Here is a 53,664-nt window from a genome sequence, read left to right as displayed (position 1 = left end):
ACTAGAGTTAAAAGTAACTATGTAGAACTAAAATACAACTATGTCCCTATAATAAAATATTCCTGTACAAAAAGCAAGAACAAAATAGTAATGGTGTGTGCGTAAAAGGCTCTTACTCACATCTGTGACCTGAAAAAGCAACTGCTTCTTAAATGTGGGAGACTGCTCTTAGAATATGTCAGGGATTTCTCCCTCATCACACCGTCATTCTTAAAACCACTTGGCTCCAGCTCATTACACCATGACAAAGTGCCATGAATATGTACACATCGATTTTTGTCCAAAATCAATTCCCAGAATGAAAATATACACAAATATGTAGATTGCCATACGTTAATAGATATTATTCTATATTGGCATCCTATTACATTACACAAATTGGGAAGAAGCATGGCAGAGGAGCATTTTATTGACTTCCTTGTATTAGACATTGCTTTTATTGTCCCTTTGAACTGATAGATTCATGAGGTGTGGAATTATTATGAACTCTAAGCATTTCCTTTCTAAATCAGCTATTCTGTCTCTGTTCATCTATATCCATCCACTATTATAAAGATAATAAAAGAGAGTAGAGAAACAGAGGACAATGGTATAGTTGGAGGCTTGGAAAAATATAAGAAGAAAATTTAATTTTTCTGCAACAAAATGTAAATAAAATCTGAACTACAAGTCATGTTATTTAACTCTTAACTGGCCTGGAAATTTTGAATAAACTAGTAAAAATTGATGGGTGATGTGAGCTATTTTCAGCTTTCATTTGGCTCTTTCTGAATTGGGCAAATTCTCCCAGTCCCTTGGGGGAGCATTTTGTCTTTCTCTGCTTTCCTTTTATTTGTCTCTCATATAATATATCCAGATTGAAGTTTCCACTCTCCTCCCTCTTCTTCCTCTTCCTCCATTTCCTTCTCTCCTTCCCTCCCTCTCCTTTCCCAACTCTCTCCACCACACACCTTGCTTTGTCCCCAGCCACCCTCCCTTCACCTCTCCTCAGAAAGAACAGGCCTATCAGGGAAAGCCACCAATCAGGCATAAGAAGCTATATTAATCCCAGACATATATTCTCACATCAAGGCTAACCCAGTAAGAAGAATATAGTCACAAAGGCAGGCAAAGGAGTCAGAAAACCCCACTCTTATTTTTAAGAATCCCACAAGAGCACAAAGCTACACAACCATAAAATGCAAGCAATGGATTTAGGTGACTTATTTCTACAACAGGATCATATGATGCATGCTGGGATTGTACATACTCACCCATACTGGATTCTTTCTACACCCATAACATGCTTGTAAACATGTGTTAAATGGCTAAATTTAGTTTTCTCCCACATGGTGATTCTCCTTTCCTCATCTTCTGAGTCCTAAGTTTTCTACCTAAAATCCCCCCTTCTTACTGCTGGTCATCGACAACATTAATGCTAAGTTAAATACTATTACTAAGTCATTTGTACCAGACAAGGTACTTTAATCTTAGAAAACTTTAATCTTAGGAAACTTTAATACTTTCGAAAACACATTTAACTTTGTAACCAATATATTCTGGTTTGATTAATGCTTGTCTTCATCTATCTTTAACCACTTTAAAAGAAAATTTAATTAAAAAGGCATGTTTGTATGTGTACATCATTAACAGGTTGAAATTCACAGTTGCAGCATTACTAGAAATTTAGATTGTAATCCTTTATACATCTAGGGATTGGTTTATAGTCACCAACAATATAAGAAAAACAAAGGGAAACAGAAAAACATATTGCAAAAAACAAAAATGCAAAAAAATATTGCAGCTTTTACTCCAATTTGAAATAGTAATACTGTATTCACTTTATTTATCTAGCAATACAAAATATTTTAAAAGGCATCAGGTGTTCTTTGTGTCTTTTTAAAAATTATTTTATGTTTACAAGGACTAAGTGTAGTAGGTGTATTAGGATTTCCCCTAGAAAGAGAATTCGTGGAAGATTTCTATGCAAACATACGGGTCAGCTCTGAAACTTACTGATGACCTTCAATTGCTAAAGTATGCATGAATTGCTCAAAATACCTCTGCGAAATGATCATGTTGAAAGAATATTTTGCTATTTTTTTCCATTCTGTGTATATCTACAGGAAGATGTTTGTTATAAGGCATTGCATGATGTTATAGCAGTGAGGTGCCTAATCTAAGATTTGTAGGCAGAGTCAGCAAGCTAAGGACCCAGGAGAGCTGATGGCTTGGCTTGGAGGGCATACAAACTAAAGAAGTCCCACCCACCCTAGGGAGATAATTGGCTTTTCTCTGCATACTGACCTAAAATCCTATCTCATTTAATAATGCCTTTAAATAAATGCATAATATAAACAAAAAGTGCTTTCAATAAAAATTACTGTCTATTGAACTGACAATTCAGCAAAGACATTTTAAACAACATATTAAAATAAGAAATATAAAAGTCTATACCTTACCTAGTCCTCCAAGAGTCACTGTCCTTTCCCCATGTATATCTGATTTACAGACTCACTTCTGTTTTTTTTCGAATAAACTTATTTTAACACTTTCCAAAGCAAGTTTTAATGGAGCAAATTTCTTCAGCTCTGATTGAGAAAATCCCCATTTCTCTACTAATTGTAAAGGCTAATTCTTCAGAGTGGGGAGTCATAGACTGATGTTTTATTTTGTTGCTGTCCACATTTAAATTCTCAGTATAGTACTGTCCATCTTTCATGATTTCTGTGGAACAGTCAGAATGCTCTTTTCCAAAGGTCAGCCAACAAACACATCTTCCAGGTCCTTTCAAAAACTTATCTTACCCCTGACTTTCTCAATTTGGAGGGTTCAGGGTTGCTACATTAATCTTGTTTATAATTTTTTAGCTTCTTGTAGACTTAAGTGTAGTATTTAACTTTAAGTTAGAAAAAAGTCTCTTATTAATTCAACTATATATTATCCTCTCGTCACCTCCTCCCATTTTGTATTTGTTGCACATCTAATAAGTGTGTTTAGAAATAAGTTTCCGGCTATTCTATCCTGTGCTTCCATCTTTTTCTGCCTTTTTTTTTTAAAGTTTAGGGAGCTTCTATTAAGATATCATGGGGGGGTGTGTGAGGATCATCTCCTCAATTGAGTCAAGTCTCCTAATAACCCCATCAGTGGCATTCTTCATTCTGTTGTGCTGTTTTTATTCTATTTATTTCTGGTTCTTAGCACTTCCATCTGTTTGCTTACACTGCCCATCTGCGCTTGCATGCTGTCTACTTTGCCCATCAGAGCCTTTAGCATATTAAGCACAGGTGGTTCAAACCCCCATCTGATCATTTCAACAACACTAGTTTTTTCTAAGTAAGGTTCAGGTGCTTTCTCTGTATCCACAAACTGTGCTTTAGGACTTTTACTAGTATTGCTACTTCTTTCTTTGAGATTGATGGAGTTGCTGAACATTGGACTCAGTTTGAAGTAATAAGACTATAGAAAAAATAATCATTCTATAATCCTACTATCAGTTTTCAGTCTTCTAGTAAGAATTTGTTCTGCCCGATATGAGGCTCATACCTGCAGTGCACTCTTTGTCAGTAGGCAAGAGAGAATAGCTACAGTGAGATAGGTTTAAATATCTCTACTTCTAGAGATCAAATATCCAGTCAGACTCTGCTAAACTAACTTCTTTTGAACCCACAGCTTTTTCAGAAGGGAATGCTCAAGGACTGGAGAGATTGGTCAGTGGACAATTACACTTCTTACTATAAAGAACCAATGTTATATATTTACCAGCCATGTGGTAGCACACACTACCTTGTAACTCCAGTCCTAGTGGATCTGATACACTCTTCTGCACATGTACTAGGTATATATGGGTTACACATGTACACATGTAGGCAGCACACATACACACACACACACACATACACACACACACACACACACATGTATGCACGTACACATGCAGACACACAAGAATGTTCCAGTAAAAAATATCAGACATGAGCTCTATCTTGGGAAACAGACATTAAATCAAATCAGAACTTATTTAGTTATTCCCACAATATCCATGTTGCTATTGCACCAGTGTATGAATCTTGCTAGGCTGCTCATTACTGTAGCTCACTGGTTCAACAAAAGGAATGAGGATTATTTCTTTTTTTTCTCTCTGGTAGTTGAAATAGAACTGTCTGGTCTTGAATGCTATTCCATAGTGCTTCCAGGCTAGTGACAGCTTCATCTCTATGTTCAGGTATGTCCTGTCATTAAGCAACAGGGTTTTATCATCATGGTCATGGTGAGAGCTCAGCAAGTTAAATGGCAGTATACTTTAATGTTTCTACTTGGGGGAAAGTGGTCTGGGATCCAGCTGACTAACAACTCAAAACCTGGTATGCCGTACTTGGCACTGCACTTCTTAATTGACTGCCTCTGTTCTCTGAGAGATATACAAGTCATTTAAAGCTGTTTGGATACACATTGCTTATATAATATTCAATGCTATTATATTTTTAAATCTTTGATTGAACTTCTATAGCAGTCAGTTTCCATATGACCTTTTCACAGGTCTTTAGTATTAGTTATCCCTCTCCATACTACTTTTACTATACTTCTCTCTACTCATCTATTTAACCAGTCTTGTTCCATTAGCACCCACTTACCCTTTATATCACCTATGCTCCTTACCCTGGAGTCCCAACACCCAATCATAGATCCTTGCTAGCTTTCTCACTTCTATGGGTACTCTAACTTAAACACCCATGTGGCAGTTTCCTTTCTGAGTCTGAGTTACCTCATTCAGAATGAATATTTCCAGCTTTATTTTTGAGCCATAGGGGAAAACAATGTTAATATTCTGTTGATAAGTATAATATTAAATTGCCTACTGACTCCTCTTCTTTATATTCATTGATTAGTGTCTCTTATTTTCACCAAAAGAATCTCCTTGCTCAAGTAAATGGTGATTAATGTAGAGACCCAACCACTGGTCAAGTGCAGAGACTAAGAGACTCTAGAGTGCTCAGCTCTAAATGTAATCTCTGTATTGAATACCCATATAACAGGGAAGAGGAACCACCAAGTCTGTAAGAACCAGAGTAAATAAACCCCAACAGAGAAATAGTGTTTGCTGAACATGACAGATCTGTTGTACATATGTTTATACATATCAATGGGGATGACTGCATGCACAAGTTAGAAGAGCAAGCCAACCAAAATTCCAGCATGGAAATAGGAAAGGATTATGGTGTGTCTCACCCCAATTGGAAACTATTGGAAACTGATGGCTGCAAAGGCATTTGAGTAAGTTTTGGCCACGAATGTAGCCCCTACACTCCATATATCCCTACCTCTAGCTTTCTCTCTCTCTCTCTCTCTCTCTCTCTCTCTCTCTTTCTCTCTCTTTCTTTTTCTGTGTCACACACAGATAAACACAGACAGGCACACATGGACATGGGCACACACAGAGAGATATAAATAGTCATAGAGAGATAGAGAGGCAGAGAGAGATAGAGACAGACAGAGAAAGCATTAAGTTATGAGGTAAAATTATGGTAGGATCAATATAAGAGGAATTAAGAGAAGAATCAATGAAGGATGGATTTGACCAAACACATTATATATGTGACAGAATTCTCAATAGAAAAAAAAAGGGTAATTTTTTGATGTCTATTTTAAAATCATCACTTCTTCTTCAGCCAGATATTTCTCAAATATTTATTGTAAAACATGTCATAGTTCCAGAAGATAAAACTTATGTTGGGTTCTGCAGAGGATATTTTCTGACTGGGTTTTCCTAAAGATGTAAATTCTCTTAATAGTACCTATAGGTCTGATTTCTCTATACTAGCACTTCATTTCATGCAAATTCCTTTTGAAGACCTGTGCTATAGAAAGTTTTGATTTTCAGTTGCTACCTGTTAGTGTCTCCAGTTGAAGAGAAGTTGTGGTTCACTGTGTGACCTCACTTTTCTTAAACCTTGAAAAATTGTTGAATTTTCAAATGTTTGCCTCTTTAACTAGTAAGGATGAAAGGATTTTTTTAGCTTCTTTTACATCAGACTGAAACCAGAAGTTGAAGGTGGTTTATGTGTGTCAAAATCCAACACAGACTTGGAGATTGAATATATGAATTTTTAGAGACAAATATTATCAGAGGCTGTGTCAAACCCATAAGAGAAACACTTAATTCATCCTTACCACTGAACAAAGAGGAAAGTGAATTTATTTTATAAATGAAGATATTGAAATTCTGAGACTTAAAATATCTGTAGAGTATCTACTATGTATCAAATGCCATAATCATAGTTTAAATTTAATTCAAAATAACATTGTTAATAAATAATCTCTTGACTAAACCAGAGTAAGAATGAAAACAAGAATGAAAGGTGGAGAAGAGAAGGAAAAAGGGAAAAAAAGAGAGGAGCTGTACATTTCTCTAAGTAATATTTACAAACAGCTATTGGTTTTATTCTCTGAAAGGATGTACATGATTATTAGATTTTTAAGGCCAGATAGAGAGATATGTGTAAGGCATACCTTCTGATACAATAGAAATGTTATTACCACTAAATATCTGGAAGATCTTGGAACCGTTTCTTTCTCTCTGAATACAAGAAAACAAAAGGGCATTTCATATCTTCAGTCAGTCATGGCATTGTCTCAGTGATGTATAATCTTACCACCAGAATTGTGATGAGAGAAGGTGACTGTCCTCCATGCCTGCCTGATTTAACGTCAGAGAGCTGCTGTTTTATCACCACTCCAAGAAGATGCCATCATTTAAGTATATAAGAATTACTCAGGTAAATGTCAATCCAGTTAAAGCCAGGAGGTCTGTGCACTCTATAAATCATCAGAGAAGAGCTCACTGCCATTTCTTCACCTTATGCAACTTGTTGTAGACCAAGGAGAAAAAATAAAAGCTATATACCCAGGTAAATGAAAGAGACAGATGATTGATGATGCACAGGCAGTTCCTGCCAATATACTTTATTGTGAGTCATTTTCTAATGCTTTTTTATTCCCCATATGTGTTTGTTGAAAGTTGCATATAGCAATTTCTCTGGATATCATCAAATCAGTGAAGATATTAAGAAATCATCTCAGGCCAGCAGGGTTCTAAATGTTGAAAACAAAGTCTATTTAAAGAAAGACATTACTTTTGAAGCCAGTCCTCTGCTATCAAAACCCTAATAAAAGTGGGAATGCACCTCACTTCTATTTAAATCAGAAGAGTATATATTGTCATTTCAATGAGGAGCCATTCAATTAGATAAGAAAGATTGCACAGTAGAACGTGGCAATAGAAATCACTGTGTAATTTCTATCATTCCAAAGAAGAAGTAAACTGTTTCATTAGAATAACCATCACTTATTTAAAATGGTTGCATAAGAAAGCAAGCTAATAGTTATATTTATTTAATGACAAATGTATTAGGTTTTGTTCCCTTATATTCATTTTTGTATATCTTTTTGCAACAACGTAACAAAAGAAATAATGAATAATAGTAGAACATGAAAGTACTACACATAACCTTACAATGTATATTTTATAAATGTTAAGCATGAAGTGTGGTATATTTCAACATTTGTCACTTAGTAGCTGTGAATATTTTCAGGAAATTTGACTGTGAATATTTGTCTTAAATAGCTGCATAATAATTTGATAGAACATACTAATATATATGATTTCTGAGAGTTTTCTAAAAATAACATATATATATATATATATGTATATATATATATACACATAGTAATCCAATTTTACTTAATAGAGTGACATAACAGGCTACATTAAGCTGAATGACTAAAAACAACAAAAAAAATTACTTACTTACTTAGAAGTATTCAATGTCCAAACTGAAAATTGTAGCCTACTCCTTGGTTTTCCTTATCTCGGCTATTCTGATAGTACTAGTGGCTTCCCAAAAGGACTCATATACACCTAAGGATTTTAAAACATCTTACAATACAAAGGTTCATGGATTTATTGCATATGATGTTTAGTAGGACTTGGTTCATCTTATAATATCGTTATTCAGTAGTTCTTAGCAAAGATCCTATGATTTGTTCTTGTCTTTCAAAGAGTTATATTTATTTTATCTTTCATGTTATGATGCATTTTTCTTCTTTCTCTTCTCTTACATAAAAGAATTAGGTTCATGGAAAATCCTAAGTACACATATTTCTAACTAAAGTAGGTATTATTAAAATGAATGGTAAAATTGTAAAACTAATTTGGCATTACACAGGGATCACTACTACCTTGAAGAGACCAACAACTCTTGACAATGAAAGCAACAAAGCAAAATGTAAAGAATGATAGCACATTAAAATTTGTGTTACAAAGATAATCAAGTATTTATAATGTGGATAAAATTCATAATATCAGTTATTTTCTGTTGTATGTTGAATACTTTCATTTATTGATCAACAACTGCAGCCTCAAAGTGCTAAATATAAAACTTCAGAAGTAAAACAATCATAGGTTGTAAATTGTACACCATGGTAACTAACATGATAAATCTCCGAGTGTCCTGCTCAATAATTACTTAGAAGTAAGCCACTCCTTTCTCCCCCATTCCTGCACTGTATATACTGCTGGCCTTATAGTCAAGGAGCTGTCTCAATAGGCCACATATCAACATGTGGTTGGAGATGGGAAGAACTGACCTTAATCTTTCTTGATTGAGGTTATGAAGCCTAAGAGTGATCATGGTGAAAACTGATCCAGGAAAAGGACATATTGTAACTCCCTTTCAGTGTTAAAGTGCGAGTTATTTTCTTATGAAAGAAAAATATATATTTGATGGTTGTTCAGAAATATAAGTGAATATTCTCTCTACAAAATGGCAAAATAGAAAAATATCCTGCCATACATCAACCTTAAAGCTTATTAGAAAAATCACACTCAAATAAGTTATATTATGAGTGATTTATTACTTTTTATTGTTGTTAATTTCTTCCTGTTCTTAATCCATATATTCAGTACCATCATGACCATATATACACAGGAAAAAAGGTAGTATATATGTATATAAATATATATATATACATGTATATATGTAATATATGAATATATAAACATACACACACATTTGCTCAGTATTATCTGTTATCTGTCCTTTCATGCATATACTTGGGGTGGGGTATTGGAAACTATCCCTATGGATAAATGTAAAATCCTGTAATCGACTTTCACATAGCAAAAATAAAAATTTCAAATCATTTTGGAAAAAATGTATAAAAGTTAGAGATGTACAAAAATATTAGGCATACTATAATCTTGTAATTCTTAAATGGCTTAATGTTATCACATCTATTCATGTTAACTTGCATCAAAAAGACAGGTACGTAAGGACATATTGGAGGCAATGTTCACTCCATACTTATAATGAAAAAAAAAACTGTAGGTTAGTTGTATGTAAAAATGAACACATAGTACAAACTGTATTCCCAAAACATCATTTGAGAGCATCTGTATACAGACTTAAAGTGGAACCAAACTCAAGTACTGTGTGCCACATTAGCATGGGTGTAACAAAGTACTGTCAATCAAATTGTCTTATCAGTTTTAGAATGAAGAAACTCGTATAAACAATACAACCATGCTATTCAAATAGAAACTATAAATGGAGATCTAAAGATAATACATTTAGATAATTTAATAGTAATTGTGTAGAGGAAACCAAAGATCGATGAAAACTGAAGGCATAATCAATTTATGTGCTCTAGCATACATTCATTAGACATCAATACAAATTTCACAAGAACACATACAATACTTGCCAGTGGATGCCAAGAAAAATAAGAATCAATCAAGTACCAAAGAAACAATAAATTTAATGACCATAAATCAGAATGAAGATCCATGACCAATGCAAATAGTTATACTACAATACAGAAAAAAAGGAGATTCCAAGACAATTTGTACATAGTTGTCACATGTACCATGTGTTATTTCACTATGAATATATAATCCAAAATAACTATAATTGAATTATTGACCTGACAGAGACATATTTTTCATAAGTGAATATGTAAGTTCACACATGTGTGGGGTTCACTGGCTTAGGGGCAGTGGACCATGAGAGGAAGCCTGGTAGAGCTTAAAACCCCAGAGACCCAGAAGGGACGGTAGGAACTTTGCCTGTTTCCAACTCCAGGCCCCTGTCAGTTAACCACAGCCCTCCAATAGAGAGAATTGTGGCCATCAGGCACATAGGGGTAGTGCCCACATGTAGCTCTCATATAGATGAGGCATCCTAGGACAAGCCAATAGGAAGCACGTACTGTCAGACCCAACCCACCTCCAAACTGTATATAAGATCCTATCTAGAAGGGACAAAGGTGTTTGGAAATAGCTCCATCATCTGAGAGCATCTGCCACACAAGAGCAAAGCTTTTTCGCCACCAGCTCATCTTAGCCAGTGAAGCTCATGACCTTTCCCCTCTGCTTAGAGCCTCTCATCTGACTTGGCCAGAGGTCTCAGTGGATAGCCACTGGAACAGACTGACACTGGCCCTACTTAGGTTCTCCTAGTTTCCAGGAATTGGTTCTGAGCTGTATGAGGTTTGGCATATATTCTTTTCATTTTACCTTCTTTTACCTCTTCAACTAAGAACAGTTCATTTAAAATTTATTCAAAATTAAGTTTTTTACATGATAGGTATTTCCAGTCAAGCTAGATACACCAAAAATAAAAAAATAAAATATCTGGAGTAGAGAAGCTACAATTTAGCCTATCAGGATAATTGTTTATATAACCTATTCTTTTAGCAAACATCTAAAAATTAATATAAAGAAAGGTATTGCAATTCCACACAGTCTCTCACAAACAATTAAAATTCATAAGATAGGAACTTGGAAGTGAAACACTAGTATGTATGTTTTAACTTTTCTCATTTCAAATCTTATATGTTGCTAGTAGAGTACTATCATTAAATAGAGTGTGGATTGCCACACAAACTTTTCAAAGCTCTTAACAGTTTAGAAAGAAATGTTGCACCCTATCTTCTAATATTTGTTTCTCTACAAATCCAGACTTTGTCCCATGTTTCTACTTTAAATATATCTCAAATTAAGATTTAGAAGGAAGGAAATGAGTCTCACATCTACTCTATTGATGTTTTCTCTAATTTAACTGTGCTTCTTCTCTGATAATTAAATCCCTGCTGTTGTATTAAACTTGAGAGCTGCTACCTCTTCCTAGAGAAAATTATGTAGTTGAAAGTCACAGCTGCTTATCTCGTACATATATATGATTTTAGTTGTAACACTTCTGAGAAATAAAATATATTCCCTTGTGTTTCATACATGAAAATATTCAATTCCACTTATACATAGCATTTTAACACATAATTAGGTAAAAGGTATACTTTTATAAGTCCTAGGTAAGTTTCTCTTCCATCCTTACCTCTTGACTTGTTTCTTTGTATATCATAAATTTACTGAAAATTTAGAATGATAAGACTATGACTTTATAAATCATCTCAAAAGTAATTGCAAATACTTGTTGATTATGATAATTTATTTGTTATAAATTTATCTCTTGTTAATTTTTGAGGATGATATAGCAGAATATTTAAAGGAAAATTGAAGATAGTATATAAATTAATACATGAAACAAAAAAATTTAGGGAATTAGATATTAGATAGATAAGGTAGGTAGGTGATAGATAGAGATGATAGATGATAGATAGATAGATAGATAGATAGATAGATAGATAGATAGATAGATAGATAAAATATAAATCATTTATGACAGGTAGGAGTAGCAACATAATAGGTATCAATGCAAAGGAAACCCAGCACCATGTGTAAACTCTGGAAAGTTTTCATAAATAAATGTCGAAAAAGATTAGGCACTTGCATTGAGGAGTTGGGACCATTTGAAACTCTATGAGTTGGTATGATTTTACTCACATTTTTGAGATTATAATAATATTATACCATTTCTACTTCAAATTTCCCCTTGAAACCATGCCATATATCCTTCCCCACTCTATTTTAAATCTATTGCATCTTTTTTTACTAATTGCTAATGCATGTGTATATGCATACATATGTACATACATTTCTAAATGTAACATCTTCAGTGTATATTATATCAATTGTATGACTGCATTCAATACTGATTATTGGACCCTGGACAAACAATTGGTGTGTTCTAGCCTGGAAAAGACCATCACACCTGTTCTAAGCTTTCCTTAGTTGCCAATAATTCTCTGTATATCTTTGGTGTCTGGTGGGCTCCTTTGGCATATCTATTGGTGTGCTTGTTCATCTAACATTTGGGAATTTATAATGATAAGAGTTTATTTGTGTAATTTCTGATACCAGTAGTAGATAAAAATCTCAAATTCGCTGATCCAATGGCTTTTAAAATCTCTCTGCTCATTCCTCTGCACTATTCCCTGAGCCTTCATTAAGAAATGCTTGGGAGATGTATTCACCAGTACTGGGCTTCACAGCTATAGTTCTTACTTGGATTGAGCTATTTTTGTAATGGTCTTCACCTGTTGCAAAGAAAAGTTTCTCTGATTTGGGATGAAGATTATCATCAGTGTGTATAAGGATAAATGTTTATAGATTGTTATCAGAGATTATTTTAGGAACATAAACTAGTACTTTTAGATCGCCCATTAACTATGATTTCATAAACCCTGAGTAGTTAGCAAGATTTCTAGTATTTGTCATAGTTTTGCTCTGGAAGAGTCTGTCTTTAAGTCCAATTACAGATCTCTTGGTTATAGCTGAAGCATGTGTGCCACTACTGTACCTTTAGAGTTATCCTGCCATACTTGTGGCATTTTGAACCATTGATGTCACTCATATACATCAGAGATGGGTAAGGTTGTTCACTGCCTCCCTCCTTTGTTGCATTTGTGTTGACAGGAAAGCTAACTATCAAGGAGGGAATTTCAAGTAGTTCCAGCTCAGGTGTCTCTGGGTCCTGTTTCTTTAGTGCACAGTGTCATACGTAATAGATACTTGACTTCTCCCTCTAGGCACAATCAAGGGCAATAACAGTAGACAGATATTTTAAGGGGCTCTTGAGCATTCCTGGACAACAACATAGAAGAGTGTTTTATCTTGCCTGGTATTTGTGTTTCTCTTAGGAGGGTTTTGGCTCTTGGATGGAGCACTGTCAAATCACATGAAAAAAGTTCATTAAAATTGTATACTTATCTTTATACAAGGAATTACATATCCCCACTTTACACATGACATACAACATTTAAAGAACTTTTCTAGCAGTATAGATCTCCCAATAAACGTGCTTTCCTGTGCCAAAAAGTCTATTGAACAAAGGTAAATATCAGAAGAAGAAAGATGGTTAAACTTGAAAGAGAAGAAAACAATCCTGATTTTAGAATTGAACTTGTTTACAATCACAAAGAGATTGAAGATACAAAGGAGAAATGTTGAAAAATGAGATAGATGTGCAGTATTTATTTAAATGTTCTAACTCTGTCCTGCCCATGGCATTGGAGGTGGATAAAAGAGAAGTCATTTATAGAGCATGACAGGCATTAGATAATCTGTGAATTATACTTCTTCCTCTAACTCAACATATCACATGAAAAAGCTTGTAATGACATTAAAGCTACCCTGTTCTCATAATTTGATCCAGGTTTTATTCAACACACTTCACTGTGAAGAAAAGAAAAGATTTCTGTTTTTACTTTAAATCAAACCAATATTGACCCCCAGTCCCTAAGTATTCTGTGATTTCCAAGGTGTACCATGGACACAATTCATTCCCGTTCCATCAACTTTTGTTGCTCCTATTCAATGAACACCTCTTTCTTTTTTCTTTTGTTTTTTTCCTTGGATATTTTATTTATTTATTTGTCAAATGTTGTTCTCATTCCTGAGTTCCGCTCCAGAAACCCTCTATCCCATCCCTACTTTCACTGCTTCTATGAGGGTGCTCACCCAACCACTCCTGTCTCCTTGTCCTGGCATTCGTGTACTCTGGGGTATGGAGTCTTCACAGGATCAAGGAAGGCCTCTCTTTCAGTTCTATCATTTTTTTAACCTCTACTAAAAGTACAGTTCTCCTTACTCATACCTTATATGTATATTTGATGTACTTTATATTTTTGCCACAGGACATAGTTTATTGATAGGATAATAGAGAGTTACATCTGTTCTTAGTACTTTATAGTGCTGAAAATAATTGCCTAGTAAAAGTGGTTGGATTCTTATACAAATTTGATGTAAATAGCTTTCTGTCCCTTTCAGTAGCAATAGGTGGTCAGGACATCAGATGCACTCCACATAATGGACTGGCAGGGTTCAATCTCCAGTAGGCACCATCTTTATCTTACAGGAGACCAAAATTCCTAGGTATGCAACAAGTATTTATTTCCTGGTGATGAAGTCCCCTTTGTGATTATGTTCATATCTTTGTTTCTAGATAGTCACAATTGCATGAGAATTTCATGACTATGAATATTTTTTTTTCTTGGTTTTACTTTTGCTTGTTTTTCTTATAGCATTTACTGTAGAATTGTTAAATTCCTGTTTGGCTTTTGAGTACTTCTTGTTCATGTGTTTTATCAGTGTTGCACCCAGAAATGTCTAGCTCAAGGACCTACATGTTATTCCTGCAACATGCAAGGTCTAGGGAAATGGTTTCTCTGTCTTTTGGTCTCTGGGTAGGTAGAAACCTAATTGTAATGGTTGTAATAGGTTAACAAATAGCTAATCAGAAATATCATCTTCCTCCTAAAAACCCCCATCATTTTTCATTATTTTACTCTATGCTAAATCTATCACCTTTGTTTCCACTAACTTAAAAACTTGAAATTTATCTTTCACCTGTATGTGAACAGCCTTGCCCTATGTCTCACACATCTTCAAAAAAAAAAAAAGTGTTGCCTCCTTTAGTCTGTCCAGAACAGCTTTTCTTTGACTCTTTCAAAGTATGGGAAAAGTGGACTAAAGTTCTCAATATTTTATGAAGGAATAGAACTCAGTATATCTTTTGCTGTAAACAGAGACTATTCCCACACACATACATATGCAAACAAGTTGAACCTGGTGGGAAAGTCAAACCCAAATGGCTTTGTTCATTTAGGTGTCTGCTTGCATCTGTCTGTATTTGAATTCCTGACCCCTAGTTTATACTTTTACAAAAGCCAGAAGGAGGTTATTTTCAAGTACCTTCTGCTTTAGGCCCTGAAAGGCCCCCGAGGCACAAAAACACAAAAGGCTTCTTAGAACAGAAGGAAAAATGCAGAGCACAAAACACATTGAACTCTCATTCTTTCTGATCGCTCCTCAGTGGAGTAAAGGAAACACAAATGAATTTTCCAATAAATGATCCTGCCACACAGTGCTTGTGAAGATCCATGCTTTCTGCTCATCTTTGCCACGCACATGACTGCTTGTTAATAATTCACTACCCACTTCTCTTCTGTTTTGTACTTTTTAATAAAGTTAGGGCACTGTGCTCTTTATTTTGAGCTGTGAGATTTCAATTATATAAAGGACACTTTATTCCATGAAAGTCAATGTGAAACGTGTTTAAATGTCCTCAGATCCTACAGTGAAATTAGCGAGATAAATAACAATGAACTCTAAGAACAGTTGACACTTGAGCTTGTCTATAAATGTCTCCTACCTTGGTTTATCTAACTGGGATCCTATATCCTCTTTTCTACTAGTATGCTCTGTAGAATCATTATAATTAACACTAGAAAAGAAGAAGGCACCTTGTGAGAAGTGAGAGAAGTTCCCTAATTTATCTTCCCCATTATTTAACCAAGTTTCACTTACTGTTCCTAAGACAGACAACTCTTACGACCACTTCTAATTCAAAATTGTTCAAATTCTCTATGGTATAACATCACAATATCTATAAAAATGATTGTATTACTATACATATTTACCTGATATTTGTTTGGCTAAAGCCTAAATTCCTTTACTGCATGCGTCATCGATATACACAGAAGAATGCTTAGAAGGTTCAGAGAAAGGAAGGTAATCTCTTATTTCTTACTGAGTTTCTTTTCTTTTTGTTTTTTTTTTTTTTAATCTAAGCTGCCCATCCTCAGCTGGTAAGTCTTCACAATTCAGATTCATACCAACATAACAAGTTCTGAACTAGAGAATTGAAACCATCCATTGCCTTTTATTTAAAATCATTCTTAAATGATTAATCATGCTTCAATACTGCCACTCATTCATGAGACATGTATTCAAATAAATAGCAAATTTTATATATGAAAAAAGCCATACATTGAGATTGTCACATTATAAAATATAGAAATAGGAAAATCAAAAGATAAATTCAATTAAGTAGTGCCCACACTAAAAGCATTTACTTTTGTTTATATTTGTTCTTGTTTTTGGAAAAAAAATTCACAAAGAGTGGGTGATTTCAAAGATGTTCAGTTTTGCAGAGACTTCTCAGTCCTTAAAAGTTACAATCTCTCTACCATATCAATCTAAATCCTGAGATATCAGAAGGGAGGATTCTAATGTCATTTAATTCATTTTTATGTAATTATCAAAGGAGGAATTCCAAAAATGAATTTAACACCTGTTTTGTTTTCTAGTTCTTTTGTCAATTCTTATATTCAACAAATATGATTTTATAAAAATAGCAATTAGTTTTTTAATGAAAGAGTTTTGTGGTATTTTCATTTCTAAAACCACACTTTGATCTAAAAACACTTTAGATAAGTATGTGATGTTCTGTTCCATTTTTTCATTATATCAGTGAGGGATTTTGAAACAGAATTTTCTTTAAAGGATTTCCAAAATCAACTGGATTTTAGCAACTAATAACTGGAAAAAGTAGGGGAGATAAAGAAGGAAGGGAAGCAACTAAGGTTTGACTCCAAAAATTCAGATGCATCATAATACAATGAAATATAAATGAAAGTATTTTACTTGGAAATAAATACACATAAGAATATTTGTTTATATTCCACATACCTTCAAAGCCTACTGCTTTAAACCAAATTTGTAAGAGGCACTAAGTTATACTTAGGTAGGAATAAAAGGGTTTGATGTCATATCTGGATGTGAGGTAACCATAGATGATAGACCTAAGTACCTTCTATTTTAAAACATTTTAACTTGCTTTACTTATTTCCATAGGTTTGGGAATAAACTAGGTTATCTTGTCTGGACTGTTTTGAGAGTTGACTTGGAAAGAACCATTTGTCACACATACTTTGACATTCCAGTAGTGGACTTTAATTAACATTTTAAGCCAAGATTGATTATAAAGCAATATGTTTGTGCCTTTGTGGTAGCTACAATAAGCCAGTACCAATCAACTCTGAAGCCTAGGTCAACCAAATGGGAAAGAAGGGATGGGTCTGCCTGGCTCTGTGGAATATTGGAAAACTGCATAACAACAAATATTAAGAAAATGAGTACTTGCCTTCTTGTATGTTTGTGAAAAAAAGATTTCTCATCCTAATTTATTTTACTATAGCTTTATAAAAGGAATCAGCTTTTTGTAATGTTCTCTTTTTCCTTTTGAAATATGTTAAACTGCTTCAGAGCAAAGCACTGAAAAAGAAAGTCAGCTTACTGACTACTTAAACTCAGACTACCTATTGAGAAGATGTGGTTCATGACATCTTGAACTATATATATTCCTATAAAAAGGAAATGATGCAAAGAGTTCATATCTTGTGTCAAATTGTTTCATTCAACACTGTGTTTAGATCTCAGTATCTTTTCTTTTCTCATCCTACTGCTTACAACTTTGGATTTACTCACTTCCAGTATCCAGGCTTCATCCCTGCTTAGCAACTCCACTGCTGAAGTATCAGGTCCTGGAAAGGTCAAGATGACCACACTTACAGATAACTCACAGCTGTTGTCCCAGCAGGTAACTCTTTCTCAACAACTCCATTTCTTACCACCCCCAGGAAGATAAAATCACATATTTTTAATATCAAAACTAAATAAAAAATAAGTTCTTTTTTCTTAGTATTCACATTATAATTATTTATAGAAGACAATTGGCATGTGATATTTGAGAAATTCTGCATAATCCTTCATTAAATATAAATATTTAGTGAAATGGTTGTTTCTCAACACACATAGTTTTAAGCCCCTTTATAATGTCTGACACATTAGATAATTACTCACAAGATTGACAGTTCTCCATATGTTTGTGTCACTTGATGGCTCACATAGTCTCAAGGCAGTTACTACGAGTGCCTTTCATAACCACATTTGGCATGGAATTCAGTGAGACCCTTTAATAATTATGATGATGATCATAACAATAATTGCTTGATCAGTTTCCCAGTCATAAAACAGATGGTACATTGAAAAGAGACCCTTGAATATGGTTTAGTAAAATGATGACTTAAAAAGTTGTGAGTTTAAGAAGATCCAAAAAAGACAGAATCCTGGAAATGATGACATCAGGAAAGCTTCTAACTCACTAGGAAGGTTAAAATAAAGACAAGGAAAGAGGGAATTGATTGGAGTCTAATAACTATGAAAGCTAGGCATGGAGCAGTGTAGACAGTACTTAACAGGACACCAAGGTCTGCATGGATTTTTAGCATAGTCCCTACCAAGCCATTGGGAACAGCTATAGGATAAGACATAACTAGTCCCATTTCTTATGCTGTCTTCTTTCACCAAATGATGTCTTTAGAGGACATTCAGTGATGGTGTCTATAAAGGATGGAACTAAGAGCAAAACTGGATCTTTAAAGAATAGCCATAATACATACTTAGCATATATGTCAAACTGGATGTAAATATTACAATAGATTCCATTATTGTGTCAGGTTACAAACTGAACTCACATTTTAGAACACATAGGTGTTAACTGTTATGTGGCTAAGAATTGCATCTATCAAATTCCAATGCCGATGCTGATTATCTTGACTGTATCCTACATAACAAATCTCATATCTTACATAGTTTCAAATATTTTCCTACAAATAAATGCAAATACATTCTCAATACTCACCCAAGGTAAGTTTTTTGATTAAGGATTATAATACTATTATTTAAAACATGCAGGGCTTTAAAACTATCTCATTTCTCAGTTTTACAGTAATAGTATATTAGTAATTCACCATTAGATAAGAACTAACAATGCTGAAGTCAGTAAATAATTAACAGTATAGAGAATTGCAGACTTGTTTTAAAGTGATCCTAAAAATTACCTCCATTAGAAGTTAGGCATTTCCTGTACCTTTAAGAGAGGGAAAGTCAGAGGTGTCATGCTTTCTTTGTATGTAGTATGATGAAGAAAACAAAAAACTATCTTGGGACATTTTTTAAATTTGTTACTGCTAGCCTTATGAAGAAAGAAGGACAATGGATCAATTTGTGCAATATATATCTATCGAATCCCAAAACTCGGGTTTGGGTTCAGAATGGCATGCCTGATGAGTCAATTATGTTCTCAAGGAAGGGGCTATAGGGGGAAATACATTTAGACAGGAATGAAGCATATCTGGAACATGGGTGGCATAGAAACCAGTCCATTGGCAACTGGAGTGGTTTCAAGGTCTTTCAGATCAACTGGAGATTTCAGTTAAAGTTCTGTAAAATGGTAGTCAGGAATAAAAATAATTCTGTTTGACCCAGAACCTCTTCCAAACAAATCTATTTTCCTGTTGAGAATGGAAAAAGTAGTCACCTTTCTTAAACCTGCCACTCCCATCTAGAAAGTGACTAGGATCAAACCTTTCTGGGTTGGGGGAATTCTTTGTCATCATGTAGCACAGAAGTCAATAATGCTATGACAGTGGTATACTTGGGAATGAGACAGTTTATGAAATTCATATCACAGGTCACTGCATGGGGCAGGCTAGTGGGGAGGAGGTTAATGTATCTCTGGATCTCACACAATACAGCATCAGTACAGGGCACATGATTCCTATCCTGTATGCAGAGGCTCCTGTGTCTAACAATCACATGGTCAATCTCTTCTTGGACTTTGGTAGTAACTTCTGGATCCTTGAGCAAGAGCGGCAGAGATCACCTCAGTGTTGTGCTTGTCTCTGTCCCAGCAACAAACAGATCAGATGCTGTGAAGATCAATTTCTCACAAGTAAACTCTGTCTTTGGGTTGTGCTTTTCCTGCTCCATTTTAATTAGGAAACAATCTACAAATTCCCGAGGATTGTGAATATTTAGTGACTCTTGATGATCTAGATCTATTACTTTTGCCAAAAAATAATGTTTATCAGAAGCAAAGTTTCAAGTAATTTTCCATATCTTTCTGATAGGTAATCAATGATTGCAGGAAAATTACTGCAAATCTGAATCCAAGGGGAACTCAGAATCTCTACATTTTCATTTAAGATACCCATGAATTTTCCAAGAAGTTGCTGATCTTCATAATTAAATATGTTCTGGGAAAAAATGAAGTGGATGGCATTGTAAAGAGAACATATAGCAGGATTCTTTCCAAAACATGCCAAAATTTTCTGTATTTTCTATACCATTGTAAATATTTACACTTTATATCATGCTTAGAAAAATCTTGGCAATGCTCAATGTATATCCTTCCTTATATTCACAGATAAGGATAGTCCTCACCCCTCATTAAGGAAACTTCTCTATGCCACAGATGGGAACCATTACAGAAAATGACAAAATGGAGTTGAAGAGGTCAATCCCAATGAATATGACTCGTGTATCTAAAGTGGAGGGCACACTGTGAAAGAGGGAACAGAAAGATTGTAAGAGCCAGAAGATCAGGGAGTTTGTTGTGAAATTGTGTCTTCTACTAATGTCAGAACCTACTCTCATGACTGTCTAAACATGAGCAGCATAAGTACTACATCAATATACATGCTAAATTAGACATGTGATAGCCTATGAGACATAAACTGTACACAATGAACTACAGGCAGGTATGGAATGTTGAGAGTGGCAGAAAGTCTTCCTCAAGGAAGACCACATCTAATACCAAATGGTCAGTCCTGAAAACATGTTCACAGACTAGCAGGATGCATATATATATATATATATATATATATATATATATATATATATATATATATATATATATATATATATATATACATACATATATATGTGGATAGAGACAGAGAGAGAGAGAGAGAAAGAGCCTGCAATAATAATTTCTGAAACAAATGGACATATATTTGAAAGTAAGCAAAGAGGCATATGTGGTAGCTTTGGGAAAGGTGAACAAAAGGGAGAACTGATGTTATTATATTAAGATCTCAAAAATAAGAAAAAAATGAAAATGCATATTTGCATCATTTCAAGATCTGAGCATGTTTTCTTATGTCCTTCCCCACAGTTTAAAGGAAAAGGGTGTTTGTTTACAGAGCTTACCCTATTGTCTTTTTCATTTTCATCTCAATACTGATTTTCAGGTGTTCCCTACTCCATCAGCATCAGTATTCATATGTATGGTGAATACTGGTCCAGTTTAGTCCATGAACATGAAAATCATGCTTTCATATTTGAGTCTATGTCAGAAATGGGCTTCTTAATACTAAAACTTTTGCATAAAGCAGGGACAATGGAGGAAACTCAAAGCAGTAGTAAGAAAAGCCATGAACCACGCTGGATTATATGACCAGGTTATTCACTTGTTTGTTCTACGGTAAGAATATGGAACTGAAGTCAATAAAACTAGTCTCTAAATATTTCTCTCACCGCTACTTCATATGTGAATTGATCAGTCATATGTCTCCCAGGGACATGATTGGTGAATATTCAAACAAAATCATTGATCCTCAGAGAATTTTATGAAGATAATATGAGACAAGAGATATAAAAGGTTTATAAATAACAAAAGCAATAAGCAATCTTAAGCATTACTGGTAGTAAATATCATTATGCTCTCTGGGGGAACTATTTATTTTGCTTGGAGCACAATACTCCTTGGTTCTTATGTTTTCTTTTTACAATATATGATGAACTCAAAAGGGGATTACTAATCATTGTAAAGGAGAATGATGAACATATATTAAGAGAAATTAGCTAAAGCAATAGAGATAGAGAGGGAGGAGTTCATAGATTGGGGAGGTACAAGACAGTTATTTCTAGGTTTCAACACAAATTTATGGCCTAATTTATGTTATTGAAAATGTATTATTAAGTTGAATGAGCTGAGTGCATACGCTGCTGTTGCTGGAGGCAGTCATACGTCACATTCTGACAGTTTACAAGTATTTAATGCAACTATTTATTTTTTTATACAGGGGAATGAATAATTTCTTTAGTAATTGCCAAATCATACATTTCCTGAAATTCATGGCATCTTCTTGGGAAAATCCATTTACCAAAATGTCATGTGAGCTTATGCATATTTGAAAGGAAATTTAGAAGAAATATGCATGAGTGCTCCCAGCTTTTTCCCTGATCACTGGCAGTGACAGCCTGTATTTTTCTGTTATTTTTTTTAACAAGTTTGGAAAATTTTAAATATATTTTGCATTTCAATAAATTTTACTCAGTTGTAAAGACTCCAAATACATATAGTATTAAAGCTCATGGACAATAACAAGATCAATATTTCTGCTTTTTTTCCTCAACTCTTTCTGGTAGGGAAAGATGTATTAAGGTCTTTTTATTTGACTTCATAATCATATAATATAATTGATCAAGCTAAGGCATTTGAGTATATAACATTTAATCTGTGGCTATTGGGGATTCATCGGTTAGTATTTCACCAGGAATATCAACACAGATCTTTTAAAAAAATTAAGGAATCTAAAACTAAGCATGGAAATTAATTTAACTCTTGTTCTTAATGATTTATTTATTTTTATTTATATGAGTACACTGTAACTGTCTTCAGACACACCAGAAGAGGGCATCAGATCCTATTAAGGATGTTTGTGAGCCACTATGTGGTTGCTGAGAATTGAACTCAGGACCTCTGGAAGAGCAGTCGATTCGCTTAACCTCTAAGCCATCTCTCCAGCCCCCAATTTAATACTTAGTATTAGTGTTTCTGGTGATTTTAAATGGCAGTAGTTAAATTTTATGAGCCAGGTATTTTGCACTATTCTTATCTGAACTTGGTGAGGATATGAGGTGGTATATGGTATTTTTCTGAGGGGGAATAGTCTATTTTTACCTTAGTAAATTTTATTCTGTGTTCGCCACTTATGTAATGTGGCAATATTTTTGTTAAAGTGATCAACTGACCTCAAAACATTAGTTTGTAATGTTATAAAAAACAATTTTATCTTTTTGATTTCTAAAGAAAGATTTAACAGTTAATTATTTTATGTTTTGTGAGTCCTTTGCAATACTGGGCTGAGCTTCATTGAATTTCAGTCTTTCATTCATTTATATACTTTTGTTTTGTTTTTCAAAACAGGGTTTCTCCACGTACCCCTGGCTGTCCTGGACTCACTCTGTAGACCAGGCTGGCCTCAAACTCAGACATCTGCCTGTCTCTGCCTCCCAAGTGCTGGGATTAAAGGTGTACACCACCACCGCCTGGCTCATTCATTTTTATACCCATTAATAGCCCAAGAAATTTGAGACAGTGTTTCAAAAAAAGAGATTCAAGGACATTTAAAAAAACATAGCATGTCCTCTTCCACTTTCTACCATTGCCATAAAAACTTATAGCCCATTGTTAATTTTTCACTACTTTTATAGACTTGTAGAAATTATGATATATTTATATATGTATTCTATAGAAAGAATAATTAAAACAAATGCAGAATTAGCTTCTTAGCAAGAATACCAATGTATCACAAAAACATAATTAAATTTCTTGTAGAACCATGGTGTTTTCTCTACCTTTATCCATAAGACTACACCAAATGAAGATCTCAAAAATGTTGGCTAGCATCCTTGCAGATTTAACATGGTGCTTATTTTCAAGATTGATAATCATTCCTCTTTGTATAATCAGCACAAATTGTTTCAAGCAAGAATACTGCACAGTGGCAGTGAAGCAATAGCACCTGTTACCATGATCCTTCTCATATTGCCTTCCTCATAATTTATGTGCTCAGTCATGTTGACAAATATAACTAAGCATTTAATATATCTAGATAGAGAAGAAAATAGGTTTTGCCACTTGGGACATTAACATCAAGTGAAGAAATATAGCCCCACAAAATTAAGATATATTGGAGGCTTAAGCGATATTAGTATAACCCATGTTATGGAGAGTCAGAGTGTAAAAATATTAATCCCTATTGATCTGACAGTGATCAATATGGTAAGGTAGGAGACAGAAATATGAAAGGAGAATTATTTTAGAAAGTAAAGGATTGTATAAAAACTTAAAAACATAAATGTGGATCAACATATGAAAATGAAACATTTATCAACTTTGTTCAATTAGTTCATTTATTAGCATCTTGCATTGTGATACAGAGTACAATGCTATTTGATTCTCACTATCTGTGAGCAGCGGTGGAAGAAATTGTTTCCTCCCCATTCCTCTATGACATGCCAAGGAGTTATGCACAGCCAGAGGGTCAATCAAGAACAATGTAATTTAACAAGTCTTTAAGAGTAACTTTCAGAGTGGCCACTACTCTATTAGGATGGGTTCGCAAATGGTGCCAGGAAAAAAAAAACTGAAATAGTGACATGAGAGAAACATGGCTATATCCCGGCCATGTTTCACTATAACCTAGCTTAGAGCATAAACAGTCAGCAACAAAAACAATACAGTGAAACCTGGTCAGTATTATTTTCAGATTGTGTGAGAGTGTGTGTACACGCATTTGTATTACTTTTGAATGTTTTCTCTTTGCTTTGTTTAGTGTATTTCAAGAGTTCTGAGTTATAAATAAACTACATACAATCAAGAACCATGTAAAAGTGCTTTGGCGGGTCTTCATATATGACATGAATTCAAATATTCTATGGCCAGAAACATCCCATTAGGCTAAAGTAAGCAAGCATATTCTAAGATGTGTTCAGGTTGTCTAAGTATTCTATTGATATGTTTGTTAGCATAGGTTTCCATCACCAAGCAATTCAAAGCTGTCATTTCAGGAGACAGCTAGAGAAGACTGAGAGGCTCTGCCAGTTCCTAATACAGAAGTAGAGGCTCACAGCCATCCATTGGACTGAGTACAAGGTCCCCAATTAAGGAGTTAGAGAAAGGATCCAAGGAGCTGAGGGGTTTGCAGCCCCTTAGGACAAACAACAATATGAACTAACTAGTACCCTCAGAGCTCCCAGGGACTAAACCACCAACCAAAGAGTACACATGGTGGGACTAATGGCTCCAGCAGCATATGTATAGCAGAGGATGGCCAAGTCAATCATCAATGGGAGGAGAGGCCCTTGGATCTGTGAAAGTTCTATGCCTCAGTGTAGGGGAATACCAGGGCCAGTAAGCAGGAGAGGGTGGGTTGGTGAGCAGGGGGAGGGAGGAGGGAACAGGATTCTTTTTTTTTTATTTTTTTATAATTTCTTCTTTTTCTTAGAGGGGAAACAGGGAAAGGAGATATCATTTGACATGTAAATAAAGAAAATATTTAATTAAAAAATAAATTTTAGTACATATATCTGTTGCATTAGTAGAAAGAATATTAAAATATTTGTATTTTAGTAGTATTTTCTCTCTTGCTAACTTATAAAAGTAATATCAAATATGGAAAAGATATATATGCAATAACTTTCATACAGAATCATTCAGAATATAGAATATATAAAATTCTTTAAAAGAAAAAAAAAAGCTGTCCTCTTTGAAACAGAAGCTGAACCAGTGTGCAATCTCAGTGTTAACACTCAAGAAGTTATCAAGAAAGATGCATGTTTCTTTAAGGTTTGCATTTCAAGCCTAGCTATGCAAAGAGTTCGTCCAAGGTACCTACTTTAAAAAAACAGCTTCCTTCATTCCATCCTGAATTCCCATAGAGCAAGTATTAAATAAGTGATCTAGGGTGGAGAGCAGTGGTTCTAACAGAGGTGATAGCAAAACGTCACCATAAAAATAATTTCATTTTGAATATAGACTGCTGTTATGTAATCAAATATCTCTTTGCCCCAAAAAGAACCCACACGCTTAATTTTTTTCTGTATGCCTTTGTTAGTAAAGAGGGTTAGTTAACATTAGTGGATCTTACCTATAATGCTTTTAACTAGTACACCATTCCAAAGACAGTCTATTTTTTTTTTTTTTTGATACATGCCTGTAATGCTCCATGAAGTTCATGAGTATTGGCTCATGAATGACTATGAATTGATCTAGACTATTCTTTAAGCACTCTGAAACAAATAGTTGATGTGGAAAGCTGGGAGCAAAGTCTTGTGCACACTCAGTATCTGAAACCTACTTTTTAGGTTAGCTTCAAGAATTTGGCAAGGTTAGCTACTGACCTACCTACTTTTGAGTTCTCTCTCTCTCTCTCTCTCTCTCTCTCTCTCGACACAAACACAAATATTAAAACAAAGGAATAAAGCACAGTAAGAAAAAAGTTATTTTAAAGATCATCTTGTATAAATAAAGCATTCTAGATAAGTTTTTATTAATATATATTTGAAAATAGTAGTGTCAATTATTTCTCTAAAGTGATATATACACATATATATTCTGAATTATGTTCCATTACCATTTTTAGTGATCACATAAGTAAATGATATAAGAGAAAGGACAAATGATTTATAAATTTAGAATCTGATATGAAAAAATTAGTTAAAATTGTCCATGTTGTGAGTTTCATACTCCGAGTCCTCTAAAAATATACTTCTAAGACAAAAATCAATGTTGTGGCATACTTCAATGGTAGGGTGCTTATTCAACATGTGAGTTAGTTCATTTGATCTCTAGCCTCATCAATTGGAGGCAACAAAAAAAATTAAGCTCATGTAAATAACAAAGATTTAATTAAATTAACATTTAATAGATTTAAAAAGAAAATAAACCCTGAATTAGAGAATACCTTGTTTGGTAATTACACCAACATATAATTTTATGTGCTGTATCTCAACTATGTTTTCTGGTCCTTTTTGTTTACTTATTTTTGAAAATTTTACATAATTATGTTTTAAAAATATAATACATTTATTAATTTTTGAGAGTTTGTACATGCAAAAGAAGAATTTTGTAATTTTTCATAATTTATATCAACTTTAATATTGTATACTTATTGAATTCTTTGTATATACTGGATATTAGCCCTCTATTGGATATATGATTTGTAAAGATCTTTTCCCAATCTGTCGGTTGCAGGTTTGTCTTACTGACAGTTTCCTTTGCCTTACAGGAGCTTTTCAATTTTATGAGCCACCATTTGTTGATTGTTGATCTTAGAGCATAGGCCATTGGTATTCTATTCAGAAAAAAAATTCCCCCTGTGCCCATGTGTTTGAGGCTCTTCCCTACTTTCTCTTCTATTAGATTCAATGTATCTGGTTTTTGTGGAGGTCCTTACTTGAACCACTTAGACTTGAGCTTTGTACAAGGAGATAAGAATGGATCAATTTGTATTCTTCTACTTGCTGAAGAACAGATGGAACAACAGGACTTGTTGAAAATGCTGTCTTTTTTTTCCACTCGGTGATTTTAGCTTCTTAGTCAAAGATCAAGTGACCATAGGTGTGTGGGTTAATTTCTGGGTCTTCAGTTCTATTCGATTAATCTACCTGCCTGTCTCTGTACCAATACCATGCAGGTTTTAATCACTATTGCTCTATAGTAGAGCTTGAGGTCAGGGATGATGATGATTCTCCTAGAAATTCTGTTATTATTGAAAATAGACTTCACAATCCTGGGTTTTTAGTTACTCCAAATGAGTTTGCAAAATGCTCTTTCTAACTCTATGAAGGCTTTTGATAGATTGCATTGAAACTCTAGATTGCTTTCAGCAAGATGGCCATTTTTACTAAATTAATCCTGCCAATCCATGAGAATGGGACATTTTTCCATCTTCTGAGATCTTCTTCAATTTCTTTCTTCCAAAACTTCAAGTTCTTGATGTACAGATCTTTTACTTGCTTTCATAGGGTCATATCAAGATATTTTATGTTATTTGTGACTATTGTGAAGGGTATTTCCCTAATTACTTTCTTAGCCCGTTTATCTTTGAGAAGAGGAAAGCCACTTATTTGTTTGAGTTAATTTTATATCAACCACTTAGTTGAAGTTTTTTTTATCAGCTGTAGGAGTTCTGTGGTGGAATTTTAGGGATCATTTAAGTATACTATCATATTATCTACCAATAGTGATATATTGACTTCTTTCCAATTTATATCCTTTCAACCTCCTTTTATTGTCTAATTGCTCTGGCTAAGACTTTGTGAGTACCATATTGAACAGGTAGGGAGAGAGTAGACAACCTTGCCTAGTCCTTGGTATTAGTGGGATTGTTTCAAGTTTCTCTCCATTTAGTTTGATCTTGGCTACTGGTTTGCTGTATATAATTTTGTTTTGTTTTTTTTTTTTTTACTATGTTTAGCTATAGGTCTTTTATTCTTTATCATCCCCAGACTTTTACCATTAAGGGATGTTGAATGTTGTCAAAAGTTTTTCAGCATCTAATGAGATGATCATGTGATCATGTGGATTTTTTTCCCTTTGATTTTGTTTATATAGTGGATTACATTGATGAATTTCCATATATTGAACTATCTTCATCCCTGGGATGAAACTACTTGATAATAATAGATGATTATTTTGATGTGTTTTTGGATTCAGTTTGTGAGAATTTTATTGAGTGCTTTATTTATTTATTTATTTATTGCTTCCATATTCATAAGGGAAATTGATCTGAAGTTCTCTTTGTTTGTTGGGTCTTTTTGTGGTTTAGTTATAAGCATAACTGTGGCTTCATAGGATGAATTAGGTAGTATTCCATTTGTTTCTACTTTGTGTAATAGTTTGAAGAGTATTGGTAATAGGTCTTCTTTTAAGGTCTGATAGAATTTTGCACTAAAACTTTACCTGGGTTTTTTCATCTCCAAAATATTAATCCAGAATTTTTCCTGTCAAAGGAAAATACAAGGGATAAAGAATGGAACAGAAAGGAAAAGCCGTCCAGAAATTGTAGGACCTGTGGATTCATCCCATATGTAGACACCAAACCCAGACACTATTGCTGATGCCAAGAAGTGCTTGATGACTGGAGCCTGATATAGATGTCCCCTGAGAGGATCTACCGGAGCCTTACTTTACAGACATGGATGTTTGTAGTCATCGATTAGACTGAGCACAGGGACCCGAGTAGAAGAGTTAGGGCTAAGGCTGAAGGAGCTGAAGGAGTTTGCAACCCCATAGGAAGAACAAAAATATCAATCCACCAGAACACCCAGATCTCCAAAGAGGACCCATGTATCCATCTGCATATGTAGCAGAATATCACCTTATTTGACATCAGTGGGAGGGAGGTCCTTGGTCCTGTGAAGGCTCAATGCCCCAGTGTAGGGGAATGCTAGGGTGGTGAGGTGGGAGTAGGTGTGCACATGGGGGAACACACTCATAGAAGCAGGGGGAGGCGATGTGATAGAGGATTTGTGGAGGGGAAACTGAAAAAGTGGATAAATTTGAAATGTAAATAAATAAAATATCTAAAACAAACAAGGAAAAAAGAAATACATAATATTATATACTTATTTAAATATACAAAATCTGAAAAACACTTATTATATTCAACAGGATTTTTCTGAATGTGTACATATTGTGGAATTCCACATCAATATGAGCATACAATATGATCTGTTCTTTTGACAAGAAAACAAAAAGTTACTCCCTTACTTATTTTAGAATGCAAAGCATTATTAACTATTGTCCTCAAGCCATCATAGCCTTTTAAAGATGTTTTCCTTCATCTCATTGAACTTTCCTTTCTCTTTGCCATCAAACATAGTTACCTACATATCAGTTTGAATTCCCAGAGTCTCCAAAATGGCAACCAAGTGAAATGTCTCAAGGCCTGATTCTTTACCACCTCCAAACCATAAGTGTCCTCAAGGTTGTCCCCTATTTATAAAAGCTCTCTAAACTTGAAACCTTTGCCCTTATTCTAAGAACTCTTACTCGTTTTTATATTCAAAAATATATTTTATTTTATTTTTCATTGAGTATATTCTGATAAGGGTTTCATCTTTCCCAACTCCTCTTAGATTCTATACACCCACCCAAGTCCATGACTTTTCTTTATTTCCCTCTCTTTTTATAAACAAAGAAGAAAAACAAACAAACAAATGAAAACAAAACAAATCAGGGGAAATAGAAAATAAAACAAAAACAAATAAAACATAAGACATACAGTCAAATAGAGACACATACTTTAAGTCCCAGTTTCAATAAAAGGTTAAAGGGTTGTTTTCTCCTAAGAATTATTTATGATAAAAATGGCACAACTATGCATTCTTATGTCCTGATTTTACCAGCATCCTAGAGAGTAGGGCAATAACCTACTATAACTAGAATATAAATTTAAATAATATTTTTTTGTTAAAAACATACTAAAAATTGACACTCACTGTATCAGGTGAGCTAAATAGTAAAATAAGATCCACTTAACATTAATGGTTAATTTTATTTAAAATAATAGCTATGATTTGGAAATATCCCCTAAAAGTTCATGATAAAATCATGATGGAATTGACAGAAATTTTAAAAGTGAGGCTTTCCTTAGAAGAATTTAAGTCATTGGGATTACGGCCTTAGGGTGATCATTGGCACCTCAGCCCTTTTTTATGTCTCTTTTTCTGAGGCATATCAATGAGATATTAGCAGATGTCTCTACATATGTTGTGCAATGATATTCTAATTTCCCACCATAACCAAAGCAAGTGGGACAAACACCTATGGGCTGAAATTTCTATGAGAAAAAAATAAACTTTACTCTCTTATAAAGTGTCTTTGTTCAATTAATTGTAATATTTATGAAAATATGCCAGTACTTAAAATGAAATAGTATCTATTTAGTATTATTCCTGTACTCTATTAGTATTAGTATCAGTATTATTACTAGTATTCCTGCACATTTGCATTATACCCTGCACATTATATATTGCTATAAATAGGCACACACATAAAACTATGATACAATAAGGAATATCAAATGGAAATTGTTTTTTATTAGATATTTTCTTTATTTACGTGTAATACAATATCTCCTTTCCCAGTTTCCCCTTCAAACAAAAAAACAAAAAATAACAACAAAAACAAACCCCTGTTCCCTTCCCCCTCCCCCTGCTTGCCACCACACTCTCTCCTGCTTACTGGCTCTGGCATTCCCCTATTCTGGGTCATAGAACCTTCACAGGGCCAATGGCCCTGATGACCAACTTGGCCATCCTCTACTATACATACGATGCTGGAGCCATTAGTGCCACCATGTGTACTCTTTGGTTGGTGGTTTAGTCCCTGGGAGTTATGAGGGTACTAGTTAGTTAATATTGTTCATCCTAAGGTGCTGCAAACCCTTCGGCTCCTTGGGTCTTTCTCTAGCTCCTTCATTGGGGACCCTATACTCAGTTCAATGGCTGTGAGCCTCTACTTCTGTGTTAGTCAGATACTGTCAGAGCCTCTCAGAAGACATGTATATCAGGCTGGTTTGTCTTTCCTTCAGTCTCTGCTCCATAGTTAGTCACTGTAACTCCTTCTGTGGGTATTTTGTTCCCCCTTTTAAGAAGGAATGAAGTATCTACATTTTGATCTTCCTTCGTCTTGATTTTCTTGTGGTTTGTTGATTGTACTTCATATATTCCAATCTTCTGGGCTAATATCCACTTATCAAAGAGTGCATACCATGTGTGTTCTTTTGTGATTGGGTTACCTCACTCAGGATTATATTCTCCAGGTCCATACATTTCCCTAAGCATTTCATAAATTCATTGTTTTTAATAGCTGAGTAGTACTACATTGTATAGATGTACCACAATTTCTGTATCCATTTCTCTGTTGAGGGACATCTTGGTCATTTCCAGTTTCTGGTTACTATAAATAAGGCAGTTATGAATATAGGGGAGCATATGTTACATGTTGGAACATCTTCTGGGTATGGGCCCAGGAGTGGTATAGCTGGGTCTTCTGGTAGTACTCTGTCCAATTTCTGGAGGAACTGCCAAACTGATTTCCAGAATGGTTGTACCAGCTTGCAATCCCACCAGCAATGAAGGAGTGTTCCCCTTTCTCCACAACCTCTCCAGCATCTGCTGTCACCTGAGTTTTTGATCTTAGCCTATTATGACTGCTGTGAGTTGGAATCTCAAGGTAGTTTTGATTTGCATTTCCATGATGACTTGGTATATTGAACATTTCTTTAGGTGCTTCTCAGCCATTTGTTATTTGTCAGTTGAGAATTCTTTGTTTAGTTCTGTACCCCATTTTTAATAGGGTTATTTGGTTCTCTTTGTATATATTGGAAATTAGCCCTCTATCAGATCTAGGATTGGTAAAGATCTTTCCCCAATTTCTTGGTTGCTGTTTTGTCCTATTGACAATGTCTTTTGCCTTACAGAAGCTTTGCAACTTTATGAGGTCCCATTTGTCAACTCTTAATCTTAGAGCAAAAGCTATTGGTGTTCTGTTCAGGAAAGAAATTGGAGGTTTTAATAACATCAGAAATTCCATCCTTATTTTGTTAATTTCTCTTTCATCAAAAAATAAAGGGTCTAGTGAGCTTGAACACACTACATGATAGGGAGATAAGCATGGCAGAAAGCCATATAGAAGGAGAGAAGACTAAAGAAAGAAAACAAAGGAGAAATCCAGATAGTATATTTAAACGTTAATGTCTGAATGGAAACTGGCAACCTCGGGAGATGGGAGGTGGAGGTGGGCAGACACTCGAGAATGTACTAGAGACCCGGAGGTGAGAGACTCTCTGGACTCTAGGAAGGGACCTTTGATGAAATGAACAATACTGGGGAGATGAAACTTGTAAAGTCCATCTCCAGTAGAAAGTCAGAGCATCAAGTGGAGAGATGGAGTTGCCATCCTACAGTAAAAATCTCTGACACAGAATTGATCGTATCTACAAGAACTGCAGGGAAAGAAAAAACAGAGAAGAGACTGAGGGAAAGGAGGTCCTGTGACTAGCCCAAATTGGGACCCATCTCAAGGGAAGGGTCCAAGTCTCAACACTATTACTAGCGCTATGTGCGTACAGACAGGAGCCTGGTCTTTTGCTTCACTCCAAGAGACCCAACAAGCAGCTGACTGAGACAAATGTAGATACTTACACCCAACCAATAGTTTAAAGTTGGAGATACCTATATTTGAATTAGGAAAAGTCTAGAAGAAGCTGAGAAGGAGGGCAACCCCATAGAAAGATCAGCAGTCTCAACACACCTGGAACCCCCTATATACTCTCAGACACTGAGCCACCAACCAGGCAGCATACTCTAGATGATATGAAGCCCCTGCCACATATATAAAAGAGGAATGCCTCATCTGGCCTCAGTGACAGAAGATGCATCTATTACTGCGGAGACCTGAGGCCCCAGAGAGTGGGGAGGCCTGGCAGGGTGGTGGTGGGGTGGGGAGATCCTCCTGAAGACAAGAGAGTAGGAATGGAATGAGAAAATATTGGAGGGTAAACATGATGTGGATAATGACTGGACTGTAAAAATGATTAAAGATAATTTTTTTAAAAGGCAACTTATTCCTAACTATGACCTTAAAATGTTTGATATATTTTTTAAAAAAATTCAATCCTTTTTCTTTGAAAACACTTGCTAACATTTTACAGGCTTTGAAACCTATAACATAGGCCAAAGAGAAGAATCATTCCTCTCTGTACACCTTCACATTCAAGAACCCATTGAGTAAATATTTATGCTATATTTTAAGGTGTTTTATGACTTTCCTGTTTGAATACAGTTTCTAATTAAACCAAGATTTGAACTGCAATCTAAACTTAACTGTGACATTTTTATTAACTCTTTTTTTTTTTTAATTTGTGTGTACTCACTTCTGGGTTTTTGCAATCTCTAAATTGATCACTGAGAGACCTGCATCAGTCTCTCAAAATTAACAAATCATATGTTCATGAGTACATGGATTTCTGAAGCATAATTTCAAAAGACCAGGTTTTAAAAGTCAAGGATGATAAGGAAGAGAATCAACAGATGCCAGCACCACCAATCTCCCTCACTCCTTGGTGCTTTGAATTCATTATAATGGTTTCAGTACACCTGAATTACATGAATTACTTTAGCTCAGATAAGTAATTCCAATAGATCAACCCTAGAGATAATCTTCCAACTTTAAATTTAGACTCTCTGAAATGTCTGCTCTCATCAAAATATCATTTCCAAGGTTGAATATGTTGTCCTATGAAGATCCAAGGACCTTTAAGATGAGAGACACATGAGATGTGTTGCATCACATGCATAATATAGATTGAACTTACTTCTCAAGGTTTCACATTTTATGAAGCCACAGTACTCAAATACAATTCAAGGGACTTCTCATTATCCTGGCTTCCCTCTAAAGGGAAATGGTTGAAATAATAGTTATTGTAGTGCTATGCTAGCAAAGAAAACTAATTAGCTTAGGTCAGAGGCTATAGAAACAGAACAGTAAGCAGATTCTGGATCATTATAAGTAAAGAGAAAGGATTATTGCATGGAGGAAGAGACTGCAGAAATAAAACTGAGACTTGGATATGCTCATTATTAGTGCACTTCCCAGAATACAATGAAATAAATGAAGAATAACTTCAGTGAGTGACTTTCTTTCTATCTCACATACCATCAATACTAACCCCAATGACTTATCAAACCTGCAAAAGTAAAAATTATTATTAATATAGAAGCAGAGTACATAACTATAAAATGTTACAGTTCATGCAAGATCAGAAATATATAAGCCATATGACATGATTTTAGGATCCTTGGGTACAATGACAAATACCAAGTGATTACATCAACATAAGAGAAGGGAAATCAGATAAAGAATAGGGAAATGGATACGCTAAATGTCTCCCATAAATTATAAAACCTCTCATTTGGTTATTGTGAAACCTTGGTATACACATTCTCATTATTATTATTATATTCTCATTATTATTAATACATTCTATTATTAAAATAATCAAAAACAGAATATCATGACATAACCTTTCTTACCTGCAAATAAATTGCAATGTTTGGTACAGTGGCTTGACATGCAAATGTGGCCATTTTAGTTTATGTGTGAATACAATAAAAATGCAATGATTTCTCTGAGATTCTCTATTTCATAGATCTTTGGTGACTGTAATTCCCAGTATGCTCATAGCCATTTTGTACTCTTATACTCATACCACTCTGTGGCAGGCAATATGGTAACCTGAGTTTGTCTTCATGTAGTAACATCATATTATATTATTGACAGTCATATCTTGTCTTTAACCGGGAGATTCGTTTTTTGGTCTTATAATCTAGATAAAGGCATTGTCTAAAGTTGACTTAAGCTGAAATATTCATCCAAACTAATTACTAGTAATAGGCTAGTGTATGATCACATTTGAAAATTGATTTCCACTGCAGCAACTATCATTTTCTATGCCTCATTTTATGTTGTTGTTGTTGTTTAGAGCAAGGTGTTATATAGTCGAAACTGGTCTGATGCTTGGTCTATTGTAGAGAGAAGACTAACACTTATGGCAATCCCCATTCCTTATTCTCCTTAGTGTTGGCATTATAGATGTATGGCATAATTACTGGCTAAATGTAGCTAAAGTCATCCTTGAATTAATAACTCTTTGCCTCATCCTAAAAAACTTATCTGCCATTAGCTATTTCTATTAAGTGGCTGTTGTCATCTTGAAATATAAATTATTGAATACACTTAAGTCACTGCAAAAGATGACATATGGTAAAATAGGGAGATCACTGAGTTTTCTAGAACATTTTTTTCATGAAATAAAAGATGAATTACAGCAAAACAGAATGGATTCCAGCATTATTCCTCATAACACTAAGATAAAACTAAAGATATACTACTTAGGTAATTGTTAAGAAAATCCAGTAATCTTTTGTCTGTTGAGAAAACATAAGGAATTATTTACAGAAAATATCTCAGAATGTTTCATCTGAAGCCACTTTAATAACTTATTATTTCATCTCTATAGTAGATATCTATTGAAAATGACTACAAACTGGAAAGGAATACATCAAAGTATTAGTATTTGCAGATGGTATGATAATATTTATAAGTGATGCAAAAACATCTACCAAAAATATTCCTATATCTGATAAATACCTTTAGTGAATGGTTAGAAACAATATAACTAAAAAAATCAATAGCCCTTTTCTATTCAATTGGTAAACAGACTCAGAAAGAAACTAAGGAAACAACACTCCTCACAATTGACACAAATAATATAAAATATCTTGGTATAACTCTACCCAAAGAAGTGAAGACCTGTATAAAAATAAACTTAAAGTCTTGGATAAAATAAATAAGAAATCAGAAGATGGAAAATTCTCTAATGCTTATGGATCAGTAGAGTTCACATAGCAAAAAATGAACATCTTACCAAAAGCAATATACAGATTCACCACAATTCCCATAAAAATTCCAACTGACTTTGAAAGAACATTGCTTAACTTCATAGGGAAAAACCAAACAAACAAACAAATAAAATACCCAGGATTTCTAAAACAATCTTGTACAATAAAAGAATGTCTGGATGTATCACTGTCCATGATTTCAAACTGTACTACAAAACAATAGTAATAAAAGACAGCTTGGTATTAGCATACACACAGGTTGAACAATGGACTTAAATTGAAGACCTAGAAGTAAATCCACATATATATGGACACTTGAGTCTTGCCAAAGAAGCCAAAATTATGCAAGGGAAAAAAATAAAGCATCTTTAATGAATGGTGTTAATCTAACCAGATGTTTGCATGTAGAAGAGTGGAAATAGATCCAAGTAGGTCCTTTCAATGACCTCAACACAAAGTCAGATGCACTAAATATGAAAGAGAAAGTAGGTAATAGTTTTGAATGCACTGACACAGGAGACAAGTTCTTGAAGAGACAACCACTTAACTCAGGTGCTAAGATCAAACATTAATAAACAGAACTGACAACTTCTATAAGTCAAAAGACACTGAAAAAAGGAAAAAATGTCAACCTACAGATTGGAAAAGGATCTTCATGAACTCCACAGCTGACAGAGGGCTGATATTTAAAATAAATAAAGAACTTAAAAAAACTAGACATCAACAAACCATATAACCCAATTAAGAAATGAGGTACAGGGTCTACAGAAGGTCCTGAGTTCAATCCCAGCAACCATATGGTGACTCACAACCACCCATAATGAGATCTGACGCCGTCTTCTGGTGCATCTGAAGACACCTACAGTGTACTTACATATAACAATATATAAATCTTTAAAAAAAAAAAAAGAAAGGAGGTACAGATCTAAACAGAGAATTTTGTACAGAATAATTTCTACTGGAGAGAAGCACTTCTTAATGAAATTTTCAATATCCTTAGCCATCAGGTAAATGCAAATCATAAGAACTTTGAAATTCCATCTTATATCTGTCAGAATGGCTCATAAATATATATATAAAATTAAGAGATAGCTCATGTAGTAAGGATGTGCAGCAAGGGAATACTCCTTCATTGCTTGTGGAATGCATGAGCAGTCATTTTGTAAATCATTTGTTTTCTCAGAAAATTAGGAATAGATCTCCCGCAAGACCTAGCTATACCAAACTAGGGCATATACTCATAGATATTCCACCATACCACAAGGACACTTGCCCAACTGTGTTTACAGAGCCTATACTCATAGTATCCAGAAACTGGGAAAAAAAAATATCTGTCCACTGAAGAATGGATAAATAAGTGATACATTTACACAATGCAATATTTATTACTCAGCTATCAAAAACAATGATATCATGAAATTAGAGGCAAGTGGATGTAACTAAAAAAAAAAAAAATCATCGTAAGTAATTTAAACCAAATACAGAAAGAAAAACATGGTATGTACTCACTTATCCATGGATATTAGCCAAAAAGGATAAACATGCTACCATCCAAATACTTAAAGATGCTAAGTAACAAGGAGGGCTCAAAAAGGAATGCATGAATTTCTCCCTAAAGGGGGAATAGAGTAGATATTGTGAGTGTACTGGAAAGGGGAGGTACTAAATGGAGGTAGCAGTAGATGAGAACAGGAGGATCAGGTGGAGGAAACACATAAGGAGAGAGTCCTGGGAAAAGACAACTGGAATGGTGGTGGGGTGCACCTTTGGGATGACTAGAATCCTCAGAAAAAGGAAACAACCAGAAATCAATGAGGGTGACCCTAGCCAAGACTCCTAGCAGTGAGTGGCATAAAGTCTGAAAGAGCTATCTCTTCTAACAAGGTAAAACATCTAATGAAGGGATTGGTAAGGAACACAGCCACAAAACCTTCAACTCATAATTTGTCCTGCCTACAAGTATAGGAAGAACAATAGAACAGGAAGAGAGGGAATGGCCATTCAATGATTAGCCCAGGTTGAGACCCTGTCATGAGAGGGCATCTACCACTGACAGGATTAATGATACTCTGCTATGCTTGCAGACAGGAGCCTAGCATAACATTTTTTTTTAATTTAAGAAATTCTTTTATTGGATATTTTCTTTATATTTCAAATGTTATCCCCTTTCCCGGTCTCTGGCCAATGTCCTTATACAAGTCTCCAGCAAAACGTGTGGCCCAGATTAAAGGTGTGCGCCTCCACACCTTAAATTCCAGATGACCTTGAACTCAGATCTTACTGCTTAATCTTCTGGGATTCATAGCCACTATCTCTCAAGATCTCCATGCCAAGATCCAGGTCAGAAACTTAAATCTCTCAGCCTCCAGATTAAGATCACAGGTGACCCTTCCAATTCTGGATTGTAGTTCATTCCAGATAAAGTTAAGTTGACAACCAAGAATAGCCAATACAACACCCAAGATACAATTCACAGATCACATGAAGTTCAAGAAGTAGAAAGACCAAAGTCTGGCTGGATACTTCAGTCCTTTTTAGAAACAGGAACAAAATAACCACATGAGAAGATAAAGAGACAAAGTGTGGAGCAGAAACTGAAGGAAAGGCCATCCAGATACTGCCCCGCTTAGGGATCCATCCTATAGGCCGTCCCCAAACTAAGACACTATTATGGATTCCAAGAAATGCTGGCTGAAATAGCTATCTCCTGAGAGCCTCTGCCAGAGCCTGACAAATACAGAGGAGGATGCTTGCAGTCAACCTTTGGACTGAGCACAAGGTCCCCAATGGAGGAGTCAGGTCAAGGACTGAAGGAGTTGAAGGGATTTTGCAACCCTATAGAAATAACAACAATAACAGTCAACCAGACCTCCCAGAGCTCCCAGGGACTAAACCACCAACCAAAAAGTATACATTGAGGGAACTATTGCTCCAGCCACATATGTAGCAGAGGATGGCCTTGTTGGACATCAAATGGAGGAGAGACCCTTGCTTCTGTGAAGGCTTGATGCACCAGTTTAGGGGAATGCCATGATGGGGAGGAGCTAGTAGTTGGATGAGTTAGGGAACATGTTCATAGAAGCAGGGGGATCAGAATGGGGTAAGGGGTTTTCTGTGTGGAAACCTGGAATGGCAATAACATTTGAAATGCAAATAAAAAAATAACTAATAAAAATTTCAAAAGAAAGAGAGAAGGGCAGAAAAAGAAACAAAAGAAAGAAAGAAAGAAAGAAAGAAAGAAAGAAAGAAAGAAAGAAAGAAAGAAAGAAAGAAAAGAAGGAAGAAAGAAGGAAAGAAAGAAAGGAAGGAAGGAAGAAAGAAAATTTATAGAAATAAAATACCCTGGGCTCACAGGGACTCATAACGTCTAAACTGCCAACAAGAGAACATTCCTGAACTGCCCTAGGGCCTCTGCACATATGTTAAAGTTTTGTAGCAAAAATCTTCATGTGAGAATCCTAACAGTAGGAGCAGGGTCTGTCTTTGACTCTGTTGCTTGCATTTGGGACACTTTCCTCTTTTGTGTTGTATTTTCTACCCTAGTAAGATTAGATTTGCCTAGTCTGACTTCAACATGGTATGCCAAGGATGGTGGGTATCTGTGGGAGGTCTTCCTTTCTGATTAGAAAAAGGAGAGGAGTGGAGATGGGGAGGAGACCAATGAGGGGAAACTGTGGTTTTGATATAAAGTCATTAGACAAATCAATCAATTAAAAAAAAGAGATCTAAAACCTGAGATTCTAGTCTGTTCTATGTATTTGAAGTATATATATTTCCTAGCTGTGCTGTGTCTCAAACATTCAAAATTATAGGAGCAAGGTTAAATATTATGCACAATGATGTTATATATAATAGACTTCTAAAAGCAACAGAAGACAAATTTGTAATATGGATTGATACATTACCTGAGTGAATCATCTTTTGTAATAACACACGTTATTAATATTGTACTTCCATTTCTTTATTTTAAAGCAGGGTAGAAAACAGTGTATATCTTATTCTTACAACATTATGGCTATAGGAAAGACTTTGTAATAATCTACAGAAATTAATTTCTCAACATTTTTTAAATGAAAATCACAGAGATGACTTTCCCAGGTGACATGGTCAAGGAAGAGTCATGGTACCTTGGGAAGATTTCTTATCTAGACTGTAGAGCAGTACTCTTACTCCTTTTCCTTCTAGATTCCCTAGATAAGGCCTGTAATAAATTACTGGCTATCGTTAGAGTAGTCTATAAATTAGTTTTTAAAAGCCATGTCTTTGAGTTGGAGTGCATTAATTTCATGAATTATACCCAACCAATGGACAGAGGCTGAGGACCCCTGTGGTTGAATTAGGTAAAGGCTGGAGGAATCAGAGGAGGAGGGTGACCCCATAGGAAGACCAGCAGTCTCATCTAACCTGGACCCCCAGATCTCTCAGACACTAAGCCACCAACCAGGGGGCATACACTAGCTGGCATGACAGCCCCAACACATACACAGCAGAGGAGTGAATGGTCTGGCCTCAGTGAGAGTAGATTCACCTAACCATGGAGAGACTTGAGGCCCCAGGGAGTAGGGAGGACTGTTGGGTGGAGGGTGGCGAACACTCTCTTAGAGATGGAAAAGGAAGAATAGAAAGGAACAATTAAAGGTCGGTCCAGGAGGGGGATAGCAAATGGACTGTAAGAAAATTAGAGAATAATAATTTTTAAAATATCAAAAAAAGAAAATTTTCAAGAAAACGAGCTCAAAATTAATGAAATAAATTTTGTTTCTTCAAATCATATAAAATTAAGGGCACAGAGATAACATAATCAGTAAAGCTAGGGCATCCATTCATATTTTTAAGAACATGATATATTAGCTACTCTTCCAACTTATTAGTATATTTGACAATATATTGGTGTGTTTTTACCTGGGTAATATTGTTTCTGCCATTTTTAGCATTCTTTTAGTTGTCTATAGTTCTTTGTGTAGATTTGAAGTATCCTTGGATATCCTCAGTCCCTTTAAGCATGTATGATCTTATTGATCTAGTTCAGCTCATATTTGAGCAGTCAGACTGGTGAATATTTATGGGTTTGGCTTCTAACATTACTAGAAGGCACAATCTCACAGCAAAAGTTCTTAATATATGGCTCTTAAAATAGTTCTGTCCTTACTCCTGTGATGATCTGTAAGTCTATGGTGAATCAGATTTGTTGTTTATGTATTCACTGGAACTCGGCTCCGCATCTCTTTGTTTAGATTGGTTGTGTTTTTCTTTTGCTATGGTCTCTATACGGGCAAATAAAAAATTCTTTGATGAATAGGACTACACATATCTGTTGTTATAAGGATGGATAATTAGAATGAGGTTAGCAATTGTACTGGTTTAGTAAACTGGGAGTTATAATTTCTTCAAGATCTATGACCTATCTGGGTTGTTGGCTAGGTTTTCTGTACCAAACATGACTTCCCTGTTATTGAGCAAATGTTAAATCCAGATAGAGCACTTTCAGTTATCAGCAAATTATGTATGTCACTACAGTACAATTGGCAATGATTTATAGGCTTCATATCTGGCTATGACTGTTGGCTTCTTCGTTTTACTCTGGGGTCATAAGAAAAGCTAGTCCTCAGGGAGTAGTCTTTCAGGTCAGTTACAGGTCAAGAACCTCTATACTCTCTGTCTGAAGCTCATGGTGTCTTCTTCAATAGGGATACATTTCACCTTTGAGGCACAATAAAATAGTGTATTTGATTATTTGGGGTCATATAAATAGCATGTGATGTTTGGGAGTCTTTTAGACAACCTCAATGTTGTCTAAGGGACATATTATGACTGGTGTTTGAGAGTTAAATGATTTTTCACTGATGGTAATATCATCGTCAGCCTGGATGAGATTTTTTAGTTAGATATGTATATTTATATATAAATTTACATTTATAGACTGTTGATTTGTTTTAGGCAGATAGTTAATACTTGTATGACTTCTTATGGCTTTTAAGACACTGTCACTGTTATTTTACTCTCCTCTCTCCTTCTATTTCATTTATAAATCCCAACCCCTTGCTAATTATAGTCCCCTGATTTTTCCAAAGAGATGGAGCTAAAAACCTAAGATGAGACAGATATGAGATTATTATTTTCCTGGGTCTATGTTACCATACTCAATATAATCTTTTCTTATTCCACCCATTTATTTGCAAAGTTAATTATTTAAAATTTAACTTTTTATTACAGATGAATAGAATTCCATTTTTAAAGGATTCTTAAAAAGTAAAATTTGAGAAATTACGAATGAAATTCCAACAAAGTATTTTAAGACTTATAAATCTTCATTATACAGATAGGAAAAAGCTATATCAAATGTATTAGCAGTGACAACAAATAGTAAGCATATAACATATATATATATATATATATGTATATATATATATTTGTATCTATAAAAGACAATAATTGTTTAATACAGGCCTTTTTATCTTTATGATAGTTCTGTGTTTGGTGTTTCATCAAAGCATAAGACAAAACAAAAACAAAACCATTTTCATGAAACTTCCCAAAGCTGCAAATAAATAGTATTAAAAAGGAGCAATATACTAAAATGACAATTTCTTTTTTTCCCTTTTTTATTAGATATTTTCTTTATTTACATGTCATATGATATCTCTTTTCCCAGTTTCCCCTCCAAAAAAAAAAGAAATTAAAAATAAAATAAAATAAACAACAACAACAACAAAAAACCCTGTTCCCTCCCCATCTCACTGCTCTCCAACCCACCCTTTTCTGCTTCCTGGGCCTAACATTCCCCTACACTGGGGCATAGAACCTTCACAGGGCCAAGGACCTCTCCTTCCATTGATGACTGACTTGGCCATCCTCTGCTACATATGCTGCTGGAGCCATTAGTCCCACCATGTGTACTCTTTGGTTGGTGGTTTAGTCCCTGGGAGCTCTGGTACCCTCTCTAAAATTGACCATATAATTGGTCACAAACCAGGCCTCCACAGATACAAGAATATTGAAATAATTCCATGCATCCTGTCAGATCACGATGGACTAAGGGTGCTCCTCAATAACAACATAAACAATAAAATGTCCACAAACACGTGCAAGCTTAAGAACATTCTACTCAATGATAACTTGATCAAGAAAGAAATAAAGAAAGAAATTAAAGACTTTTTAGAGTTTAATTAAAATGAAGCCACAACATACACAAACTTATGGAACACAAGAAAAGCAGTCCTAAGAAGAAAACTAATAGCTTTAAGTGCCTCCAAAAAGAAACTGGAGACAGAATACACCAGCAATTTGACAGCGCATCTGAATGCTCTAGTACAAAAAGAAGCAAATTCACCCAAGAGGAGTCGAAGGCAGGAAATAATCAAACTCAGGGCTGAAATCAACCAAGTAGAAACAAAAAGAACTATACAAAGAGTCAACCAAACCAGCAGCTGGTTCTTTGAGAAAATCAACAAAATAGATAAACCCTTAGCCAGACTAACTAGAGGGCACAGAAACATTATCCTAATTAACAAGATCAAAAATGAAAAGGGAGACATAACAACAGACACTGAGGAAATCCAAAAAATCATGAGATCCTACTACAAAAGACTATACTCAACAAAACTAGAAAACCTGGATGAAAATTTCTTAACTAGTAAGGTTAATTATATTTTTATTTTTAATCACATTTTATTGTGCTGAATAACTGACATAGAAATTTCAATAGCTCAAAACACTTTGGGCAGGTCAATTGTTATACCAGTTACATGTCATCACAGAATTATTTCTGAATTTGTATTTCTGAAATTATAGACATTTTATTTTATGTTCATGTGGGATTAAAATAACAAAAAAATGATATTTAAATTACTTAGTCCACATGTGTATATAAACAACTTAGTCAGAATTATGCTATCTACGCTGATGCTTCTGCTTTGCTTTGGCTATTAGATAAACTTATAAACATGCACACATCCAGGTAATGGATTTGCTGTAAGGATTGACTTTGAAAAACTCAGCAGTGCTGCCTAGAGTAATCTTGCTGCATGTTCAGAGTCTTATCCACCAGAGTAGAATAACATTCATTCTTTTAACTATACTTTCCATACTCTTGGCCTTATTCATATGCCTATGATTTACCATGCTGCATATCTGCTCTCCAACTTTACATCAGGAGCATCTACAAAAGTATTTACATGAATGATCTACTGTCCAGCTTCTCCTCCTCTAATCTAACCCCCAGAGCCAATAAGCAACTCTAAACAGTGTTCTAAGCAGAGAAAATATTACTATATTACTTAGTTGCTGCAGTGATTTCCTACATTAAGTACTTTAATGAGTTTACTCTGCTTTCAGGTTCATATATCCTCATTAAACACACTAGCTTCTTCAAGGCCAGGGTGTAATTTTTAAACCTTTCTTCACATGTCCATTCATATCAATTAACCTTTCATTACACAATCTTCTCATGACACTTTCCTCTACCCGACACAAATGCCTAAGATGTATAGCCTGTGTCATTTGTCGGACATTACATGCAACGTTTCTTATCGAATCATATCATTTTCCTATACTATAATTGTCACTACATTTTGCCAGCCACTTTCAACAGATTTATAATGCCTCAGGATAGTCAAGAATAACAATACATTTAGTATAATGTCTAGAGCCTTATACTCAATAAGTATCGATGCCATAAATGTGTAGATGAACAAACTGTGCTCTAATCCCATGACCATCTGTAATTGGTTAGAACTTTGAAAAATAATGTCACTATGCATGATTGCTTCTGAACCACACTATGTGGAATGCAGCCAAGTGTTTTCAGTAAGTCTCATTGCTCTTGCATTCTCAGCCACGTTTATATATCTGCTCCTGAATTTCTAACACTTTGTGCATTTCTCCTGAAATGTACATTTAATATAAGTGTGTTTATTGAAGATTTGAAACCCCCACAACAGCTACAAAAGTACAATGGGAAGATATGAATGACATATCACTGCTCAGGTAGCAGAATGAGTAAGGACAAGTATCATTTATCCATATTCCAACTCAGCCTTAAATTATGATGGGAATGTACAGACACTCTATTCTGCTGATATCATTTAATGTAGTCCTAATCCCATGTGGCAGGCATTTCATTTTAGACTTCCCACTGGCAAATTAACATTATTAAAGGACAAAAAATGAGTCCTGAATGATGAAAATGGAATTAAAAATAATTACTTCAGAGTGAATGAAATATGTTCACTAATTTGCTTTTATGTGAACAAAAGCACATGTTTACTTTTTGCTAATAAAAGTAATTTACCCATAACAATTTATCACAAAGGACTATGGCATAAACAACAAAAGTCACAGAATGAATGCATTATTCTGATCACATATTTTCCTTATCGACTCACTACCAAAAATAATTAAGAGAAAATTTAACCATTTACTAAAATTTCCACATGCACTGAAGGCCATGTATATAACTTAAGCATCTCCTTCAGACTTTACCAGTTGATAATCTAAGGTAATAAAGATGGAAGCTGAGAGATGTTCATAGTAGATCTTGTGAAAAGTAATTTCTGCTTTTTTGTTTATTCACTTGCTTTTTTGTGTAGAGTTGGGTTTGATTTTTATTTTCTCCTTGGAAGGTAAATTTTTATTACCAGAAATGTAAAATGTAAATAAATTTCATTCTTCCCTTGATCATATTCAAACATAGACTTTCTTGTCATCTGCTTAACTCATGAGAACAAAATAACACATCTGTTATAACTGAATAACCTACACAGATTATCATAACCATTTGAAATCCATAGTTTTCCTTAAGATTCCATCTTAGTTGTTTAGTATCATTAGTTTCACCCAAAGTTTTCCCTGACATAAACTTCTTGTGTTCAGCGTATTCGTTTCTTACTTTCTCATAAACCGTAAGAAATAACAATAATATCAATTGTTTAAACCTTCCAGTAAGCAGTAAATATTGGAATCAAATATCTTTTAGCTTTTTTTTTTATCAACTTCTTATATTTGCTATATACCCTTAAATTTTCTCCAGGTCTTTTTAAATGACTATCTATGCCACTAATTTTGTGTTGAATAATAATCTGGCTTAGGGTGCCACAACCATGTATGTAAACATTTTTCTGGATATTGACATATAGAATTTTTTGCAAGCTTTAGCTGTGATAAAGAGGGCTCCCATAAACATTCAATGGATGGCTTTGGTGCAAACACAGGATTTTAATTTCATGATGTAGATCATAAGGAGCCTGATTGGTTGGGATGCTAGGAATATATTTTGTTGTGTAAAGACTTTGGCATGTAGTAGAAACATATTGTATTTTCACCACTAAATGGTTATGAATGTTTCTGCTCTTTACTAGACGTCAGATATTAGTCATTCCAATAGTTGTTGTAATTTACATTTGCATAAATACATCTAATATGCAGCATATTTTTATATATGAATGTGTCATTCTTAATCTTTGGTGAATTACCTTCTCAGGACTTTAGATTTTTTTAATCATGTTGTTTTTATACCTTGTTGAGATTAAAGAGTTCTTTAGTGTTTAGAAATGCACTCTAGATGAGCATGCCACTGCCTATCATTTCTTAACTTTTTATTCTGTATACATTTGCTTCCTTGACTATTATTGATACAGAAAAAGGAAATTTTGAATGTAAGAAATCCTCAGAGCTGGGGACTTGGCTGAGTGGTTAACAGCTCTTGCTTTTCTTTCGTAGCACCGGGTGTGATTCTCAGCACCAAAATGAAGGCTCAAACATGAACTAAGGTTCCATGTGCAAACATGCATAATTCCCATACACAATTAAAATAGTCAGAAGAGTAAGAAATACGTTCTTTAATCCTCTTATGACAGTTCAGGTTTAACAGCATACAGCCTGATGTTATCTGTACTATATTAGTGAGTATGCTTTATCAAGTTGAAATTCAATTCTCTTCTTAGTTTACTAGAGTTGATTTTAATATATAATAAGTAGCTGTTAGATTTTGTCAAACTTCTTTTCTGGTTCTATCGATATGATAATGTGATTTAACTCTTTTAGTTTGTTAATGTGATGACCTACATTAATTTATGTTTTAAATGCTTAAACATTTTTCATAGTGATGCTAATTTTTATTTTCTCTCTTTTATGTAAGAAAAGTATTCTAAAATTTATTCTAATGTTTTCATAACAGCAGTTGACCTGAACCCTTTAAAGGATGTGGAGAACTGGCAAATATACAAAAAAAAATTCTGATCTTCTGAGCTTCTGGGTCTTGATCTCCTTCAATATCTAGTGAAAGATGGTGAACTTTGAAGAAAAATATGTGTTGATTAAATCAACATATTTTTGCATGCAATTTCCACTTTGCACTGAGAGAGTAAATAGCTCACTTACTTGTTTTAAAACAGCAACTACAAACTGAAGAGAAAGAAATCAAAGAGAAAAGCCTGTTTTAAATAGAATGGAATAAAAGCAACTATGGCTCCTAGTGAGCTAATATTTGTTAAATATGTTCATGGCAGTTAATGGAAGGAGTAGTTACTTTTGAGGTTGCTTAAAGTAAAATTGGATACATTTTGTTAATTATAGAAATAGATGTTTTAAAAGGTGTTTGATGATCACTGTATTCTTACCCCATGTTATAAAAGTTTGAAATAGAGAAATAACTGCACTTAAAACTGAAGGATGAGTCATGTTCTCATGATGAGACTACATGCCAGGCATTGACATTATTGACTACTTGCTCATTTATCATTGATATGATATGACACTATTCCTTAGATAGCTAGCTCATGGATCCTGAGGCTTATAAAGAATTCTGAAATGTAGTGGAAGGTTTCTGCTTGCGTTTTGTTCATTTTTTTTCCTGGAACCTTCTGAGGAGATCACTGCAAAGTAATCCTGGGTTCAAAGCTTGGATAACACAGTTCACCTCATCAGTTTTGCTGATATTTTTTAGAAACACATCGCATATTCCTCTGTACCCATTACAAATCCAAGTAACAGAAATAATTTAGAGCTTACTCACTCAAGATCCATGGTCAATTTTGTCTGATAGATGGTGAGTCCTTTAGGACAAGAACTTAGTGGTATTTCTTTTTCTTCAACCACTAGAAGTAAGTCAAGGAAGCAAATACTCATGTGTATTTACTGAATCAAAACACTTCATTGTCTACCTCTCGAAATGTAAGTATTTCACCAGTCGTAGTTAATGGAAACTATTCCCTGTAACTAATTTCGTCCAGGTATCCATAGCATTAGAAAAGCCATTATTTATCCAACACATGACTAAAAATTCAACACCTAAGATGGTATCTCATGAAGATAATAAAAAAAAAATTACTAGTGTCAGACCCTCTCAGGAGATAGCTATATTTAGGCTGTCTTGTCCTTCCTTCAGTCACTGTTCCATAGTTAATCTCTGCAACTCCTTCCATGGGTATTTGGTTCCCCCTTTTAAGAAGGAATGAAATGTTCACCTTTTGGTCTTCCTTCTTGAGTTTCTTGTGGTTTGTGGGTTGTTCTTCCTGTATTCCAAACTTCTGGGCTAATAACCACTTATCAGAGAGTGCATACCGTGTTTGTTCTTTTGTGATTGGGTTACCTCACTCAGGATGATACTCTCCAGATCCATCCATTTACCTAAGAATTTCATAAATTTATTGTTTTTAATAGCTGAGTAGTACTCTATTGTGTAGATGTACCACAATTTCTGTATCCACTCCTCTGTTGAGGGACATCTGGGTTTTTTCCAGGTTCTGGCTATTACCAACCAAGGATGGCACATGCTGGGTCTGACTGTCCTGCCAGCACGTGTATAGCAGAGGATTGCAAATTCAATCATCAATAGGAAGAGAGGACCTCAGCCCTGTGAAGGTTCTGTGCCCCAGTGTAAGGGAATGCCAGGGCCAATAAGTGGGAGACAGTGGGGTGGCAGGCATGAGGAGGGAGGAGGCAACATGGGTTTGCTCTTTTTGTTTTTGTTTGTTTGTTTGTTTGTTGGAGGGGAAACTGGGAAAGGAGAAATTTACATGTAAAGAAAATATGTAATAAAAAATTTTTAAAAAAATTACTAGTGAGTTTTTAATCAGTCAATTCAAAGACCATAAAGAACACCTTAAAATATATATTGCTCCAAGGAAATTGTTATGTTGTTTGGTGCTGAGAGCCAATCCCCAGGTCTGGTCAAACAAAATACTCCTTTTCTGATTCTGTGAAAAACATCAAGGCATTTACTTTCAATCTATAGTCCAACAGTGCCATATGTTTATCCACCACGTTCATTGTGAAGAATCAAGAAGATTAAGCCACAGTTCTTTATACACAGCTATTATGAGGAAAGGAAGAAAACCCAACCACAGTTAACTGAGTTGAGAGAGTCAAAAAGGGGGAGACCTTAAGTAAGGGCAGAGAATTATGCTTGCTTAAAATTCAAGAAAGAACTTTCTGAGTGAATTCTACACAGCATGGGAGATTAGACATCACATATGAGACCAGGAAGAAGGCACTTGACAAAGGTGCAGAATGTCCTAGGGAAAGAGACTGTCATAAGGACAGGAAGGAAAAGCACAGAGAACTTTAGACATGGAATGGTCCTGGAGACCCTATAAGCACCATTCACTGTGCCCACATACACTAGATCCTTCCAGGAGCAGGTTCTTCCAATATGTCTTGGCTTAAAACTTTAAATATAAGTTCAGTTTAGCCCTGGGAACTGTGCTTTCATTCCTAGCCATCGCCTTCCAGTTGTCACTGAAATATTACCTTCATAAGCTAGGCTTTCCTTGGCTATTGTTTTACTCAACCCCTCCAAGGCCAGCAAATGTTTACCAGCCTCAGAAAACCCAGTGTTCTATTCTCCTTAACCTACTCTGATTCCTTCAAAGTAAAATTGAAAGAAAACAGACTAAGAGGGAAATGATTAAGTGGATATGAGAGGGAGAGAAAAAAAGCAAAACAAGCCAAAACATGAAGAAGCACTCTTGCTGACCTGTTGCCAGTGAGGAAATTTCTGGCACCAGGCAAAATTGCTCACTGAACAATGGGATTTTCCAAAGACATCTTGTAAAAGGCAGTAAATAAATCATGTTTACTGAAAGCCAAAGATAATAGACAGCCTTAAAGTATCTATGACTCCCTTCTCACTGTTAATCTAAGCAATAGCTCACATAAATCCACCTTACAATTCTGTTTATAGAAGAAAAAACATCTTTACTTTTAGCCTTATTGTAAACTTCATCCCTTAGCAATGTTTAAAGCTGGACATAGGAAACTTGTCTTATGAGCCTTTAGAAATCATAGCAGAGAGCCTATATGTTCATCGTAAAGACTCTCCCTTGAGAAGCCCTTACTCTTGCCACCAGGTAATATCTTCTTTTCTCAGATTCCTTTTTACTCTTCTTTTAGAAACTTCAGTTTTGTTTCATATTGGAAAGATCTGAAATTCATTTTTCCTTGAAGCCATGAATCCTTATTCTCTGAATTGAGGTCTCCAAGGGGAAAGGGGAATTCTTCAGTCAGCTGTGTGGGCTGGCATAGTGAGGGGCTAGATTGGGCCTCTATCCCTTACTGCAGCAAAAAAACAAAATCCTGTAGCAAGATATTGGTGTTTAACTTGCCGGAAAGAGTCATGGATGGATGAATATGAAGTAAGCTGTTATTTTAATTTTTATCTTTCCAACTTACCATGCCATATTTTATATATACATGGATATATATATGTATCCATCTTTTACTTGTTTAAACAAAGGTTTTCCACTGCATGAAAAGTAAGGACTATAATCCAGTGTTCTTCATGAAAAGATATAAGATTTGGCTTGGCAATCCCATCAAAGCTTGAGCTAAAACACCCTTCTTTCTTCTCTAGCAGTAAGATGTAGGCTTTTATCCCATTTCTCCTCAACCTCTCCTTACCACTTCACTCTTGTAAACTCTTCTTCCCCTGCTCCTTTCTGTAGATTTAATTCAAGAACCATTAGCTCTTTATGGAAAGTATATAAAGCTGAGATTCACAGTGTATATATAAATAGGCATGCCAGTTAGATGTTTTAGAAAATAGTTTTCTTAGGAACCAGAATACCAATGCAGAGCTTTTCAAAGACCCATACTATTGTCAGACACCTTCCTTCCAATGTAGAGTTTTACCCTCAGGAGTGTATCAAGTCATAGCCTTTATAAAACTGCATTTACAAGAGTGTTTATTTGGTTCTGCTATAGGTGGCTGAAGTTTATTCAATCACTTGTATATTTATTTTTGTAATCAAAACTGTAAAGTGTTATTTTCCCATCTGGGTAACTAGATTGCATTAGGCTTCATCAGGAAAATCTTAAGGACAGAGCAGCAGTGTATTTCTGAAGCCTCTGCATTTGGTTTACTTTTGAGAGTACAAAAAAACTATGTTCTTGTACCTCCCCTCTCCTCCCATGAGTCATGATGGTACCCATAAATAGGTTATAATTAACATGAGGTAGTTGTAAATACATTCCAATATTATGCTTCCTATCAAAAACCTGGCCTTTGTAGGCAGTGAGATGGCTTAGCAGATAAAGTGAGATGCAAAACTGTAAAACAGAGTTTGATCCTGGAAACACATGTAAAGTTAAGAAGGGATAGATTTCACCAAGTTGTCTTTTGACCTTCTCAAGGATGCAATGGCCAGGACACCTGCTTGTCTGTACTCACTTGGGAGCTCTCTTCAACCCCCTCTTTCTACCATATAAATAAATTACTTTAGCAATTACTTCATTAATGATTTTCTTTTAATGTACAGTGAAATTCTGCTAACCACAGTCAATTGTCTGGATCTGGGACTGTTCTCAAATGTAAAAGGTACAAAATAAAGCTGCCTTAAAAGTGGCTCAGTAGTTTTTATTAGGTTAGGATGAGTAAATAAAAGAAATTTGACTTGACTGGTTCACACTCTCCATGGGTAGTAGTATCATTTTGAAATCCATTATAGGAAAATATAATATATATATATGCATATATATATGTATGTATATATATATATATATACATATATATGTACATATATAGAGAGAGAGACACACACACATTTAAGGGTAGTAATGTGATATTAAGTATTTGTTTCTTTAGCTTCTAAAGTTCTTTAACATCATAACATTAGACTGCAGCCACATGATTTATTCCTTCCCTCTTCCCTTCTTCCCTTTATTTCTTTGTACCTTATTTACTTTGTTGCACTTTTACCTTTAATAAATGTCAAAGGGCTTTGTCATCTATTATAACTACTAAATAGTATTATTTGAAATAAATAATAGGTTTCACTCTAATATATCCATAAATTGAGTTTTCTAAAATTGAGTCTTTTATTCTTTATTTGTTTTAAAATCCATAAATCTTGATATTCTCATTGACAATTATGTTTGGAATGATATTATCACTATTTAATAAAATATACATAATTTTATGAACAAGAAACGGGCCTGAGGATATCATCTCTTTCCAAAGTTATGTCACCTCAGCCACTTATCATTTCTTTATCCTATTTAATACATTTGCTATCATCAATACATGATCTACCCACTATCCATTAAAATTATCATGTTCCCATGTACATATTATTTTACCTCCTACTCTCAGAAGCTATAAAATACTCAGCTGTGTGCATTTGCATGTGTTTGTGTGTATACTTCACTTACATCACTACTTTTATCTAAATTTAGTTGTTTGCTATTTTATTGTATCACAATGGCTTGCATATTTAGTTATAGCTACATGTACTTGGTCATTGTTGTCCTCACTAATTGTTGTAGGTATGATCTCCTTACTTTTGGAATAAATAAATTCCTAAGATGAGTGCATACTTGTCAATATAGGTCTATATACCTGACTGAGTGATAATTCACCTTTATAATACTTTGTATTATGATTTTGAAGCATTATAAGTAATTCCAATCCAGGATAACTATGTGAGAGAACAGAGTGGCTCTTTTCTTATTATGGAAGCAGAGAGGAAGCAGAGAGAAGTGAAACAACTTTATGGAACCAAACATCAAACGGTCAAATCCATTCATTATTTCTGATCCCCCACCATATCATTGCCTGTGGAAACAACCATCAAAAGCTGAATCAAAGGTATAATTCACTAAATTTCTAGGAAGATTATCATGTTAAAAATTAAAATATGTTATCCAATATAGCTATAAGAATACTTTAGAAGGATAACAGATACAAACAATGTAGAAATATTAACCATGGCCAACTATATTGTAAAACTGTAGTGAAATTTAAATTTTAGACTACATATATATTATTATCAAATTTTTCTTTTGTATATATTTATAAGCAGAGGAAGAGTACAAAGAATTATTAAGGCTACTCAGAGAAACCCTGTCTC

The 53,664-nt window shown here is 34.7% G+C and overlaps 1 pseudogene; it reads right to left on the bottom strand.

Moving 5' to 3' along the window:
• Positions 1–19,391: 19,391 nt before the first annotated feature.
• LOC116084187 lies at positions 19,392–23,926 on the bottom strand (annotated as a pseudogene).
• Positions 23,927–53,664: the final 29,738 nt, after the last annotated feature.

This window comes from Mastomys coucha, unplaced genomic scaffold, assembly GCF_008632895.1.
Source record: "Mastomys coucha isolate ucsf_1 unplaced genomic scaffold, UCSF_Mcou_1 pScaffold9, whole genome shotgun sequence".
NCBI classification, from domain to species: Eukaryota; Metazoa; Chordata; class Mammalia; order Rodentia; family Muridae; genus Mastomys; species Mastomys coucha.
This window is presented reverse-complemented; position numbering and strand designations above follow the sequence as displayed.